Source organism: Electrophorus electricus, chromosome 3 (genome assembly GCF_041902795.1).
Source record: "Electrophorus electricus isolate QZ-2024a chromosome 3, ASM4190279v1, whole genome shotgun sequence".
In the NCBI taxonomy this organism is placed as follows: domain Eukaryota; kingdom Metazoa; phylum Chordata; class Actinopteri; order Gymnotiformes; family Gymnotidae; genus Electrophorus; species Electrophorus electricus.
Window position 1 is genome coordinate 17,107,987 of NC_137499.1, and position 72,089 is coordinate 17,180,075.

The window sequence follows — 72,089 nt, forward strand, 5'->3', positions numbered from 1 at the left end:
AACTATAGGTTGCGTATTTTGTGTTAGGTTACGAAGGAACCGAACGTGTGTTTTTGCTCTAAGAAGTGTGCAAGCTAATAAAGAGCTGTATTAGCATTCTATATACTTTTTTAAACATGTCACGGTGTTTATTTGATGGTAATTGAACTTTCTATGACAAAATCTGAAGTTCTCTTATACCGGAAGAATGTTTTAGAAGGCAACTTAAAAGGGCAGGCACGTGTTTGTGGAAATGTAGCCGAAAAAAAACGATGTATTCAGCATGGGATTTCTGGCGAACGGATGCATGTAGACGGCTGAAAATCGGTAAGCAGGTACTTGTAATAGTCCTAAGGAATGCTATGTTGGTAAATTTAATGTAGTTTAAGAATATCAAGTATTTATTTGAGTATGCCCGTTCAAGGACGCCCGCGTCCCTTTTAAAGGGTGTGGTGAATCATGGGGTTAAGAGAAAACAGTCTGTTCTATAGTTTGCAATAAGTAGATTTTAACTGTGTTCTTTATGTTTTACATACATTGAAACAGCGTTTCAAGGCATTGTAAGCGATTAAACAGTGTTTCTGGGCAAGACATTGTGTTTTCAAGTAGATTTAAACTGTGTTCTTTATGTTTTACATACATTAAAACAGCATTTCAAGTACCTTAAACTCTGTTTTAGAGCCAAACATTGTGTTCTCAACTACTATCTGATGCAAGTTAAGAAGAAACTTTCAAAGATTAGTTTAAGAGAAAACAGTCTGTTCTATAGTTTGCAATAAGTAGATTTTAACTGTGTTCTTTATGTTTTACATACATTGAAACAGCGTTTCAAGGCATTGTAAGTGATTAAACAGTGTTTCTGGGCAAGACATTGTGTTTTCAAGTAGATTTAAACTGTGTTCTTTATGTTTTACATACATTAAAACAGCATTTCAAGTACCTTAAACTCTGTTTTAGAGCCAAACATTGTGTTCTCAACTACTATCTCATGCAAGTTAAGAAGAAACTTTCAAAGGTTAGTTTAAGAGAAAACAGTCTGTTCTATAGTTTACAATAAGTAGATTGTAACTGTATTCTTTATGTTTTACATACATTGAAACAGCGTTTCAAGGCATTGTAAGTGATTAAACAGTGTCTCTGGGCAAGACATTGTGTTTTCAAGTAGATTTAAACTGTGTTCTTTATGTTTTACATACATTAAAACAGCATTTCAAGTACCTTAAACTCTGTTTTAGAGCCAAACATTGTGTTCTCAACTACTATCTCATGCAAGTTAAGAAGAAACTTTCAAAGATTAGTTTAAGAGAAAACAGTCTGTTCTATAGTTTACAATAAGTAGATTGTAACTGTATTCTTTATGTTTTACATACATTGAAACAGCGTTTCAAGGCATTGTAAGTGATTAAACAGTGTCTCTGGGCAAGACATTGTGTTTTCAAGTAGATTTAAACTGTGTTCTTTATGTTTTACATACATTAAAACAGCATTTCAAGTACCTTAAACTCTGTTTTAGAGCCAAACATTGTGTTCTCAACTACTATCTCATGCAAGTTAAGAAGAAACTTTCAAAGATTAGTTTAAGAGAAAACAGTCTGTTCTATAGTTTGCAATAAGTAGATTTTAACTGTGTTCTTTATGTTTTACATACATTGAAACAGCGTTTCAAGGCATTGTAAGCGATTAAACAGTGTTTCTGGGCAAGACATTGTGTTTTCAAGTAGATTTAAACTGTGTTCTTTATGTTTTACATACATTAAAACAGCATTTCAAGTACCTTAAACTCTGTTTTAGAGCCAAACATTGTGTTCTCAACTACTATCTGATGCAAGTTAAGAAGAAACTTTCAAAGATTAGTTTAAGAGAAAACAGTCTGTTCTATAGTTTGCAATAAGTAGATTTTAACTGTGTTCTTTATGTTTTACATACATTGAAACAGCGTTTCAAGGCATTGTAAGTGATTAAACAGTGTTTCTGGGCAAGACATTGTGTTTTCAAGTAGATTTAAACTGTGTTCTTTATGTTTTACATACATTAAAACAGCATTTCAAAGCATTGTAAGTACCTTAAACTCTGTTTTAGAGCCAAACATTGTGTTCTCAACTACTATCTCATGCAAGTTAAGAAGAAACTTTCAAAGATTAGTTTAAGAGAAAACAGTCTGTTCTATAGTTTACAATAAGTAGATTGTAACTGTATTCTTTATGTTTTACATACATTGAAACAGCATTTCAAGGCATTGTAAGTGATTAAACAGTGTCTCTGGGCAAGACATTGTGTTTTCAAGTAGATTTAATCTGTGTTCTTTATGTTTTACATACATTAAAACAGCATTTCAAAGCATTGTAAGTACCTTAAACTCTGTTTTAGAGCCAAACATTGTGTTCTCAACTACTATCTCATGCAAGTTAAGAAGAAACTTTCAAAGATTAGTTTAAGAGAAAACAGTCTGTTCTATAGTTTACAATAAGTAGATTGTAACTGTGTTCTTTATGTTTTACATACATTGAAACAGCGTTTCAAGGCATTGTAAGTGATTAAACAGTGTTTCTGGGCAAGACATTGTGTTTTCAAGTAGATTTAAACTGTGTTCTTTATGTTTTACATACATTAAAACAGCATTTCAAGTACCTTAAACTCTGTTTAAGAACCAAACACTGTGTTCTCAAATACTATCTCATGCAAGTTAAGAAGAAACTTTCAAAGATTATTTTAAGAGAAAACAGTCTGTTCTATAGTTGCAATAAGTAGATTGTAACTGTGTTCTTTATGTTTTACATACATTGAAACAGCGTTTCAAGGCATTGTAAGTGATTAAACAGTGTTTCTGGGCAAGACATTGTGTTTTCAAGTAGATTTAAACTGTGTTCTTTATGTTTTACATACATTAAAACAGCATTTCAAGTACCTTAAACTCTGTTTTAGAGCCAAACATTGTGTTCTCAACTACTATCTCATGCAAGTTAAGAAGAAACTTTCAAAGATTAGTTTAAGAGAAAACATTCTGTTCTATAGTTTGCAATAAGTAGATTGTAACTGTGTTCTTTATGTTTTACATACATTGAAACAGCGTTTCAAGGCATTGTAATTGATTAAACAGTGTTTCAGGGCAAGACATTGTGTTTTCAAGTAGATTTAAACTGTGTTCTTTATGTTTTACATACATTAAAACAGAATTTCAAAGCATTGTAAGCACCTTAAACTCTGTTTTAGAGCCAAACATTGTGTTCTCAACTACTATCTCATGCAAGTTAAGAAGAAACTTTCAAAGATTAGTTTAAGAGAAAACAGTCTGTTCTATAGTTTACAATAAGTAGATTGTAACTGTATTCTTTATGTTTTACATACATTGAAACAGCGTTTCAAGGCATTGTAAGTGATTAAACTGTGTTTCTGGGCAAGACATTGTGTTTTCAAGTAGATTTAAACTGTGTTCTTTATGTTTTACATACATTAAAACAGCATTTCAAGTACATTAAACTCTGTTTTAGAGCCAAACACTGTGTTCTCAAATACTATCTCATGCAAGTTAAGAAGAAACTTTCAAAGATTAGTTTAAGAGAAAACATTCTGTTCTATAGTTTGCAATAAGTAGATTGTAACTGTGTTCTTTATGTTTTACATACATTGAAACAGCGTTTCAAGGCATTGTAAGTGATTAAACAGTGTTTCAGGGCAAGACATTGTGTTTTCAAGTAGATTTAAACTGTGTTCTTTATGTTTTACATACATTAAAAAAGCATTTCAAAGCATTGTAAGTACCTTAAACTCTGTTTTAGAGCCAAACATTGTGTTCTCAACTACTATCTCATGCAAGTTAAGAAGAAACTTTCAAAGATTAGTTTAAGAGAAAACAGTCTGTTCTATAGTTTGCAATAAGTAGATTTTAACTGTGTTCTTTATGTTTTACATACATTGAAACAGCGTTTCAAGGCATTGTAAGTGATTAAACAGTGTTTCTGGGCAAGACATTGTGTTTTCAAGTAGATTTAAACTGTGTTCTTTATGTTTTACATACATTAAAACAGCATTTCAAGTACCTTAAACTCTGTTTTAGAGCCAAACATTGTGTTCTCAACTACTATCTCATGCAAGTTAAGTAGAAACTTTCAAAGATTAGTTTAAGAGAAAACAGTCTGTTCTATAGTTTGCAATAAGTAGATTGTAACTGTGTTCTTTATGTTTTACATACATTGAAACAGCGTTTCAAGGCATTGTAAGTGATTAAACAGTGTTTCAGAGCAAGACATTGTGTTTTCAAGTAGATTTAAACTGTGTTCTTTATGTTTTACATACAATAAAACAGCATTTCAAAGCATTGTAAGTACCTTAAACTCTGTTTTAGAGCCAAACTTTGTGTTCTCAACTACTATCTCATGCAAGTTAAGAAGAAACTTTCAAAGATTAGTTTAAGAGAAAACAGTCTGTTCTATAGTTTGCAATAAGTAGTTTGTAACTGTGTTCTTTATGTTTTACATACATTGAAACAGTGTTTCAAGCATTGTAAGTGATTAAACAGTGTTTCTGGGCAAGACATTGTGTTTTCAAGTAGATTTAAACTGCGTTCTTTATGTTTTACATACATTAAAACAGCATTTCAAGTACCTTAAACTCTGTTTTAGAGCCAAACATTGTGTTCTCAACTACTATCTCATGCAAGTTAAGAAGAAACTTTCAAAGATTAGTTTAAGAGAAAACAGTCTGTTCTATAGTTTGCAATAAGTAGATTGTAACTGTGTTCTTTATGTTTTACATACATTGAAACAGCGTTTCAAGGCATTGTAAGTGATTAAACAGTGTTTCTGGGCAAGACATTGTGTTTTCAAGTAGATTTAATCTGTGTTCTTTATGTTTTACATACATTAAAACAGCATTTCAAAGCATTGTAAGTACCTTAAACTCTGTTTTAGAGCCAAACATTGTGTTCTCAACTACTATCTCATGCAAGTTAAGTAGAAACTTTCAAAGATTAGTTTAAGAGAAAACAGTCTGTTCTATAGTTTGCAATAAGTAGATTGTAACTGTGTTCTTTATGTTTTACATACATTGAAACAGCGTTTCAAGGCATTGTAAGTGATTAAACAGTGTTTCAGGGCAAGACATTGTGTTTTCAAGTAGATTTAAACTGTGTTCTTTATGTTTTACATACATTAAAACAGCATTTCAAGTACCTTAAACTCTGTTTTAGAGCCAAACATTGTGTTCTCAACTACTATCTCATGCAAGTTAAGAAGAAACTTTCAAAGATTAGTTTAAGAGAAAACAGTCTGTTCTATAGTTTGCAATAAGTAGATTGTAACTGTGTTCTTTATGTTTTACATACATTGAAACAGGGTTTCAAGGCATTGTAAGTGATTAAACAGTGTTTCAGAGCAAGACATTGTGTTTTCAAGTAGATTTAAACTGTGTTCTTTATGTTTTACATACAATAAAACAGCATTTCAAAGCATTGTAAGTACCTTAAACTCTGTTTTAGAGCCAAACTTTGTGTTCTCAACTACTATCTCATGCAAGTTAAGAAGAAACTTTCAAAGATTAGTTTAAGAGAAAACAGTCTGTTCTATAGTTTGCAATAAGTAGTTTGTAACTGTGTTCTTTATGTTTTACATACATTGAAACAGTGTTTCAAGCATTGTAAGTGATTAAACAGTGTTTCTGGGCAAGACATTGTGTTTTCAAGTAGATTTAAACTGCGTTCTTTATGTTTTACATACATTAAAACAGCATTTCAAGTACCTTAAACTCTGTTTTAGAGCCAAACTTTGTGTTCTCAACTACTATCTCATGCAAGTTAAGAAGAAACTTTCAAAGATTAGTTTAAGAGAAAACAGTCTGTTCTATAGTTTGCAATAAGTAGTTTGTAACTGTGTTCTTTATGTTTTACATACATTGAAACAGTGTTTCAAGCATTGTAAGTGATTAAACAGTGTTTCTGGGCAAGACATTGTGTTTTCAAGTAGATTTAAACTGCGTTCTTTATGTTTTACATACATTAAAACAGCATTTCAAGTACCTTAAACTCTGTTTTAGAGCCAAACATTGTGTTCTCAACTACTATCTCATGCAAGTTAAGAAGAAACTTTCAAAGATTAGTTTAAGAGAAAACAGTCTGTTCTATAGTTTACAATAAGTAGATTGTAACTGTGTTCTTTATGTTTTACATACATTGAAACAGCGTTTCAAGGCATTGTAAGTGATTAAACAGTGTTTCTGGGCAAGACATTGTGTTTTCAAGTAGATTTAAACTGTGTTCTTTATGTTTTACATACATTAAAACAGCATTTCAAGTACATTAAACTCTGTTTTAGAGCCAAACACTGTGTTCTCAAATACTATCTCATGCAAGTTAAGAAGAAACTTTCAAAGATTAGTTTAAGAGAAAACATTCTGTTCTATAGTTTGCAATAAGTAGATTGTAACTGTGTTCTTTATGTTTTACATACATTGAAACAGCGTTTCAAGGCATTGTAAGTGATTAAACAGTGTTTCAGAGCAAGACATTGTGTTTTCAAGTAGATTTAAACTGTGTTCTTTATGTTTTACATACAATAAAACAGCATTTCAAAGCATTGTAAGTACCTTAAACTCTGTTTTAGAGCCAAACTTTGTGTTCTCAACTACTATCTCATGTAAGTTAAGAAGAAACTTTCAAAGATTAGTTTAAGAGAAAACAGTCTGTTCTATAGTTTGCAATAAGTAGATTGTAACTGTGTTCTTTATGTTTTACATACATTGAAACAGCGTTTCAAGCATTGTAAGTGATTAAACAGTGTTTCTGGGCAAGACATTGTGTTTTCAAGTAGATTTAAACTGCGTTCTTTATGTTTTACATACATTAAAACAGCATTTCAAAGCATTGTAAGTACCTTAAACTCTGTTTTAGAGCCAAACTTTGTGTTCTCAAGTACTATCTCATGCAAGTTAAGAAGAAACTTTCAAAGATTAGTTTAAGAGAAAACAGTCTGTTCTATAGTTTGCAATAAGTAGATTGTAACTGTGTTCTTTATGTTTTACATACATTGAAACAGCGTTTCAAGGCATTGTAAGTGATTAAACAGTGTTTCTGGGCAAGACATTGTGTTTTCAAGTAGATTTAATCTGTGTTCTTTATGTTTTACATACATTAAAACAGCATTTCAAAGCATTGTAAGTACCTTAAACTCTGTTTTAGAGCCAAACATTGTGTTCTCAACTACTATCTCATGCAAGTTAAGAAGAAACTTTCAAAGATTAGTTTAAGAGAAAACAGTCTGTTCTATAGTTTACAATAAGTAGATTGTAACTGTGTTCTTTATGTTTTACATACATTGAAACAGCGTTTCAAGGCATTGTAAGTGATTAAACAGTGTTTCTGGGCAAGACATTGTGTTTTCAAGTAGATTTAAACTGTGTTCTTTATGTTTTACATACATTAAAACAGCATTTCAAGTACCTTAAACTCTGTTTTAGAGCCAAACATTGTGTTCTCAACTACTATCTCATGCAAGTTAAGAAGAAACTTTCAAAGATTAGTTTAAGAGAAAACATTCTGTTCTATAGTTTGCAATAAGTAGATTGTAACTGTGTTCTTTATGTTTTACATACATTGAAACAGCGTTTCAAGGCATTGTAATTGATTAAACAGTGTTTCAGGGCAAGACATTGTGTTTTCAAGTAGATTTAAACTGTGTTCTTTATGTTTTACATACATTAAAACAGAATTTCAAAGCATTGTAAGCACCTTAAGCTCTGTTTTAGAGCCAAACATTGTGTTCTCAACTACTATCTCATGCAAGTTAAGAAGAAACTTTCAAAGATTAGTTTAAGAGAAAACAGTCTGTTCTATAGTTTACAATAAGTAGATTGTAACTGTATTCTTTATGTTTTACATACATTGAAACAGCGTTTCAAGGCATTGTAAGTGATTAAACAGTGTCTCTGGGCAAGACATTGTGTTTTCAAGTAGATTTAATCTGTGTTCTTTATGTTTTACATACATTAAAACAGCATTTCAAAGCATTGTAAGTACCTTAAACTCTGTTTTATAGCCAAACATTGTGTTCTCAACTACTATCTCATGCAAGTTAAGAAGAAACTTTCAAAGATTAGTTTAAGAGAAAACAGTCTGTTCTATAGTTTACAATAAGTAGATTGTAACTGTGTTCTTTATGTTTTACATACATTGAAACAGCGTTTCAAGGCATTGTAAGTGATTAAACAGTGTTTCTGGGCAAGACATTGTGTTTTCAAGTAGATTTAAACTGTGTTCTTTATGTTTTACATACATTAAAACAGCATTTCAAGTACATTAAACTCTGTTTTAGAGCCAAACACTGTGTTCTCAAATACTATCTCATGCAAGTTAAGAAGAAACTTTCAAAGATTAGTTTAAGAGAAAACATTCTGTTCTATAGTTTGCAATAAGTAGATTGTAACTGTGTTCTTTATGTTTTACATACATTGAAACAGCGTTTCAAGGCATTGTAAGTGATTAAACAGTGTTTCAGAGCAAGACATTGTGTTTTCAAGTAGATTTAAACTGTGTTCTTTATGTTTTACATACAATAAAACAGCATTTCAAAGCATTGTAAGTACCTTAAACTCTGTTTTAGAGCCAAACTTTGTGTTCTCAACTACTATCTCATGTAAGTTAAGAAGAAACTTTCAAAGATTAGTTTAAGAGAAAACAGTCTGTTCTATAGTTTGCAATAAGTAGATTGTAACTGTGTTCTTTATGTTTTACATACATTGAAACAGCGTTTCAAGCATTGTAAGTGATTAAACAGTGTTTCTGGGCAAGACATTGTGTTTTCAAGTAGATTTAAACTGCGTTCTTTATGTTTTACATACATTAAAACAGCATTTCAAAGCATTGTAAGTACCTTAAACTCTGTTTTAGAGCCAAACTTTGTGTTCTCAAGTACTATCTCATGCAAGTTAAGAAGAAACTTTCAAAGATTAGTTTAAGAGAAAACAGTCTGTTCTATAGTTTGCAATAAGTAGATTGTAACTGTGTTCTTTATGTTTTACATACATTGAAACAGCGTTTCAAGGCATTGTAAGTGATTAAACAGTGTTTCTGGGCAAGACATTGTGTTTTCAAGTAGATTTAATCTGTGTTCTTTATGTTTTACATACATTAAAACAGCATTTCAAAGCATTGTAAGTACCTTAAACTCTGTTTTAGAGCCAAACATTGTGTTCTCAACTACTATCTCATGCAAGTTAAGAAGAAACTTTCAAAGATTAGTTTAAGAGAAAACAGTCTGTTCTATAGTTTACAATAAGTAGATTGTAACTGTGTTCTTTATGTTTTACATACATTGAAACAGCGTTTCAAGGCATTGTAAGTGATTAAACAGTGTTTCTGGGCAAGACATTGTGTTTTCAAGTAGATTTAAACTGTGTTCTTTATGTTTTACATACATTAAAACAGCATTTCAAGTACCTTAAACTCTGTTTTAGAGCCAAACATTGTGTTCTCAACTACTATCTCATGCAAGTTAAGAAGAAACTTTCAAAGATTAGTTTAAGAGAAAACATTCTGTTCTATAGTTTGCAATAAGTAGATTGTAACTGTGTTCTTTATGTTTTACATACATTGAAACAGCGTTTCAAGGCATTGTAATTGATTAAACAGTGTTTCAGGGCAAGACATTGTGTTTTCAAGTAGATTTAAACTGTGTTCTTTATGTTTTACATACATTAAAACAGAATTTCAAAGCATTGTAAACACCTTAAGCTCTGTTTTAGAGCCAAACATTGTGTTCTCAACTACTATCTCATGCAAGTTAAGAAGAAACTTTCAAAGATTAGTTTAAGAGAAAACAGTCTGTTCTATAGTTTACAATAAGTAGATTGTAACTGTATTCTTTATGTTTTACATACATTGAAACAGCGTTTCAAGGCATTGTAAGTGATTAAACAGTGTCTCTGGGCAAGACATTGTGTTTTCAAGTAGATTTAATCTGTGTTCTTTATGTTTTACATACATTAAAACAGCATTTCAAAGCATTGTAAGTACCTTAAACTCTGTTTTATAGCCAAACATTGTGTTCTCAACTACTATCTCATGCAAGTTAAGAAGAAACTTTCAAAGATTAGTTTAAGAGAAAACAGTCTGTTCTATAGTTTACAATAAGTAGATTGTAACTGTGTTCTTTATGTTTTACATACATTGAAACAGCGTTTCAAGGCATTGTAAGTGATTAAACAGTGTTTCTGGGCAAGACATTGTGTTTTCAAGTAGATTTAAACTGTGTTCTTTATGTTTTACATACATTAAAACAGCATTTCAAGTACCTTAAACTCTGTTTAAGAGCCAAACACTGTGTTCTCAAATACTATCTCATGCAAGTTAAGAAGAAACTTTCAAAGATTAGTTTAAGAGAAAACAGTCTGTTCTATAGTTTGCAATAAGTAGATTGTAACTTTGTTCTTTATGTTTTACATACATTGAAACAGCGTTTCAAGGCATTGTAAGTGATTAAACAATGTTTCTGGGCAAGACATTGTGTTTTCAAGTAGATTTAAACTGTGTTCTTTATGTTTTACATTCATTAAAACAGCATTTCAAGTACCTTAAACTCTGTTTTAGAGCCAAACATTGTGTTCTCAACTACTATCTCATGCAAGTTAGAAGAAACTTTCAAAGATTAGTTTAAGAGAAAACATTCTGTTCTATAGTTTGCAATAAGTAGATTGTAACTGTGTTCTTTATGTTTTACATACATTGAAACAGCGTTTCAAGGCATTGTAATTGATTAAACAGTGTTTCAGGGCAAGACATTGTGTTTTCAAGTAGATTTAAACTGTGTTCTTTATGTTTTACATACATTAAAACAGAATTTCAAAGCATTGTAAGCACCTTAAGCTCTGTTTTAGAGCCAAACATTGTGTTCTCAACTACTATCTCATGCAAGTTAAGAAGAAACTTTCAAAGATTAGTTTAAGAGAAAACAGTCTGTTCTATAGTTTACAATAAGTAGATTGTAACTGTATTCTTTATGTTTTACATACATTGAAACAGCGTTTCAAGGCATTGTAAGTGATTAAACAGTGTCTCTGGGCAAGACATTGTGTTTTCAAGTAGATTTAATCTGTGTTCTTTATGTTTTACATACATTAAAACAGCATTTCAAAGCATTGTAAGTACCTTAAACTCTGTTTTATAGCCAAACATTGTGTTCTCAACTACTATCTCATGCAAGTTAAGAAGAAACTTTCAAAGATTAGTTTAAGAGAAAACAGTCTGTTCTATAGTTTACAATAAGTAGATTGTAACTGTGTTCTTTATGTTTTACATACATTGAAACAGCGTTTCAAGGCATTGTAAGTGATTAAACAGTGTTTCTGGGCAAGACATTGTGTTTTCAAGTAGATTTAAACTGTGTTCTTTATGTTTTACATACATTAAAACAGCATTTCAAGTACATTAAACTCTGTTTTAGAGCCAAACACTGTGTTCTCAAATACTATCTCATGCAAGTTAAGAAGAAACTTTCAAAGATTAGTTTAAGAGAAAACATTCTGTTCTATAGTTTGCAATAAGTAGATTGTAACTGTGTTCTTTATGTTTTACATACATTGAAACAGCGTTTCAAGGCATTGTAAGTGATTAAACAGTGTTTCTGGGCAAGACATTGTGTTTTCAAGTAGATTTAAACTGCGTTCTTTATGTTTTACATACATTAAAACAGCATTTCAAAGCATTGTAAGTACCTTAAACTCTGTTTTAGAGCCAAACTTTGTGTTCTCAAGTACTATCTCATGCAAGTTAAGAAGAAACTTTCAAAGATTAGTTTAAGAGAAAACAGTCTGTTCTATAGTTTGCAATAAGTAGATTGTAACTGTGTTCTTTATGTTTTACATACATTGAAACAGCGTTTCAAGGCATTGTAAGTGATTAAACAGTGTTTCTGGGCAAGACATTGTGTTTTCAAGTAGATTTAATCTGTGTTCTTTATGTTTTACATACATTAAAACAGCATTTCAAAGCATTGTAAGTACCTTAAACTCTGTTTTAGAGCCAAACATTGTGTTCTCAACTACTATCTCATGCAAGTTAAGAAGAAACTTTCAAAGATTAGTTTAAGAGAAAACAGTCTGTTCTATAGTTTACAATAAGTAGATTGTAACTGTGTTCTTTATGTTTTACATACATTGAAACAGCGTTTCAAGGCATTGTAAGTGATTAAACAGTGTTTCTGGGCAAGACATTGTGTTTTCAAGTAGATTTAAACTGTGTTCTTTATGTTTTACATACATTAAAACAGCATTTCAAGTACCTTAAACTCTGTTTTAGAGCCAAACATTGTGTTCTCAACTACTATCTCATGCAAGTTAAGAAGAAACTTTCAAAGATTAGTTTAAGAGAAAACATTCTGTTCTATAGTTTGCAATAAGTAGATTGTAACTGTGTTCTTTATGTTTTACATACATTGAAACAGCGTTTCAAGGCATTGTAATTGATTAAACAGTGTTTCAGGGCAAGACATTGTGTTTTCAAGTAGATTTAAACTGTGTTCTTTATGTTTTACATACATTAAAACAGAATTTCAAAGCATTGTAAGCACCTTAAGCTCTGTTTTAGAGCCAAACATTGTGTTCTCAACTACTATCTCATGCAAGTTAAGAAGAAACTTTCAAAGATTAGTTTAAGAGAAAACAGTCTGTTCTATAGTTTACAATAAGTAGATTGTAACTGTATTCTTTATGTTTTACATACATTGAAACAGCGTTTCAAGGCATTGTAAGTGATTAAACAGTGTCTCTGGGCAAGACATTGTGTTTTCAAGTAGATTTAATCTGTGTTCTTTATGTTTTACATACATTAAAACAGCATTTCAAAGCATTGTAAGTACCTTAAACTCTGTTTTATAGCCAAACATTGTGTTCTCAACTACTATCTCATGCAAGTTAAGAAGAAACTTTCAAAGATTAGTTTAAGAGAAAACAGTCTGTTCTATAGTTTACAATAAGTAGATTGTAACTGTGTTCTTTATGTTTTACATACATTGAAACAGCGTTTCAAGGCATTGTAAGTGATTAAACAGTGTTTCTGGGCAAGACATTGTGTTTTCAAGTAGATTTAAACTGTGTTCTTTATGTTTTACATACATTAAAACAGCATTTCAAGTACATTAAACTCTGTTTTAGAGCCAAACACTGTGTTCTCAAATACTATCTCATGCAAGTTAAGAAGAAACTTTCAAAGATTAGTTTAAGAGAAAACATTCTGTTCTATAGTTTGCAATAAGTAGATTGTAACTGTGTTCTTTATGTTTTACATACATTGAAACAGCGTTTCAAGGCATTGTAAGTGATTAAACAGTGTTTCAGGGCAAGACATTGTGTTTTCAAGTAGATTTAAACTGTGTTCTTTATGTTTTACATACATTAAAACAGCATTTCAAAGCATTGTAAGTACCTTAAACTCTGTTTTAGAGCCAAACATTGTGTTCTCAACTACTATCTCATGCAAGTTAAGAAGAAACTTTCAAAGATTAGTTTAAGAGAAAACAGTCTGTTCTATAGTTTACAATAAGTAGATTGTAACTGTATTCTTTATGTTTTACATACATTGAAACACCGTTTCAAGGCATTGTAAGTGATTAAACAGTGTCTCTGGGCAAGACATTGTGTTTTCAAGTAGATTTAATCTGTGTTCTTTATGTTTTACATACATTAAAACAGCATTTCAAAGCATTGTAAGTACCTTAAACTCTGTTTTAGAGCCAAACATTGTGTTCTCAACTACTATCTCATGCAAGTTAAGAAGAAACTTTCAAAGATTAGTTTAAGAGAAAACAGTCTGTTCTATAGTTTGCAATAAGTAGATTGTAACTGTGTTCTTTATGTTTTACATACATTGAAACAGCGTTTCAAGGCATTGTAAGTGATTAAACAGTGTTTCTGGGCAAGACATTGTGTTTTCAAGTAGATTTAATCTGTGTTCTTTATGTTTTACATACATTAAAACAGCATTTCAAAGCATTGTAAGTACCTTAAACTCTGTTTTAGAGCCAAACATTGTGTTCTCAACTACTATCTCATGCAAGTTAAGAAGAAACTTTCAAAGATTAGTTTAAGAGAAAACAGTCTGTTCTATAGTTTACAATAAGTAGATTGTAACTGTGTTCTTTATGTTTTACATACATTGAAACAGCGTTTCAAGGCATTGTAAGTGATTAAACAGTGTTTCTGGGCAAGACATTGTGTTTTCAAGTAGATTTAAACTGTGTTCTTTATGTTTTACATACATTAAAACAGCATTTCAAGTACCTTAAACTCTGTTTAAGAGCCAAACACTGTGTTCTCAAATACTATCTCATGCAAGTTAAGAAGAAACTTTCAAAGATTAGTTTAAGAGAAAACAGTCTGTTCTATAGTTTGCAATAAGTAGATTGTAACTGTGTTCTTTATGTTTTACATACATTGAAACAGCGTTTCAAGGCATTGTAAGTGATTAAACAATGTTTCTGGGCAAGACATTGTGTTTTCAAGTAGATTTAAACTGTGTTCTTTATGTTTTACATTCATTAAAACAGCATTTCAAGTACCTTAAACTCTGTTTTAGAGCCAAACATTGTGTTCTCAACTACTATCTCATGCAAGTTAGAAGAAACTTTCAAAGATTAGTTTAAGAGAAAACATTCTGTTCTATAGTTTGCAATAAGTAGATTGTAACTGTGTTCTTTATGTTTTACATACATTGAAACAGCGTTTCAAGGCATTGTAAGTGATTAAACAGTGTTTCAGAGCAAGACATTGTGTTTTCAAGTAGATTTAAACTGTGTTCTTTATGTTTTACATACAATAAAACAGCATTTCAAAGCATTGTAAGTACCTTAAACTCTGTTTTAGAGCCAAACTTTGTGTTCTCAACTACTATCTCATGTAAGTTAAGAAGAAACTTTCAAAGATTAGTTTAAGAGAAAACAGTCTGTTCTATAGTTTGCAATAAGTAGATTGTAACTGTGTTCTTTATGTTTTACATACATTGAAACAGCGTTTCAAGCATTGTAAGTGATTAAACAGTGTTTCTGGGCCAGACATTGTGTTTTCAAGTAGATTTAAACTGCGTTCTTTATGTTTTACATACATTAAAACAGCATTTCAAAGCATTGTAAGTACCTTAAACTCTGTTTTAGAGCCAAACTTTGTGTTCTCAAGTACTATCTCATGCAAGTTAAGAAGAAACTTTCAAAGATTAGTTTAAGAGAAAACAGTCTGTTCTATAGTTTGCAATAAGTAGATTGTAACTGTGTTCTTTATGTTTTACATACATTGAAACAGCGTTTCAAGGCATTGTAAGTGATTAAACAGTGTTTCTGGGCAAGACATTGTGTTTTCAAGTAGATTTAATCTGTGTTCTTTATGTTTTACATACATTAAAACAGCATTTCAAAGCATTGTAAGTACCTTAAACTCTGTTTTAGAGCCAAACATTGTGTTCTCAACTACTAACTCATGCAAGTTAAGAAGAAACTTTCAAAGATTAGTTTAAGAGAAAACAGTCTGTTCTATAGTTTACAATAAGTAGATTGTAACTGTGTTCTTTATGTTTTACATACATTGAAACAGCGTTTCAAGGCATTGTAAGTGATTAAACAGTGTTTCTGGGCAAGACATTGTGTTTTCAAGTAGATTTAAACTGTGTTCTTTATGTTTTACATACATTAAAACAGCATTTCAAGTACATTAAACTCTGTTTTAGAGCCAAACACTGTGTTCTCAAATACTATCTCATGCAAGTTAAGAAGAAACTTTCAAAGATTAGTTTAAGAGAAAACATTCTGTTCTATAGTTTACAATAAGTAGATTGTAACTGTGTTCTTTATGTTTTACATACATTGAAACAGCGTTTCAAGGCATTGTAAGTGATTAAACAGTGTTTCAGAGCAAGACATTGTGTTTTCAAGTAGATTTAAACTGTGTTCTTTATGTTTTACATACAATAAAACAGCATTTCATAGCATTGTAAGCACCTTAAACTCTGTTTTAGAGCCAAACTTTGTGTTCTCAACTACTATCTCATGTAAGTTAAGAAGAAACTTTCAAAGATTAGTTTAAGAGAAAACAGTCTGTTCTATAGTTTGCAATAAGTAGATTGTAACTGTGTTCTTTATGTTTTACATACATTGAAACAGCGTTTCAAGGCATTGTAAGTGATTAAACAGTGTTTCAGAGCAAGACATTGTGTTTTCAAGTAGATTTAAACTGTGTTCTTTATGTTTTACATACAATAAAACAGCATTTCAAAGCATTGTAAGTACCTTAAACTCTGTTTTAGAGCCAAACTTTGTGTTCTCAACTACTATCTCATGTAAGTTAAGAAGAAACTTTCAAAGATTAGTTTAAGAGAAAACAGTCTGTTCTATAGTTTGCAATAAGTAGATTGTAACTGTGTTCTTTATGTTTTACATACATTGAAACAGCGTTTCAAGCATTGTAAGTGATTAAACAGTGTTTCTGGGCCAGACATTGTGTTTTCAAGTAGATTTAAACTGCGTTCTTTATGTTTTACATACATTAAAACAGCATTTCAAAGCATTGTAAGTACCTTAAACTCTGTTTTAGAGCCAAACTTTGTGTTCTCAAGTACTATCTCATGCAAGTTAAGAAGAAACTTTCAAAGATTAGTTTAAGAGAAAACAGTCTGTTCTATAGTTTGCAATAAGTAGATTGTAACTGTGTTCTTTATGTTTTACATACATTGAAACAGCGTTTCAAGGCATTGTAAGTGATTAAACAGTGTTTCTGGGCAAGACATTGTGTTTTCAAGTAGATTTAATCTGTGTTCTTTATGTTTTACATACATTAAAACAGCATTTCAAAGCATTGTAAGTACCTTAAACTCTGTTTTAGAGCCAAACATTGTGTTCTCAACTACTAACTCATGCAAGTTAAGAAGAAACTTTCAAAGATTAGTTTAAGAGAAAACAGTCTGTTCTATAGTTTACAATAAGTAGATTGTAACTGTGTTCTTTATGTTTTACATACATTGAAACAGCGTTTCAAGGCATTGTAAGTGATTAAACAGTGTTTCTGGGCAAGACATTGTGTTTTCAAGTAGATTTAAACTGTGTTCTTTATGTTTTACATACATTAAAACAGCATTTCAAGTACATTAAACTCTGTTTTAGAGCCAAACACTGTGTTCTCAAATACTATCTCATGCAAGTTAAGAAGAAACTTTCAAAGATTAGTTTAAGAGAAAACATTCTGTTCTATAGTTTACAATAAGTAGATTGTAACTGTGTTCTTTATGTTTTACATACATTGAAACAGCGTTTCAAGGCATTGTAAGTGATTAAACAGTGTTTCAGAGCAAGACATTGTGTTTTCAAGTAGATTTAAACTGTTCTTTATGTTTTACATACAATAAAACAGCATTTCAAAGCATTGTAAGCACCTTAAACTCTGTTTTAGAGCCAAACTTTGTGTTCTCAACTACTATCTCATGTAAGTTAAGAAGAAACTTTCAAAGATTAGTTTAAGAGAAAACAGTCTGTTCTATAGTTTGCAATAAGTAGATTGTAACTGTGTTCTTTATGTTTTACATACATTGAAACAGCGTTTCAAGCATTGTAAGTGATTAAACAGTGTTTCTGGGCAAGACATTGTGTTTTCAAGTAGATTTAAACTGCGTTCTTTATGTTTTACATACATTAAAACAGCATTTCAAAGCATTGTAAGTACCTTAAACTCTGTTTTAGAGCCAAACTTTGTGTTCTCAAGTACTATCTCATGCAAGTTAAGAAGAAACTTTCAAAGATTAGTTTAAGAGAAAACAGTCTGTTCTATAGTTTACAATAAGTAGATTGTAACTGTGTTCTTTATGTTTTACATACATTGAAACAGCGTTTCAAGGCATTGTAAGTGATTAAACAGTGTTTCTGGGCAAGACATTGTGTTTTCAAGTAGATTTAATCTGTGTTCTTTATGTTTTACATACATTAAAACAGCATTTCAAAGCATTGTAAGTACCTTAAACTCTGTTTTAGAGCCAAACATTGTGTTCTCAACTACTAACTCATGCATGTTAAGAAGAAACTTTCAAAGATTAGTTTAAGAGAAAACAGTCTGTTCTATAGTTTACAATAAGTAGATTGTAACTGTGTTCTTTATGTTTTACATACATTGAAACAGCGTTTCAAGGCATTGTAAGTGATTAAACAGTGTTTCTGGGCAAGACATTGTGTTTTCAAGTAGATTTAAACTGTGTTCTTTATGTTTTACATACATTAAAACAGCATTTCAAGTACATTAAACTCTGTTTTAGAGCCAAACACTGTGTTCTCAAATACTATCTCATGCAAGTTAAGAAGAAACTTTCAAAGATTAGTTTAAGAGAAAACATTCTGTTCTATAGTTTGCAATAAGTAGATTGTAACTGTGTTCTTTATGTTTTACATACATTGAAACAGCGTTTCAAGGCATTGTAAGTGATTAAACAGTGTTTCAGAGCAAGACATTGTGTTTTCAAGTAGATTTAAACTGTGTTCTTTATGTTTTACATACAATAAAACAGCATTTCAAAGCATTGTATGTACCTTAAACTCTGTTTTAGAGCCAAACTTTGTGTTCTCAACTACTATCTCATGTAAGTTAAGAAGAAACTTTCAAAGATTAGTTTAAGAGAAAACAGTCTGTTCTATAGTTTGCAATAAGTAGATTGTAACTGTGTTCTTTATGTTTTACATACATTGAAACAGCGTTTCAAGCATTGTAAGTGATTAAACAGTGTTTCTGGGCAAGACATTGTGTTTTCAAGTAGATTTAAACTGCGTTCTTTATGTTTTACATACATTAAAACAGCATTTCAAAGCATTGTAAGTACCTTAAACTCTGTTTTAGAGCCAAACTTTGTGTTCTCAAGTACTATCTCATGCAAGTTAAGAAGAAACTTTCAAAGATTAGTTTAAGAGAAAACAGTCTGTTCTATAGTTTGCAATAAGTAGATTGTAACTGTGTTCTTTATGTTTTACATACATTGAAACAGCGTTTCAAGGCATTGTAAGTGATTAAACAGTGTTTCTGGGCAAGACATTGTGTTTTCAAGTAGATTTAAACTGTGTTCTTTATGTTTTACATACATTAAAACAGCATTTCAAGTACATTAAACTCTGTTTTAGAGCCAAACACTGTGTTCTCAAATACTATCTCATGCAAGTTAAGAAGAAACTTTCAAAGATTAGTTTAAGAGAAAACATTCTGTTCTATAGTTTGCAATAAGTAGATTGTAACTGTGTTCTTTATGTTTTACATACATTGAAACAGCGTTTCAAGGCATTGTAAGTGATTAAACAGTGTTTCAGGGCAAGACATTGTGTTTTCAAGTAGATTTAAACTGTGTTCTTTATGTTTTACATACATTAAAACAGCATTTCAAAGCATTGTAAGTACCTTAAACTCTGTTTTAGAGCCAAACATTGTGTTCTCAACTACTATCTCATGCAAGTTAAGAAGAAACTTTCAAAGATTAGTTTAAGAGAAAACAGTCTGTTCTATAGTTTACAATAAGTAGATTGTAACTGTATTCTTTATGTTTTACATACATTGAAACACCGTTTCAAGGCATTGTAAGTGATTAAACAGTGTCTCTGGGCAAGACATTGTGTTTTCAAGTAGATTTAATCTGTGTTCTTTATGTTTTACATACATTAAAACAGCATTTCAAAGCATTGTAAGTACCTTAAACTCTGTTTTAGAGCCAAACATTGTGTTCTCAACTACTATCTCATGCAAGTTAAGAAGAAACTTTCAAAGATTAGTTTAAGAGAAAACAGTCTGTTCTATAGTTTGCAATAAGTAGATTGTAACTGTGTTCTTTATGTTTTACATACATTGAAACAGCGTTTCAAGGCATTGTAAGTGATTAAACAGTGTTTCTGGGCAAGACATTGTGTTTTCAAGTAGATTTAATCTGTGTTCTTTATGTTTTACATACATTAAAACAGCATTTCAAAGCATTGTAAGTACCTTAAACTCTGTTTTAGAGCCAAACATTGTGTTCTCAACTACTATCTCATGCAAGTTAAGAAGAAACTTTCAAAGATTAGTTTAAGAGAAAACAGTCTGTTCTATAGTTTACAATAAGTAGATTGTAACTGTGTTCTTTATGTTTTACATACATTGAAACAGCGTTTCAAGGCATTGTAAGTGATTAAACAGTGTTTCTGGGCAAGACATTGTGTTTTCAAGTAGATTTAAACTGTGTTCTTTATGTTTTACATACATTAAAACAGCATTTCAAGTACCTTAAACTCTGTTTAAGAGCCAAACACTGTGTTCTCAAATACTATCTCATGCAAGTTAAGAAGAAACTTTCAAAGATTAGTTTAAGAGAAAACAGTCTGTTCTATAGTTTGCAATAAGTAGATTGTAACTGTGTTCTTTATGTTTTACATACATTGAAACAGCGTTTCAAGGCATTGTAAGTGATTAAACAATGTTTCTGGGCAAGACATTGTGTTTTCAAGTAGATTTAAACTGTGTTCTTTATGTTTTACATTCATTAAAACAGCATTTCAAGTACCTTAAACTCTGTTTTAGAGCCAAACATTGTGTTCTCAACTACTATCTCATGCAAGTTAGAAGAAACTTTCAAAGATTAGTTTAAGAGAAAACATTCTGTTCTATAGTTTGCAATAAGTAGATTGTAACTGTGTTCTTTATGTTTTACATACATTGAAACAGCGTTTCAAGGCATTGTAAGTGATTAAACAGTGTTTCAGAGCAAGACATTGTGTTTTCAAGTAGATTTAAACTGTGTTCTTTATGTTTTACATACAATAAAACAGCATTTCAAAGCATTGTAAGTACCTTAAACTCTGTTTTAGAGCCAAACTTTGTGTTCTCAACTACTATCTCATGTAAGTTAAGAAGAAACTTTCAAAGATTAGTTTAAGAGAAAACAGTCTGTTCTATAGTTTGCAATAAGTAGATTGTAACTGTGTTCTTTATGTTTTACATACATTGAAACAGCGTTTCAAGCATTGTAAGTGATTAAACAGTGTTTCTGGGCCAGACATTGTGTTTTCAAGTAGATTTAAACTGCGTTCTTTATGTTTTACATACATTAAAACAGCATTTCAAAGCATTGTAAGTACCTTAAACTCTGTTTTAGAGCCAAACTTTGTGTTCTCAAGTACTATCTCATGCAAGTTAAGAAGAAACTTTCAAAGATTAGTTTAAGAGAAAACAGTCTGTTCTATAGTTTGCAATAAGTAGATTGTAACTGTGTTCTTTATGTTTTACATACATTGAAACAGCGTTTCAAGGCATTGTAAGTGATTAAACAGTGTTTCTGGGCAAGACATTGTGTTTTCAAGTAGATTTAATCTGTGTTCTTTATGTTTTACATACATTAAAACAGCATTTCAAAGCATTGTAAGTACCTTAAACTCTGTTTTAGAGCCAAACATTGTGTTCTCAACTACTAACTCATGCAAGTTAAGAAGAAACTTTCAAAGATTAGTTTAAGAGAAAACAGTCTGTTCTATAGTTTACAATAAGTAGATTGTAACTGTGTTCTTTATGTTTTACATACATTGAAACAGCGTTTCAAGGCATTGTAAGTGATTAAACAGTGTTTCTGGGCAAGACATTGTGTTTTCAAGTAGATTTAAACTGTGTTCTTTATGTTTTACATACATTAAAACAGCATTTCAAGTACATTAAACTCTGTTTTAGAGCCAAACACTGTGTTCTCAAATACTATCTCATGCAAGTTAAGAAGAAACTTTCAAAGATTAGTTTAAGAGAAAACATTCTGTTCTATAGTTTACAATAAGTAGATTGTAACTGTGTTCTTTATGTTTTACATACATTGAAACAGCGTTTCAAGGCATTGTAAGTGATTAAACAGTGTTTCAGAGCAAGACATTGTGTTTTCAAGTAGATTTAAACTGTGTTCTTTATGTTTTACATACAATAAAACAGCATTTCATAGCATTGTAAGCACCTTAAACTCTGTTTTAGAGCCAAACTTTGTGTTCTCAACTACTATCTCATGTAAGTTAAGAAGAAACTTTCAAAGATTAGTTTAAGAGAAAACAGTCTGTTCTATAGTTTGCAATAAGTAGATTGTAACTGTGTTCTTTATGTTTTACATACATTGAAACAGCGTTTCAAGGCATTGTAAGTGATTAAACAGTGTTTCAGAGCAAGACATTGTGTTTTCAAGTAGATTTAAACTGTGTTCTTTATGTTTTACATACAATAAAACAGCATTTCAAAGCATTGTAAGTACCTTAAACTCTGTTTTAGAGCCAAACTTTGTGTTCTCAACTACTATCTCATGTAAGTTAAGAAGAAACTTTCAAAGATTAGTTTAAGAGAAAACAGTCTGTTCTATAGTTTGCAATAAGTAGATTGTAACTGTGTTCTTTATGTTTTACATACATTGAAACAGCGTTTCAAGGCATTGTAAGTGATTAAACAGTGTTTCTGGGCAAGACATTGTGTTTTCAAGTAGATTTAAACTGTGTTCTTTATGTTTTACATACATTAAAACAGCATTTCAAGTACCTTAAACTCTGTTTAAGAGCCAAACACTGTGTTCTCAAATACTATCTCATGCAAGTTAAGAAGAAACTTTCAAAGATTAGTTTAAGAGAAAACAGTCTGTTCTATAGTTTGCAATAAGTAGATTGTAACTGTGTTCTTTATGTTTTACATACATTGAAACAGCGTTTCAAGGCATTGTAAGTGATTAAACAATGTTTCTGGGCAAGACATTGTGTTTTCAAGTAGATTTAAACTGTGTTCTTTATGTTTTACATTCATTAAAACAGCATTTCAAGTACCTTAAACTCTGTTTTAGAGCCAAACATTGTGTTCTCAACTACTATCTCATGCAAGTTAGAAGAAACTTTCAAAGATTAGTTTAAGAGAAAACATTCTGTTCTATAGTTTGCAATAAGTAGATTGTAACTGTGTTCTTTATGTTTTACATACATTGAAACAGCGTTTCAAGGCATTGTAAGTGATTAAACAGTGTTTCAGAGCAAGACATTGTGTTTTCAAGTAGATTTAAACTGTGTTCTTTATGTTTTACATACAATAAAACAGCATTTCAAAGCATTGTAAGTACCTTAAACTCTGTTTTAGAGCCAAACTTTGTGTTCTCAACTACTATCTCATGTAAGTTAAGAAGAAACTTTCAAAGATTAGTTTAAGAGAAAACAGTCTGTTCTATAGTTTGCAATAAGTAGATTGTAACTGTGTTCTTTATGTTTTACATACATTGAAACAGCGTTTCAAGCATTGTAAGTGATTAAACAGTGTTTCTGGGCCAGACATTGTGTTTTCAAGTAGATTTAAACTGCGTTCTTTATGTTTTACATACATTAAAACAGCATTTCAAAGCATTGTAAGTACCTTAAACTCTGTTTTAGAGCCAAACTTTGTGTTCTCAAGTACTATCTCATGCAAGTTAAGAAGAAACTTTCAAAGATTAGTTTAAGAGAAAACAGTCTGTTCTATAGTTTGCAATAAGTAGATTGTAACTGTGTTCTTTATGTTTTACATACATTGAAACAGCGTTTCAAGGCATTGTAAGTGATTAAACAGTGTTTCTGGGCAAGACATTGTGTTTTCAAGTAGATTTAATCTGTGTTCTTTATGTTTTACATACATTAAAACAGCATTTCAAAGCATTGTAAGTACCTTAAACTCTGTTTTAGAGCCAAACATTGTGTTCTCAACTACTAACTCATGCAAGTTAAGAAGAAACTTTCAAAGATTAGTTTAAGAGAAAACAGTCTGTTCTATAGTTTACAATAAGTAGATTGTAACTGTGTTCTTTATGTTTTACATACATTGAAACAGCGTTTCAAGGCATTGTAAGTGATTAAACAGTGTTTCTGGGCAAGACATTGTGTTTTCAAGTAGATTTAAACTGTGTTCTTTATGTTTTACATACATTAAAACAGCATTTCAAGTACATTAAACTCTGTTTTAGAGCCAAACACTGTGTTCTCAAATACTATCTCATGCAAGTTAAGAAGAAACTTTCAAAGATTAGTTTAAGAGAAAACATTCTGTTCTATAGTTTACAATAAGTAGATTGTAACTGTGTTCTTTATGTTTTACATACATTGAAACAGCGTTTCAAGGCATTGTAAGTGATTAAACAGTGTTTCAGAGCAAGACATTGTGTTTTCAAGTAGATTTAAACTGTGTTCTTTATGTTTTACATACAATAAAACAGCATTTCATAGCATTGTAAGCACCTTAAACTCTGTTTTAGAGCCAAACTTTGTGTTCTCAACTACTATCTCATGTAAGTTAAGAAGAAACTTTCAAAGATTAGTTTAAGAGAAAACAGTCTGTTCTATAGTTTGCAATAAGTAGATTGTAACTGTGTTCTTTATGTTTTACATACATTGAAACAGCGTTTCAAGGCATTGTAAGTGATTAAACAGTGTTTCAGAGCAAGACATTGTGTTTTCAAGTAGATTTAAACTGTGTTCTTTATGTTTTACATACAATAAAACAGCATTTCAAAGCATTGTAAGTACCTTAAACTCTGTTTTAGAGCCAAACTTTGTGTTCTCAACTACTATCTCATGTAAGTTAAGAAGAAACTTTCAAAGATTAGTTTAAGAGAAAACAGTCTGTTCTATAGTTTGCAATAAGTAGATTGTAACTGTGTTCTTTATGTTTTACATACATTGAAACAGCGTTTCAAGCATTGTAAGTGATTAAACAGTGTTTCTGGGCCAGACATTGTGTTTTCAAGTAGATTTAAACTGCGTTCTTTATGTTTTACATACATTAAAACAGCATTTCAAAGCATTGTAAGTACCTTAAACTCTGTTTTAGAGCCAAACTTTGTGTTCTCAAGTACTATCTCATGCAAGTTAAGAAGAAACTTTCAAAGATTAGTTTAAGAGAAAACAGTCTGTTCTATAGTTTGCAATAAGTAGATTGTAACTGTGTTCTTTATGTTTTACATACATTGAAACAGCGTTTCAAGGCATTGTAAGTGATTAAACAGTGTTTCTGGGCAAGACATTGTGTTTTCAAGTAGATTTAATCTGTGTTCTTTATGTTTTACATACATTAAAACAGCATTTCAAAGCATTGTAAGTACCTTAAACTCTGTTTTAGAGCCAAACATTGTGTTCTCAACTACTAACTCATGCAAGTTAAGAAGAAACTTTCAAAGATTAGTTTAAGAGAAAACAGTCTGTTCTATAGTTTACAATAAGTAGATTGTAACTGTGTTCTTTATGTTTTACATACATTGAAACAGCGTTTCAAGGCATTGTAAGTGATTAAACAGTGTTTCTGGGCAAGACATTGTGTTTTCAAGTAGATTTAAACTGTGTTCTTTATGTTTTACATACATTAAAACAGCATTTCAAGTACATTAAACTCTGTTTTAGAGCCAAACACTGTGTTCTCAAATACTATCTCATGCAAGTTAAGAAGAAACTTTCAAAGATTAGTTTAAGAGAAAACATTCTGTTCTATAGTTTACAATAAGTAGATTGTAACTGTGTTCTTTATGTTTTACATACATTGAAACAGCGTTTCAAGGCATTGTAAGTGATTAAACAGTGTTTCAGAGCAAGACATTGTGTTTTCAAGTAGATTTAAACTGTTCTTTATGTTTTACATACAATAAAACAGCATTTCAAAGCATTGTAAGCACCTTAAACTCTGTTTTAGAGCCAAACTTTGTGTTCTCAACTACTATCTCATGTAAGTTAAGAAGAAACTTTCAAAGATTAGTTTAAGAGAAAACAGTCTGTTCTATAGTTTGCAATAAGTAGATTGTAACTGTGTTCTTTATGTTTTACATACATTGAAACAGCGTTTCAAGCATTGTAAGTGATTAAACAGTGTTTCTGGGCAAGACATTGTGTTTTCAAGTAGATTTAAACTGCGTTCTTTATGTTTTACATACATTAAAACAGCATTTCAAAGCATTGTAAGTACCTTAAACTCTGTTTTAGAGCCAAACTTTGTGTTCTCAAGTACTATCTCATGCAAGTTAAGAAGAAACTTTCAAAGATTAGTTTAAGAGAAAACAGTCTGTTCTATAGTTTACAATAAGTAGATTGTAACTGTGTTCTTTATGTTTTACATACATTGAAACAGCGTTTCAAGGCATTGTAAGTGATTAAACAGTGTTTCTGGGCAAGACATTGTGTTTTCAAGTAGATTTAATCTGTGTTCTTTATGTTTTACATACATTAAAACAGCATTTCAAAGCATTGTAAGTACCTTAAACTCTGTTTTAGAGCCAAACATTGTGTTCTCAACTACTAACTCATGCATGTTAAGAAGAAACTTTCAAAGATTAGTTTAAGAGAAAACAGTCTGTTCTATAGTTTACAATAAGTAGATTGTAACTGTGTTCTTTATGTTTTACATACATTGAAACAGCGTTTCAAGGCATTGTAAGTGATTAAACAGTGTTTCTGGGCAAGACATTGTGTTTTCAAGTAGATTTAAACTGTGTTCTTTATGTTTTACATACATTAAAACAGCATTTCAAGTACATTAAACTCTGTTTTAGAGCCAAACACTGTGTTCTCAAATACTATCTCATGCAAGTTAAGAAGAAACTTTCAAAGATTAGTTTAAGAGAAAACATTCTGTTCTATAGTTTGCAATAAGTAGATTGTAACTGTGTTCTTTATGTTTTACATACATTGAAACAGCGTTTCAAGGCATTGTAAGTGATTAAACAGTGTTTCAGAGCAAGACATTGTGTTTTCAAGTAGATTTAAACTGTGTTCTTTATGTTTTACATACAATAAAACAGCATTTCAAAGCATTGTATGTACCTTAAACTCTGTTTTAGAGCCAAACTTTGTGTTCTCAACTACTATCTCATGTAAGTTAAGAAGAAACTTTCAAAGATTAGTTTAAGAGAAAACAGTCTGTTCTATAGTTTGCAATAAGTAGATTGTAACTGTGTTCTTTATGTTTTACATACATTGAAACAGCGTTTCAAGCATTGTAAGTGATTAAACAGTGTTTCTGGGCAAGACATTGTGTTTTCAAGTAGATTTAAACTGCGTTCTTTATGTTTTACATACATTAAAACAGCATTTCAAAGCATTGTAAGTACCTTAAACTCTGTTTTAGAGCCAAACTTTGTGTTCTCAAGTACTATCTCATGCAAGTTAAGAAGAAACTTTCAAAGATTAGTTTAAGAGAAAACAGTCTGTTCTATAGTTTGCAATAAGTAGATTGTAACTGTGTTCTTTATGTTTTACATACATTGAAACAGCGTTTCAAGGCATTGTAAGTGATTAAACAGTGTTTCTGGGCAAGACATTGTGTTTTCAAGTAGATTTAATCTGTGTTCTTTATGTTTTACATACATTAAAACAGCATTTCAAAGCATTGTAAGTACCATAAACTCTGTTTTAGAGCCAAACATTGTGTTCTCAACTACTATCTCATGCAAGTTAAGAAGAAACTTTCAAAGATTAGTTTAAGAGAAAACAGTCTGTTCTATAGTTTACAATAAGTAGATTGTAACTGTGTTCTTTATGTTTTACATACATTGAAACAGCGTTTCAAGGCATTGTAAGTGATTAAACAGTGTTTCTGGGCAAGACATTGTGTTTTCAAGTAGATTTAAACTGTGTTCTTTATGTTTTACATACATTAAAACAGCATTTCAAGTACCTTAAACTCTGTTTTAGAGCCAAACATTGTGTTCTCAACTACTATCTCATGCAAGTTAAGAAGAAACTTTCAAAGATTAGTTTAAGAGAAAACATTCTGTTCTATAGTTTGCAATAAGTAGATTGTAACTGTGTTCTTTATGTTTTACATACATTGAAACAGCGTTTCAAGGCATTGTAAGTGATTAAACAGTGTCTCTGGGCAAGACATTGTGTTTTCAAGTAGATTTAATCTGTGTTCTTTATGTTTTACATACATTAAAACAGCATTTCAAAGCATTGTAAGTACCTTAAACTCTGTTTTATAGCCAAACATTGTGTTCTCAACTACTATCTCATGCAAGTTAAGAAGAAACTTTCAAAGATTAGTTTAAGAGAAAACAGTCTGTTCTATAGTTTACAATAAGTAGATTGTAACTGTGTTCTTTATGTTTTACATACATTGAAACAGCGTTTCAAGGCATTGTAAGTGATTAAACAGTGTTTCTGGGCAAGACATTGTGTTTTCAAGTAGATTTAAACTGTGTTCTTTATGTTTTACATACATTAAAACAGCATTTCAAGTACATTAAACTCTGTTTTAGAGCCAAACACTGTGTTCTCAAATACTATCTCATGCAAGTTAAGAAGAAACTTTCAAAGATTAGTTTAAGAGAAAACATTCTGTTCTATAGTTTGCAATAAGTAGATTGTAACTGTGTTCTTTATGTTTTACATACATTGAAACAGCGTTTCAAGGCATTGTAAGTGATTAAACAGTGTTTCAGGGCAAGACATTGTGTTTTCAAGTAGATTTAAACTGTGTTCTTTATGTTTTACATACATTAAAACAGCATTTCAAAGCATTGTAAGTACCTTAAACTCTGTTTTAGAGCCAAACATTGTGTTCTCAACTACTATCTCATGCAAGTTAAGAAGAAACTTTCAAAGATTAGTTTAAGAGAAAACAGTCTGTTCTATAGTTTACAATAAGTAGATTGTAACTGTATTCTTTATGTTTTACATACATTGAAACAGCGTTTCAAGGCATTGTAAGTGATTAAACAGTGTCTCTGGGCAAGACATTGTGTTTTCAAGTAGATTTAATCTGTGTTCTTTATGTTTTACATACATTAAAACAGCATTTCAAAGCATTGTAAGTACCTTAAACTCTGTTTTAGAGCCAAACATTGTGTTCTCAACTACTATCTCATGCAAGTTAAGAAGAAACTTTCAAAGATTAGTTTAAGAGAAAACAGTCTGTTCTATAGTTTACAATAAGTAGATTGTAACTGTGTTCTTTATGTTTTACATACATTGAAACAGCGTTTCAAGGCATTGTAAGTGATTAAACAGTGTTTCTGGGCAAGACATTGTGTTTTCAAGTAGATTTAAACTGTGTTCTTTATGTTTTACATACATTAAAACAGCATTTCAAGTACATTAAACTCTGTTTTAGAGCCAAACACTGTGTTCTCAAATACTATCTCATGCAAGTTAAGAAGAAACTTTCAAAGATTAGTTTAAGAGAAAACATTCTGTTCTATAGTTTGCAATAAGTAGATTGTAACTGTGTTCTTTATGTTTTACATACATTGAAACAGCGTTTCAAGGCATTGTAAGTGATTAAACAGTGTTTCAGAGCAAGACATTGTGTTTTCAAGTAGATTTAAACTGTGTTCTTTATGTTTTACATACAATAAAACAGCATTTCAAAGCATTGTATGTACCTTAAACTCTGTTTTAGAGCCAAACTTTGTGTTCTCAACTACTATCTCATGTAAGTTAAGAAGAAACTTTCAAAGATTAGTTTAAGAGAAAACAGTCTGTTCTATAGTTTGCAATAAGTAGATTGTAACTGTGTTCTTTATGTTTTACATACATTGAAACAGCGTTTCAAGCATTGTAAGTGATTAAACAGTGTTTCTGGGCAAGACATTGTGTTTTCAAGTAGATTTAAACTGCGTTCTTTATGTTTTACATACATTAAAACAGCATTTCAAAGCATTGTAAGTACCTTAAACTCTGTTTTAGAGCCAAACTTTGTGTTCTCAAGTACTATCTCATGCAAGTTAAGAAGAAACTTTCAAAGATTAGTTTAAGAGAAAACAGTCTGTTCTATAGTTTGCAATAAGTAGATTGTAACTGTGTTCTTTATGTTTTACATACATTGAAACAGCGTTTCAAGGCATTGTAAGTGATTAAACAGTGTTTCTGGGCAAGACATTGTGTTTTCAAGTAGATTTAATCTGTGTTCTTTATGTTTTACATACATTAAAACAGCATTTCAAAGCATTGTAAGTACCTTAAACTCTGTTTTAGAGCCAAACATTGTGTTCTCAACTACTATCTCATGCAAGTTAAGAAGAAACTTTCAAAGATTAGTTTAAGAGAAAACAGTCTGTTCTATAGTTTACAATAAGTAGATTGTAACTGTGTTCTTTATGTTTTACATACATTGAAACAGCGTTTCAAGGCATTGTAAGTGATTAAACAGTGTTTCTGGGCAAGACATTGTGTTTTCAAGTAGATTTAAACTGTGTTCTTTATGTTTTACATACATTAAAACAGCATTTCAAGTACCTTAAACTCTGTTTTAGAGCCAAACATTGTGTTCTCAACTACTATCTCATGCAAGTTAAGAAGAAACTTTCAAAGATTAGTTTAAGAGAAAACATTCTGTTCTATAGTTTGCAATAAGTAGATTGTAACTGTGTTCTTTATGTTTTACATACATTGAAACAGCGTTTCAAGGCATTGTAATTGATTAAACAGTGTTTCAGATCAAGACATTGTGTTTTCAAGTAGATTTAAACTGTGTTCTTTATGTTTTACATACATTAAAACAGAATTTCAAAGCATTGTAAGCACCTTAAGCTCTGTTTTAGAGCCAAACATTGTGTTCTCAACTACTATCTCATGCAAGTTAAGAAGAAACTTTCAAAGATTAGTTTAAGAGAAAACAGTCTGTTCTATAGTTTACAATAAGTAGATTGTAACTGTATTCTTTATGTTTTACATACATTGAAACAGCGTTTCAAGGCATTGTAAGTGATTAAACAGTGTCTCTGGGCAAGACATTGTGTTTTCAAGTAGATTTAATCTGTGTTCTTTATGTTTTACATACATTAAAACAGCATTTCAAAGCATTGTAAGTACCTTAAACTCTGTTTTATAGCCAAACATTGTGTTCTCAACTACTATCTCATGCAAGTTAAGAAGAAACTTTCAAAGATTAGTTTAAGAGAAAACAGTCTGTTCTATAGTTTACAATAAGTAGATTGTAACTGTGTTCTTTATGTTTTACATACATTGAAACAGCGTTTCAAGGCATTGTAAGTGATTAAACAGTGTTTCTGGGCAAGACATTGTGTTTTCAAGTAGATTTAAACTGTGTTCTTTATGTTTTACATACATTAAAACAGCATTTCAAGTACATTAAACTCTGTTTTAGAGCCAAACACTGTGTTCTCAAATACTATCTCATGCAAGTTAAGAAGAAACTTTCAAAGATTAGTTTAAGAGAAAACATTCTGTTCTATAGTTTGCAATAAGTAGATTGTAACTGTGTTCTTTATGTTTTACATACATTGAAACAGCGTTTCAAGGCATTGTAAGTGATTAAACAGTGTTTCAGGGCAAGACATTGTGTTTTCAAGTAGATTTAAACTGTGTTCTTTATGTTTTACATACATTAAAACAGCATTTCAAAGCATTGTAAGTACCTTAAACTCTGTTTTAGAGCCAAACATTGTGTTCTCAACTACTATCTCATGCAAGTTAAGAAGAAACTTTCAAAGATTAGTTTAAGAGAAAACAGTCTGTTCTATAGTTTACAATAAGTAGATTGTAACTGTATTCTTTATGTTTTACATACATTGAAACAGCGTTTCAAGGCATTGTAAGTGATTAAACAGTGTCTCTGGGCAAGACATTGTGTTTTCAAGTAGATTTAATCTGTGTTCTTTATGTTTTACATACATTAAAACAGCATTTCAAAGCATTGTAAGTACCTTAAACTCTGTTTTAGAGCCAAACATTGTGTTCTCAACTACTATCTCATGCAAGTTAAGAAGAAACTTTCAAAGATTAGTTTAAGAGAAAACAGTCTGTTCTATAGTTTACAATAAGTAGATTGTAACTGTGTTCTTTATGTTTTACATACATTGAAACAGCGTTTCAAGGCATTGTAAGTGATTAAACAGTGTTTCTGGGCAAGACATTGTGTTTTCAAGTAGATTTAAACTGTGTTCTTTATGTTTTACATACATTAAAACAGCATTTCAAGTACCTTAAACTCTGTTTAAGAGCCAAACACTGTGTTCTCAAATACTATCTCATGCAAGTTAAGAAGAAACTTTCAAAGATTATTTTAAGAGAAAACAGTCTGTTCTATAGTTTGCAATAAGTAGATTGTAACTGTGTTCTTTATGTTTTACATACATTGAAACAGCGTTTCAAGGCATTGTAAGTGATTAAACAGTGTTTCTGGGCAAGACATTGTGTTTTCAAGTAGATTTAAACTGTGTTCTTTATGTTTTACATTCATTAAAACAGCATTTCTAGTACCTTAAACTCTGTTTTAGAGCCAAACATTGTGTTCTTAACTACTATCTCATGCAAGTTAAGAAGAAACTTTCAAAGATTAGTTTAAGAGAAAACATTCTGTTCTATAGTTTGCAATAAGTAGATTGTAACTGTGTTCTTTATGTTTTACATACATTGAAACAGCGTTTCAAGGCATTGTAAGTGATTAAACAGTGTTTCAGGGCAAGACATTGTGTTTTCAAGTAGATTTAAACTGTGTTCTTTATGTTTTACATACATTAAAACAGCATTTCAAAGCATTGTAAGTACCTTAAACTCTGTTTTAGAGCCAAACATTGTGTTCTCAACTACTATCTCATGCAAGTTAAGAAGAAACTTTCAAAGATTAGTTTAAGAGAAAACAGTCTGTTCTATAGTTTACAATAAGTAGATTGTAACTGTATTCTTTATGTTTTACATACATTGAAACAGCGTTTCAAGGCATTGTAAGTGATTAAACAGTGTCTCTGGGCAAGACATTGTGTTTTCAAGTAGATTTAATCTGTGTTCTTTATGTTTTACATACATTAAAACAGCATTTCAAAGCATTGTAAGTACCTTAAACTCTGTTTTAGAGCCAAACATTGTGTTCTCAACTACTATCTCATGCAAGTTAAGAAGAAACTTTCAAAGATTAGTTTAAGAGAAAACAGTCTGTTCTATAGTTTACAATAAGTAGATTGTAACTGTGTTCTTTATGTTTTACATACATTGAAACAGCGTTTCAAGGCATTGTAAGTGATTAAACAGTGTTTCTGGGCAAGACATTGTGTTTTCAAGTAGATTTAAACTGTGTTCTTTATGTTTTACATACATTAAAACAGCATTTCAAGTACCTTAAACTCTGTTTAAGAGCCAAACACTGTGTTCTCAAATACTATCTCATGCAAGTTAAGAAGAAACTTTCAAAGATTATTTTAAGAGAAAACAGTCTGTTCTATAGTTTGCAATAAGTAGATTGTAACTGTGTTCTTTATGTTTTACATACATTGAAACAGCGTTTCAAGGCATTGTAAGTGATTAAACAGTGTTTCTGGGCAAGACATTGTGTTTTCAAGTAGATTTAAACTGTGTTCTTTATGTTTTACATACATTAAAACAGCATTTCAAGTACATTAAACTCTGTTTTAGAGCCAAACACTGTGTTCTCAAATACTATCTCATGCAAGTTAAGAAGAAACTTTCAAAGATTAGTTTAAGAGAAAACATTCTGTTCTATAGTTTGCAATAAGTAGATTGTAACTGTGTTCTTTATGTTTTACATACATTGAAACAGCGTTTCAAGGCATTGTAAGTGATTAAACAGTGTTTCAGGGCAAGACATTGTGTTTTCAAGTAGATTTAAACTGTGTTCTTTATGTTTTACATACATTAAAACAGCATTTCAAAGCATTGTAAGTACCTTAAACTCTGTTTTAGAGCCAAACATTGTGTTCTCAACTACTATCTCATGCAAGTTAAGAAGAAACTTTCAAAGATTAGTTTAAGAGAAAACAGTCTGTTCTATAGTTTACAATAAGTAGATTGTAACTGTATTCTTTATGTTTTACATACATTGAAACAGCGTTTCAAGGCATTGTAAGGGATTAAACAGTGTCTCTGGGCAAGACATTGTGTTTTCAAGTAGATTTAATCTGTGTTCTTTATGTTTTACATACATTAAAACAGCATTTCAAAGCATTGTAAGTACCTTAAACTCTGTTTTAGAGCCAAACATTGTGTTCTCAACTACTATCTCATGCAAGTTAAGAAGAAACTTTCAAAGATTAGTTTAAGAGAAAACAGTCTGTTCTATAGTTTACAATAAGTAGATTGTAACTGTGTTCTTTATGTTTTACATACATTGAAACAGCGTTTCAAGCCATTGTAAGTGATTAAACAGTGTTTCTGGGCAAGACATTGTGTTTTCAAGTAGATTTAAACTGTGTTCTTTATGTTTTACATACATTAAAACAGCATTTCAAGTACATTAAACTCTGTTTTAGAGCCAAACACTGTGTTCTCAAATACTATCTCATGCAAGTTAAGAAGAAACTTTCAAAGATTAGTTTAAGAGAAAACATTCTGTTCTATAGTTTGCAATAAGTAGATTGTAACTGTGTTCTTTATGTTTTACATACATTGAAACAGCGTTTCAAGGCATTGTAAGTGATTAAACAGTGTTTCAGAGCAAGACATTGTGTTTTCAAGTAGATTTAAACTGTGTTCTTTATGTTTTACATACAATAAAACAGCATTTCAAAGCATTGTATGTACCTTAAACTCTGTTTTAGAGCCAAACTTTGTGTTCTCAACTACTATCTCATGTAAGTTAAGAAGAAACTTTCAAAGATTAGTTTAAGAGAAAACAGTCTGTTCTATAGTTTGCAATAAGTAGATTGTAACTGTGTTCTTTATGTTTTACATACATTGAAACAGCGTTTCAAGCATTGTAAGTGATTAAACAGTGTTTCTGGGCAAGACATTGTGTTTTCAAGTAGATTTAAACTGCGTTCTTTATGTTTTACATACATTAAAACAGCATTTCAAAGCATTGTAAGTACCTTAAACTCTGTTTTAGAGCCAAACTTTGTGTTCTCAAGTACTATCTCATGCAAGTTAAGAAGAAACTTTCAAAGATTAGTTTAAGAGAAAACAGTCTGTTCTATAGTTTGCAATAAGTAGATTGTAACTGTGTTCTTTATGTTTTACATACATTGAAACAGCGTTTCAAGGCATTGTAAGTGATTAAACAGTGTTTCTGGGCAAGACATTGTGTTTTCAAGTAGATTTAATCTGTGTTCTTTATGTTTTACATACATTAAAACAGCATTTCAAAGCATTGTAAGTACCTTAAACTCTGTTTTAGAGCCAAACATTGTGTTCTCAACTACTATCTCATGCAAGTTAAGAAGAAACTTTCAAAGATTAGTTTAAGAGAAAACAGTCTGTTCTATAGTTTACAATAAGTAGATTGTAACTGTGTTCTTTATGTTTTACATACATTGAAACAGCGTTTCAAGGCATTGTAAGTGATTAAACAGTGTTTCTGGGCAAGACATTGTGTTTTCAAGTAGATTTAAACTGTGTTCTTTATGTTTTACATACATTAAAACAGCATTTCAAGTACCTTAAACTCTGTTTTAGAGCCAAACATTGTGTTCTCAACTACTATCTCATGCAAGTTAAGAAGAAACTTTCAAAGATTAGTTTAAGAGAAAACATTCTGTTCTATAGTTTGCAATAAGTAGATTGTAACTGTGTTCTTTATGTTTTACATACATTGAAACAGCGTTTCAAGGCATTGTAATTGATTAAACAGTGTTTCAGATCAAGACATTGTGTTTTCAAGTAGATTTAAACTGTGTTCTTTATGTTTTACATACATTAAAACAGAATTTCAAAGCATTGTAAGCACCTTAAGCTCTGTTTTAGAGCCAAACATTGTGTTCTCAACTACTATCTCATGCAAGTTAAGAAGAAACTTTCAAAGATTAGTTTAAGAGAAAACAGTCTGTTCTATAGTTTACAATAAGTAGATTGTAACTGTATTCTTTATGTTTTACATACATTGAAACAGCGTTTCAAGGCATTGTAAGTGATTAAACAGTGTCTCTGGGCAAGACATTGTGTTTTCAAGTAGATTTAATCTGTGTTCTTTATGTTTTACATACATTAAAACAGCATTTCAAAGCATTGTAAGTACCTTAAACTCTGTTTTATAGCCAAACATTGTGTTCTCAACTACTATCTCATGCAAGTTAAGAAGAAACTTTCAAAGATTAGTTTAAGAGAAAACAGTCTGTTCTATAGTTTACAATAAGTAGATTGTAACTGTGTTCTTTATGTTTTACATACATTGAAACAGCGTTTCAAGGCATTGTAAGTGATTAAACAGTGTTTCTGGGCAAGACATTGTGTTTTCAAGTAGATTTAAACTGTGTTCTTTATGTTTTACATACATTAAAACAGCATTTCAAGTACATTAAACTCTGTTTTAGAGCCAAACACTGTGTTCTCAAATACTATCTCATGCAAGTTAAGAAGAAACTTTCAAAGATTAGTTTAAGAGAAAACATTCTGTTCTATAGTTTGCAATAAGTAGATTGTAACTGTGTTCTTTATGTTTTACATACATTGAAACAGCGTTTCAAGGCATTGTAAGTGATTAAACAGTGTTTCAGGGCAAGACATTGTGTTTTCAAGTAGATTTAAACTGTGTTCTTTATGTTTTACATACATTAAAACAGCATTTCAAAGCATTGTAAGTACCTTAAACTCTGTTTTAGAGCCAAACATTGTGTTCTCAACTACTATCTCATGCAAGTTAAGAAGAAACTTTCAAAGATTAGTTTAAGAGAAAACAGTCTGTTCTATAGTTTACAATAAGTAGATTGTAACTGTATTCTTTATGTTTTACATACATTGAAACAGCGTTTCAAGGCATTGTAAGTGATTAAACAGTGTCTCTGGGCAAGACATTGTGTTTTCAAGTAGATTTAATCTGTGTTCTTTATGTTTTACATACATTAAAACAGCATTTCAAAGCATTGTAAGTACCTTAAACTCTGTTTTAGAGCCAAACATTGTGTTCTCAACTACTATCTCATGCAAGTTAAGAAGAAACTTTCAAAGATTAGTTTAAGAGAAAACAGTCTGTTCTATAGTTTACAATAAGTAGATTGTAACTGTGTTCTTTATGTTTTACATACATTGAAACAGCGTTTCAAGGCATTGTAAGTGATTAAACAGTGTTTCTGGGCAAGACATTGTGTTTTCAAGTAGATTTAAACTGTGTTCTTTATGTTTTACATACATTAAAACAGCATTTCAAGTACCTTAAACTCTGTTTAAGAGCCAAACACTGTGTTCTCAAATACTATCTCATGCAAGTTAAGAAGAAACTTTCAAAGATTATTTTAAGAGAAAACAGTCTGTTCTATAGTTTGCAATAAGTAGATTGTAACTGTGTTCTTTATGTTTTACATACATTGAAACAGCGTTTCAAGGCATTGTAAGTGATTAAACAGTGTTTCTGGGCAAGACATTGTGTTTTCAAGTAGATTTAAACTGTGTTCTTTATGTTTTACATTCATTAAAACAGCATTTCTAGTACCTTAAACTCTGTTTTAGAGCCAAACATTGTGTTCTTAACTACTATCTCATGCAAGTTAAGAAGAAACTTTCAAAGATTAGTTTAAGAGAAAACATTCTGTTCTATAGTTTGCAATAAGTAGATTGTAACTGTGTTCTTTATGTTTTACATACATTGAAACAGCGTTTCAAGGCATTGTAAGTGATTAAACAGTGTTTCAGGGCAAGACATTGTGTTTTCAAGTAGATTTAAACTGTGTTCTTTATGTTTTACATACATTAAAACAGCATTTCAAAGCATTGTAAGTACCTTAAACTCTGTTTTAGAGCCAAACATTGTGTTCTCAACTACTATCTCATGCAAGTTAAGAAGAAACTTTCAAAGATTAGTTTAAGAGAAAACAGTCTGTTCTATAGTTTACAATAAGTAGATTGTAACTGTATTCTTTATGTTTTACATACATTGAAACAGCGTTTCAAGGCATTGTAAGTGATTAAACAGTGTCTCTGGGCAAGACATTGTGTTTTCAAGTAGATTTAATCTGTGTTCTTTATGTTTTACATACATTAAAACAGCATTTCAAAGCATTGTAAGTACCTTAAACTCTGTTTTAGAGCCAAACATTGTGTTCTCAACTACTATCTCATGCAAGTTAAGAAGAAACTTTCAAAGATTAGTTTAAGAGAAAACAGTCTGTTCTATAGTTTACAATAAGTAGATTGTAACTGTGTTCTTTATGTTTTACATACATTGAAACAGCGTTTCAAGGCATTGTAAGTGATTAAACAGTGTTTCTGGGCAAGACATTGTGTTTTCAAGTAGATTTAAACTGTGTTCTTTATGTTTTACATACATTAAAACAGCATTTCAAGTACCTTAAACTCTGTTTAAGAGCCAAACACTGTGTTCTCAAATACTATCTCATGCAAGTTAAGAAGAAACTTTCAAAGATTATTTTAAGAGAAAACAGTCTGTTCTATAGTTTGCAATAAGTAGATTGTAACTGTGTTCTTTATGTTTTACATACATTGAAACAGCGTTTCAAGGCATTGTAAGTGATTAAACAGTGTTTCTGGGCAAGACATTGTGTTTTCAAGTAGATTTAAACTGTGTTCTTTATGTTTTACATTCATTAAAACAGCATTTCTAGTACCTTAAACTCTGTTTTAGAGCCAAACATTGTGTTCTTAACTACTATCTCATGCAAGTTAAGAAGAAACTTTCAAAGATTAGTTTAAGAGAAAACATTCTGTTCTATAGTTTGCAATAAGTAGATTGTAACTGTGTTCTTTATGTTTTACATACATTGAAACAGCGTTTCAAGCATTGTAAGTGATTAAACAGTGTTTCTGGGCAAGACATTGTGTTTTCAAGTAGATTTAAACTGCGTTCTTTATGTTTTACATACATTAAAACAGCATTTCAAAGCATTGTAAGTACCTTAAACTCTGTTTTAGAGCCAAACTTTGTGTTCTCAAGTACTATCTCATGCAAGTTAAGAAGAAACTTTCAAAGATTAGTTTAAGAGAAAACAGTCTGTTCTATAGTTTGCAATAAGTAGATTGTAACTGTGTTCTTTATGTTTTACATACATTGAAACAGCGTTTCAAGGCATTGTAAGTGATTAAACAGTGTTTCTGGGCAAGACATTGTGTTTTCAAGTAGATTTAATCTGTGTTCTTTATGTTTTACATACATTAAAACAGCATTTCAAAGCATTGTAAGTACCTTAAACTCTGTTTTAGAGCCAAACATTGTGTTCTCAACTACTATCTCATGCAAGTTAAGAAGAAACTTTCAAAGATTAGTTTAAGAGAAAACAGTCTGTTCTATAGTTTACAATAAGTAGATTGTAACTGTGTTCTTTATGTTTTACATACATTGAAACAGCGTTTCAAGGCATTGTAAGTGATTAAACAGTGTTTCTGGGCAAGACATTGTGTTTTCAAGTAGATTTAAACTGTGTTCTTTATGTTTTACATACATTAAAACAGCATTTCAAGTACCTTAAACTCTGTTTTAGAGCCAAACATTGTGTTCTCAACTACTATCTCATGCAAGTTAAGAAGAAACTTTCAAAGATTAGTTTAAGAGAAAACATTCTGTTCTATAGTTTGCAATAAGTAGATTGTAACTGTGTTCTTTATGTTTTACATACATTGAAACAGCGTTTCAAGGCATTGTAATTGATTAAACAGTGTTTCAGGGCAAGACATTGTGTTTTCAAGTAGATTTAAACTGTGTTCTTTATGTTTTACATACATTAAAACAGAATTTCAAAGCATTGTAAGCACCTTAAGCTCTGTTTTAGAGCCAAACATTGTGTTCTCAACTACTATCTCATGCAAGTTAAGAAGAAACTTTCAAAGATTAGTTTAAGAGAAAACAGTCTGTTCTATAGTTTACAATAAGTAGATTGTAACTGTATTCTTTATGTTTTACATACATTGAAACAGCATTTCAAGGCATTGTAAGTGATTAAACAGTGTCTCTGGGCAAGACATTGTGTTTTCAAGTAGATTTAATCTGTGTTCTTTATGTTTTACATACATTAAAACAGCATTTCAAAGCATTGTAAGTACCTTAAACTCTGTTTTATAGCCAAACATTGTGTTCTCAACTACTATCTCATGCAAGTTAAGAAGAAACTTTCAAAGATTAGTTTAAGAGAATACAGTCTGTTCTATAGTTTACAATAAGTAGATTGTAACTGTGTTCTTTATGTTTTACATACATTGAAACAGCGTTTCAAGGCATTGTAAGTGATTAAACAGTGTTTCTGGGCAAGACATTGTGTTTTCAAGTAGATTTAAACTGTGTTCTTTATGTTTTACATACATTAAAACAGCATTTCAAGTACATTAAACTCTGTTTTAGAGCCAAACACTGTGTTCTCAAATACTATCTCATGCAAGTTAAGAAGAAACTTTCAAAGATTAGTTTAAGAGAAAACATTCTGTTCTATAGTTTGCAATAAGTAGATTGTAACTGTGTTCTTTATGTTTTACATACATTGAAACAGCGTTTCAAGGCATTGTAAGTGATTAAACAGTGTTTCTGGGCAAGACATTGTGTTTTCAAGTAGATTTAAACTGTGTTCTTTATGTTTTACATACATTAAAACAGCATTTCAAGTACATTAAACTCTGTTTTAGAGCCAAACACTGTGTTCTCAAATACTATCTCATGCAAGTTAAGAAGAAACTTTCAAAGATTAGTTTAAGAGAAAACATTCTGTTCTATAGTTTGCAATAAGTAGATTGTAACTGTGTTCTTTATGTTTTACATACATTGAAACAGCGTTTCAAGGCATTGTAAGTGATTAAACAGTGTTTCAAGGCAAGACATTGTGTTTTCAAGTAGATTTAAACTGTGTTCTTTATGTTTTACATACATTAAAACAGCATTTCAAAGCATTGTAAGTACCTTAAACTCTGTTTTAGAGCCAAACATTGTGTTCTCAACTACTATCTCATGCAAGTTAAGAAGAAACTTTCAAAGATTAGTTTAAGAGAAAACAGTCTGTTCTATAGTTTACAATAAGTAGATTGTAACTGTATTCTTTATGTTTTACATACATTGAAACAGCGTTTCAAGGCATTGTAAGTGATTAAACAGTGTCTCTGGGCAAGACATTGTGTTTTCAAGTAGATTTAATCTGTGTTCTTTATGTTTTACATACATTAAAACAGCATTTCAAAGCATTGTAAGTACCTTAAACTCTGTTTTAGAGCCAAACATTGTGTTCTCAACTACTATCTCATGCAAGTTAAGAAGAAACTTTCAAAGATTAGTTTAAGAGAAAACAGTCTGTTCTATAGTTTACAATAAGTAGATTGTAACTGTGTTCTTTATGTTTTACATACATTGAAACAGCGTTTCAAGGCATTGTAAGTGATTAAACAGTGTTTCTGGGCAAGACATTGTGTTTTCAAGTAGATTTAAACTGTGTTCTTTATGTTTTACATACATTAAAACAGCATTTCAAGTACCTTAAACTCTGTTTTAGAGCCAAACATTGTGTTCTCAACTACTATCTCATGCAAGTTAAGAAGAAACTTTCAAAGATTAGTTTAAGAGAAAACATTCTGTTCTATAGTTTGCAATAAGTAGATTGTAACTGTGTTCTTTATGTTTTACATACATTGAAACAGCGTTTCAAGGCATTGTAATTGATTAAACAGTGTTTCAGGGCAAGACATTGTGTTTTCAAGTAGATTTAAACTGTGTTCTTTATGTTTTACATACATTAAAACAGAATTTCAAAGCATTGTAAGCACCTTAAGCTCTGTTTTAGAGCCAAACATTGTGTTCTCAACTACTATCTCATGCAAGTTAAGAAGAAACTTTCAAAGATTAGTTTAAGAGAAAACAGTCTGTTCTATAGTTTACAATAAGTAGATTGTAACTGTATTCTTTATGTTTTACATACATTGAAACAGCGTTTCAAGGCATTGTAAGTGATTAAACAGTGTCTCTGGGCAAGACATTGTGTTTTCAAGTAGATTTAATCTGTGTTCTTTATGTTTTACATACATTAAAACAGCATTTCAAAGCATTGTAAGTACCTTAAACTCTGTTTTATAGCCAAACATTGTGTTCTCAACTACTATCTCATGCAAGTTAAGAAGAAACTTTCAAAGATTAGTTTAAGAGAATACAGTCTGTTCTATAGTTTACAATAAGTAGATTGTAACTGTGTTCTTTATGTTTTACATACATTGAAACAGCGTTTCAAGGCATTGTAAGTGATTAAACAGTGTTTCTGGGCAAGACATTGTGTTTTCAAGTAGATTTAAACTGTGTTCTTTATGTTTTACATACATTAAAACAGCATTTCAAGTACATTAAACTCTGTTTTAGAGCCAAACACTGTGTTCTCAAATACTATCTCATGCAAGTTAAGAAGAAACTTTCAAAGATTAGTTTAAGAGAAAACAGTCTGTTCTATAGTTTACAATAAGTAGATTGTAACTGTGTTCTTTATGTTTTACATACATTGAAACAGCGTTTCAAGGCATTGTAAGTGATTAAACAGTGTTTCTGGGCAAGACATTGTGTTTTCAAGTAGATTTAAACTGTGTTCTTTATGTTTTACATACATTAAAACAGCATTTCAAGTACATTAAACTCTGTTTTAGAGCCAAACACTGTGTTCTCAAATACTATCTCATGCAAGTTAAGAAGAAACTTTCAAAGATTAGTTTAAGAGAAAACATTCTGTTCTATAGTTTGCAATAAGTAGATTGTAACTGTGTTCTTTATGTTTTACATACATTGAAACAGCGTTTCAAGGCATTGTAAGTGATTAAACAGTGTTTCAGGGCAAGACATTGTGTTTTCAAGTAGATTTAAACTGTGTTCTTTATGTTTTACATACATTAAAACAGCATTTCAAAGCATTGTAAGTACCTTAAACTCTGTTTTAGAGCCAAACATTGTGTTCTCAACTACTATCTCATGCAAGTTAAGAAGAAACTTTCAAAGATTAGTTTAAGAGAAAACAGTCTGTTCTATAGTTTACAATAAGTAGATTGTAACTGTATTCTTTATGTTTTACATACATTGAAACAGCGTTTCAAGGCATTGTAAGTGATTAAACTGTCTCTGGGCAAGACATTGTGTTTTCAAGTAGATTTAATCTGTGTTCTTTATGTTTTACATACATTAAAACAGCATTTCAAAGCATTGTAAGTACCTTAAACTCTGTTTTAGAGCCAAACATTGTGTTCTCAACTACTATCTCATGCAAGTTAAGAAGAAACTTTCAAAGATTAGTTTAAGAGAAAACAGTCTGTTCTATAGTTTACAATAAGTAGATTGTAACTGTGTTCTTTATGTTTTACATACATTGAAACAGCGTTTCAAGGCATTGTAAGTGATTAAACAGTGTTTCTGGGCAAGACATTGTGTTTTCAAGTAGATTTAAACTGTGTTCTTTATGTTTTACATACATTAAAACAGCATTTCAAGTACCTTAAACTCTGTTTAAGAGCCAAACACTGTGTTCTCAAATACTATCTCATGCAAGTTAAGAAGAAACTTTCAAAGATTATTTTAAGAGAAAACAGTCTGTTCTATAGTTTGCAATAAGTAGATTGTAACTGTGTTCTTTATGTTTTACATACATTGAAACAGCGTTTCAAGGCATTGTAAGTGATTAAACAGTGTTTCTGGGCAAGACATTGTGTTTTCAAGTAGATTTAAACTGTGTTCTTTATGTTTTACATTCATTAAAACAGCATTTCTAGTACCTTAAACTCTGTTTTAGAGCCAAACATTGTGTTCTTAACTACTATCTCATGCAAGTTAAGAAGAAACTTTCAAAGATTAGTTTAAGAGAAAACATTCTGTTCTATAGTTTGCAATAAGTAGATTGTAACTGTGTTCTTTATGTTTTACATACATTGAAACAGCGTTTCAAGCATTGTAAGTGATTAAACAGTGTTTCTGGGCAAGAAATTGTGTTTTCAAGTAGATTTAAACTGCGTTCTTTATGTTTTACATACATTAAAACAGCATTTCAAAGCATTGTAAGTACCTTAAACTCTGTTTTAGAGCCAAACTTTGTGTTCTCAAGTACTATCTCATGCAAGTTAAGAAGAAACTTTCAAAGATTAGTTTAAGAGAAAACAGTCTGTTCTATAGTTTGCAATAAGTAGATTGTAACTGTGTTCTTTATGTTTTACATACATTGAAACAGCGTTTCAAGGCATTGTAAGTGATTAAACAGTGTTTCTGGGCAAGACATTGTGTTTTCAAGTAGATTTAATCTGTGTTCTTTATGTTTTACATACATTAAAACAGCATTTCAAAGCATTGTAAGTACCTTAAACTCTGTTTTAGAGCCAAACATTGTGTTCTCAACTACTATCTCATGCAAGTTAAGAAGAAACTTTCAAAGATTAGTTTAAGAGAAAACAGTCTGTTCTATAGTTTACAATAAGTAGATTGTAACTGTGTTCTTTATGTTTTACATACATTGAAACAGCGTTTCAAGGCATTGTAAGTGATTAAACAGTGTTTCTGGGCAAGACATTGTGTTTTCAAGTAGATTTAAACTGTGTTCTTTATGTTTTACATACATTAAAACAGCATTTCAAGTACCTTAAACTCTGTTTTAGAGCCAAACATTGTGTTCTCAACTACTATCTCATGCAAGTTAAGAAGAAACTTTCAAAGATTAGTTTAAGAGAAAACAGTCTGTTCTATAGTTTGCAATAAGTAGATTGTAACTGTGTTCTTTATGTTTTACATACATTGAAACAGCGTTTCAAGGCATTGTAATTGATTAAACAGTGTTTCAGGGCAAGACATTGTGTTTTCAAGTAGATTTAAACTGTGTTCTTTATGTTTTACATACATTAAAACAGAATTTCAAAGCATTGTAAGCACCTTAAGCTCTGTTTTAGAGCCAAACATTGTGTTCTCAACTACTATCTCATGCAAGTTAAGAAGAAACTTTCAAAGATTAGTTTAAGAGAAAACAGTCTGTTCTATAGTTTACAATAAGTAGATTGTAACTGTATTCTTTATGTTTTACATACATTGAAACAGCGTTTCAAGGCATTGTAAGTGATTAAACAGTGTCTCTGGGCAAGACATTGTGTTTTCAAGTAGATTTAATCTGTGTTCTTTATGTTTTACATACATTAAAACAGCATTTCAAAGCATTGTAAGTACCTTAAACTCTGTTTTATAGCCAAACATTGTGTTCTCAACTACTATCTCATGCAAGTTAAGAAGAAACTTTCAAAGATTAGTTTAAGAGAATACAGTCTGTTCTATAGTTTACAATAAGTAGATTGTAACTGTGTTCTTTATGTTTTACATACATTGAAACAGCGTTTCAAGGCATTGTAAGTGATTAAACAGTGTTTCTGGGCAAGACATTGTGTTTTCAAGTAGATTTAAACTGTGTTCTTTATGTTTTACATACATTAAAACAGCATTTCAAGTACATTAAACTCTGTTTTAGAGCCAAACACTGTGTTCTCAAATACTATCTCATGCAAGTTAAGAAGAAACTTTCAAAGATTAGTTTAAGAGAAAACATTCTGTTCTATAGTTTGCAATAAGTAGATTGTAACTGTGTTCTTTATGTTTTACATACATTGAAACAGCGTTTCAAGGCATTGTAAGTGATTAAACAGTGTTTCAGGGCAAGACATTGTGTTTTCAAGTAGATTTAAACTGTGTTCTTTATGTTTTACATACATTAAAACAGCATTTCAAAGCATTGTAAGTACCTTAAACTCTGTTTTAGAGCCAAACATTGTGTTCTCAACTACTATCTCATGCAAGTTAAGAAGAAACTTTCAAAGATTAGTTTAAGAGAAAACAGTCTGTTCTATAGTTTACAATAAGTAGATTGTAACTGTATTCTTTATGTTTTACATACATTGAAACAGCGTTTCAAGGCATTGTAAGTGATTAAACAGTGTCTCTGGGCAAGACATTGTGTTTTCAAGTAGATTTAATCTGTGTTCTTTATGTTTTACATACATTAAAACAGAATTTCAAAGCATTGTAAGCACCTTAAACTCTGTTTTAGAGCCAAACATTGTGTTCTCAACTACTATCTCATGCAAGTTAAGAAGAAACTTTCAAAGATTAGTTTAAGAGAAAACAGTCTGTTCTATAGTTTGCAATAAGTAGATTTTAACTGTGTTCTTTATGTTTTACATACATTGAAACAGCGTTTCAAGGCATTGTAAGCGATTAAACAGTGTTTCTGGGCAAGACATTGTGTTTTCAACTAGATTTAAACTGTGTTCTTTATGTTTTACATACATTAAAACAGCATTTCAAGTACCTTAAACTCTGTTTAAGAACCAAACACTGTGTTCTCAAATACTATCTCATGCAAGTTAAGAAGAAACTTTCAAAGATTATTTTAAGAGAAAACAGTCTGTTCTATAGTTTGCAATAAGTAGATTGTAACTGTGTTCTTTATGTTTTACATACATTGAAACAGCGTTTCAAGGCATTGTATGTGATTAAACAGTGTTTCTGGGCAAGACATTGTGTTTTCAAGTAGATTTAAACTGTGTTCTTTATGTTTTACATTCATTAAAACAGCATTTCTAGTACCTTAAACTCTGTTTTAGAGCCAAACATTGTGTTCTCAACTACTATCTCATGCAAGTTAAGAAGAAACTTTCAAAGATTAGTTTAAGAGAAAACATTCTGTTCTATAGTTTGCAATAAGTAGATTGTAACTGTGTTCTTTATGTTTTACATACATTGAAACAGCGTTTCAAGGCATTGTAATTGATTAAACAGTGTTTCAGGGCAAGACATTGTGTTTTCAAGTAGATTTAAACTGTGTTCTTTATGTTTTACATACATTAAAACAGAATTTCAAAGCATTGTAAGCACCTTAAACTCTATTTTAGAGCCAAACATTGTGTTCTCAACTACTATCTCATGCAAGTTAAGAAGAAACTTTCAAAGATTAGTTTAAGAGAAAACAGTCTGTTCTATAGTTTACAATAAGTAGATTGTAACTGTATTCTTTATGTTTTACATACATTGAAACAGCGTTTCAAGGCATTGTAAGTGATTAAACAGTGTCTCTGGGCAAGACATTGTGTTTTCAAGTAGATTTAATCTGTGTTCTTTATGTTTTACATACATTAAAACAGAATTTCAAAGCATTGTAAGCACCTTAAACTCTGTTTTAGAGCCAAACATTGTGTTCTCAACTACTATCTCATGCAAGTTAAGAAGAAACTTTCAAAGATTAGTTTAAGAGAAAACAGTCTGTTCTATAGTTTACAATAAGTAGATTGTAACTGTATTCTTTATGTTTTACATACATTGAAACAGCGTTTCAAGGCATTGTAAGTGATTAAACAGTGTCTCTGGGCAAGACATTGTGTTTTCAAGTAGATTTAATCTGTGTTCTTTATGTTTTACATACATTAAAACAGAATTTCAAAGCATTGTAAGCACCTTAAACTCTGTTTTAGAGCCAAACATTGTGTTCTCAACTACTATCTCATGCAAGTTAAGAAGAAACTTTCAAAGATTAGTTTAAGAGAAAACAGTCTGTTCTATAGTTTGCAATAAGTAGATTGTAACTGAGTTCTTTATGTTTTACATACATTGAAACAGCGTTTCGAGGCATTGTAAGTGATTAAACAGTGTTTCAGGGCAAGACATTGTGTTTTCAAGTAGATTTAAACTGTGTTCTTTATGTTTTACATACATTACAATAGCATTTCAAAGCTTTGTAAGTACCTTAAACTCTGTTTTAGAGCCAAACATTGTGTTCTCAACTACTATCTCATGCAAGTTAAGTAGAAACTTTCAAAGATTAGTTTAAGAGAAAACAGTCTGTTCTATAGTTTGCAATAAGTAGATTGTAACTGTGTTCTTTATGTTTTACATACATTGAAACAGCGTTTCAAGGCATTGTATGTGATTAAACAGTGTTTCTGGGCAAGACATTGTGTTTTCAAGTAGATTTAAACTGTGTTCTTTATGTTTTACATTCATTAAAACAGCATTTCTAGTACCTTAAACTCTGTTTTAGAGCCAAACATTGTGTTCTCAACTACTATCTCATGCAAGTTAAGAAGAAACTTTCAAAGATTAGTTTAAGAGAAAACATTCTGTTCTATAGTTTGCAATAAGTAGATTGTAACTGTGTTCTTTATGTTTTACATACATTGAAACAGCGTTTCAAGGCATTGTAATTGATTAAACAGTGTTTCAGGGCAAGACATTGTGTTTTCAAGTAGATTTAAACTGTGTTCTTTATGTTTTACATACATTAAAACAGAATTTCAAAGCATTGTAAGCACCTTAAACTCTATTTTAGAGCCAAACATTGTGTTCTCAACTACTATCTCATGCAAGTTAAGAAGAAACTTTCAAAGATTAGTTTAAGAGAAAACAGTCTGTTCTATAGTTTACAATAAGTAGATTGTAACTGTATTCTTTATGTTTTACATACATTGAAACAGCGTTTCAAGGCATTGTAAGTGATTAAACAGTGTCTCTGGGCAAGACATTGTGTTTTCAAGTAGATTTAATCTGTGTTCTTTATGTTTTACATACATTAAAACAGAATTTCAAAGCATTGTAAGCACCTTAAACTCTGTTTTAGAGCCAAACATTGTGTTCTCAACTACTATCTCATGCAAGTTAAGAAGAAACTTTCAAAGATTAGTTTAAGAGAAAACAGTCTGTTCTATAGTTTACAATAAGTAGATTGTAACTGTATTCTTTATGTTTTACATACATTGAAACAGCGTTTCAAGGCATTGTAAGTGATTAAACAGTGTCTCTGGGCAAGACATTGTGTTTTCAAGTAGATTTAATCTGTGTTCTTTATGTTTTACATACATTAAAACAGAATTTCAAAGCATTGTAAGCACCTTAAACTCTGTTTTAGAGCCAAACATTGTGTTCTCAACTACTATCTCATGCAAGTTAAGAAGAAACTTTCAAAGATTAGTTTAAGAGAAAACAGTCTGTTCTATAGTTTGCAATAAGTAGATTGTAACTGAGTTCTTTATGTTTTACATACATTGAAACAGCGTTTCGAGGCATTGTAAGTGATTAAACAGTGTTTCAGGGCAAGACATTGTGTTTTCAAGTAGATTTAAACTGTGTTCTTTATGTTTTACATACATTACAATAGCATTTCAAAGCTTTGTAAGTACCTTAAACTCTGTTTTAGAGCCAAACATTGTGTTCTCAACTACTATCTCATGCAAGTTAAGTAGAAACTTTCAAAGATTAGTTTAAGAGAAAACAGTCTGTTCTATAGTTTGCAATAAGTAGATTGTAACTGTGTTCTTTATGTTTTACATACATTGAAACAGCGTTTCAAGGCATTGTAAGTGATTAAACAGTGTTTCTGGGCAAGACATTGTGTTTTCAAGTAGATTTAAACTGTGTTCTTTATGTTTTACATACATTAAAACAGCATTTCAAGTACCTTAAACTCTGTTTTAGAGCCAAACATTGTGTTCTCAAATACTATCTCATGCAAGTTAAGAAGAAACTTTCAAAGATTAGTTTAATTGAAAACAGTCTGTTCTATAGTTTGCAATAAGTAGATTGTAACTGAGTTCTTTATGTTTTACATACATTGAAACAGCGTTTCGAGGCATTGTAAGTGATTAAACAGTGTTTCAGGGCAAGACATTGTGTTTTCAAGTAGATTTAAACTGTGTTCTTTATGTTTTACATACATTAAAACAGAATTTCAAAGCATTGTAAGCACCTTAAACTCTATTTTAGAGCCAAACATTGTGTTCTCAACTACTATCTCATGCAAGTTAAGAAGAAACTTTCAAAGATTAGTTTAAGAGAAAACAGTCTGTTCTATAGTTTACAATAAGTAGATTGTAACTGTATTCTTTATGTTTTACATACATTGAAACAGCGTTTCAAGGCATTGTAAGTGATTAAACAGTGTCTCTGGGCAAGACATTGTGTTTTCAAGTAGATTTAATCTGTGTTCTTTATGTTTTACATACATTAAAACAGAATTTCAAAGCATTGTAAGCACCTTAAACTCTGTTTTAGAGCCAAACATTGTGTTCTCAACTACTATCTCATGCAAGTTAAGAAGAAACTTTCAAAGATTAGTTTAAGAGAAAACAGTCTGTTCTATAGTTTACAATAAGTAGATTGTAACTGTATTCTTTATGTTTTACATACATTGAAACAGCGTTTCAAGGCATTGTAAGTGATTAAACAGTGTCTCTGGGCAAGACATTGTGTTTTCAAGTAGATTTAATCTGTGTTCTTTATGTTTTACATACATTAAAACAGAATTTCAAAGCATTGTAAGCACCTTAAACTCTGTTTTAGAGCCAAACATTGTGTTCTCAACTACTATCTCATGCAAGTTAAGAAGAAACTTTCAAAGATTAGTTTAAGAGAAAACAGTCTGTTCTATAGTTTGCAATAAGTAGATTGTAACTGAGTTCTTTATGTTTTACATACATTGAAACAGCGTTTCGAGGCATTGTAAGTGATTAAACAGTGTTTCAGGGCAAGACATTGTGTTTTCAAGTAGATTTAAACTGTGTTCTTTATGTTTTACATACATTACAATAGCATTTCAAAGCTTTGTAAGTACCTTAAACTCTGTTTTAGAGCCAAACATTGTGTTCTCAACTACTATCTCATGCAAGTTAAGTAGAAACTTTCAAAGATTAGTTTAAGAGAAAACAGTCTGTTCTATAGTTTGCAATAAGTAGATTGTAACTGTGTTCTTTATGTTTTACATACATTGAAACAGCGTTTCAAGGCATTGTATGTGATTAAACAGTGTTTCTGGGCAAGACATTGTGTTTTCAAGTAGATTTAAACTGTGTTCTTTATGTTTTACATTCATTAAAACAGCATTTCTAGTACCTTAAACTCTGTTTTAGAGCCAAACATTGTGTTCTCAACTACTATCTCATGCAAGTTAAGAAGAAACTTTCAAAGATTAGTTTAAGAGAAAACATTCTGTTCTATAGTTTGCAATAAGTAGATTGTAACTGTGTTCTTTATGTTTTACATACATTGAAACAGCGTTTCAAGGCATTGTAATTGATTAAACAGTGTTTCAGGGCAAGACATTGTGTTTTCAAGTAGATTTAAACTGTGTTCTTTATGTTTTACATACATTAAAACAGAATTTCAAAGCATTGTAAGCACCTTAAACTCTATTTTAGAGCCAAACATTGTGTTCTCAACTACTATCTCATGCAAGTTAAGAAGAAACTTTCAAAGATTAGTTTAAGAGAAAACAGTCTGTTCTATAGTTTACAATAAGTAGATTGTAACTGTATTCTTTATGTTTTACATACATTGAAACAGCGTTTCAAGGCATTGTAAGTGATTAAACAGTGTCTCTGGGCAAGACATTGTGTTTTCAAGTAGATTTAATCTGTGTTCTTTATGTTTTACATACATTAAAACAGAATTTCAAAGCATTGTAAGCACCTTAAACTCTGTTTTAGAGCCAAACATTGTGTTCTCAACTACTATCTCATGCAAGTTAAGAAGAAACTTTCAAAGATTAGTTTAAGAGAAAACAGTCTGTTCTATAGTTTACAATAAGTAGATTGTAACTGTATTCTTTATGTTTTACATACATTGAAACAGCGTTTCAAGGCATTGTAAGTGATTAAACAGTGTCTCTGGGCAAGACATTGTGTTTTCAAGTAGATTTAATCTGTGTTCTTTATGTTTTACATACATTAAAACAGAATTTCAAAGCATTGTAAGCACCTTAAACTCTGTTTTAGAGCCAAACATTGTGTTCTCAACTACTATCTCATGCAAGTTAAGAAGAAACTTTCAAAGATTAGTTTAAGAGAAAACAGTCTGTTCTATAGTTTGCAATAAGTAGATTGTAACTGAGTTCTTTATGTTTTACATACATTGAAACAGCGTTTCGAGGCATTGTAAGTGATTAAACAGTGTTTCAGGGCAAGACATTGTGTTTTCAAGTAGATTTAAACTGTGTTCTTTATGTTTTACATACATTACAATAGCATTTCAAAGCTTTGTAAGTACCTTAAACTCTGTTTTAGAGCCAAACATTGTGTTCTCAACTACTATCTCATGCAAGTTAAGTAGAAACTTTCAAAGATTAGTTTAAGAGAAAACAGTCTGTTCTATAGTTTGCAATAAGTAGATTGTAACTGTGTTCTTTATGTTTTACATACATTGAAACAGCGTTTCAAGGCATTGTAAGTGATTAAACAGTGTTTCTGGGCAAGACATTGTGTTTTCAAGTAGATTTAAACTGTGTTCTTTATGTTTTACATACATTAAAACAGCATTTCAAGTACCTTAAACTCTGTTTTAGAGCCAAACATTGTGTTCTCAAATACTATCTCATGCAAGTTAAGAAGAAACTTTCAAAGATTAGTTTAATTGAAAACAGTCTGTTCTATAGTTTGCAATAAGTAGATTGTAACTGAGTTCTTTATGTTTTACATACATTGAAACAGCGTTTCGAGGCATTGTAAGTGATTAAACAGTGTTTCAGGGCAAGACATTGTGTTTTCAAGTAGATTTAAACTGTGTTCTTTATGTTTTACATACGTTAAAACAGCATTTCAAAGCATTGTAAGTACCTTAAACTCAGTTTTAGAGCCAAACTTTGTATTCTCAACTACTATCTCATTCAAGTTAAGAAGAAACTTTCAAAGATTAGTTTAAGAGAAAACAGTCTGTTCTATAGTTCACAATAAGTAGATTGTAACTGTATTCTTTATGTTTTACATACATTGAAACAGCGTTTCAAGGCATTGTAAGTGATTAAACAGTGTTTCTGGGCAAGACATTGTGTTTTCAAGTAGATTTAAACTGTGTTCTTTATGTTTTACATATATTAAAACAGCATTTCAAGTACCTTAAACTCTGTTTTAGAGCCAAACATTGTGTTCTCAACTACTATCTCATGCAAGTTAAGAAGAAACTTTCAAAGATTAGTTTAAGAGAAAACAGTCTGTTCTATAGTTCGCAATAAGTAGATTGTAACTGTGTTCTTTATGTTTTACATACATTGAAACAGCGTTTCAAGGAATTGTAAGTGATTAAACAGTGTTTCTGGGCAAGACATTGTGTTTTCAAGTAGATTTAAACTGTGTTCTTTATGTTTTACATTCATTAAAACAGCATTTCAAGTACCTTAAACTCTGTTTTAGAGCCAAACATTGTGTTCTCAACTACTATCTCATGCAAGTTAAGAAGAAACTTTCAAAGATTAGTTTAAGAGAAAACATTCTGTTCTATAGTTTGCAATAAGTAGATTGTAACTGTGTTCTTTATGTTTTACATACATTGAAACAGCGTTTCAAGGAATTGTAAGTGATTAAACAGTGTTTCTGGGCAAGACATTGTGTTTTCAAGTAGATTTAAACTGTGTTCTTTATGTTTTACATTCATTAAAACAGCATTTCAAGTACCTTAAACTCTGTTTTAGAGCCAAACATTGTGTTCTCAACTACTATCTCATGCAAGTTAAGAAGAAACTTTCAAAGATTAGTTTAAGAGAAAACAGTCTGTTCTATAGTTTGCAATAAGTAGATTGTAACTGAGTTCTTTATGTTTTACATACATTGAAACAGCGTTTCGAGGCATTGTAAGTGATTAAACAGTGTTTCAGGGCAAGACATTGTGTTTTCAAGTAGATTTAAACTGTGTTCTTTATGTTTTACATACATTACAATAGCATTTCAAAGCTTTGTAAGTACCTTAAACTCTGTTTTAGAGCCAAACATTGTGTTCTCAACTACTATCTCATGCAAGTTAAGTAGAAACTTTCAAAGATTAGTTTAAGAGAAAACAGTCTGTTCTATAGTTTGCAATAAGTAGATTGTAACTGTGTTCTTTATGTTTTACATACATTGAAACAGCGTTTCAAGGCATTGTAAGTGATTAAACAGTGTTTCTGGGCAAGACATTGTGTTTTCAAGTAGATTTAAACTGTGTTCTTTATGTTTTACATACATTAAAACAGCATTTCAAGTACCTTAAACTCTGTTTTAGAGCCAAACATTGTGTTCTCAACTACTATCTCATGCAAGTTAAGTAGAAACTTTCAAAGATTAGTTTAAGAGAAAACAGTCTGTTCTATAGTTTGCAATAAGTAGATTGTAACTGTGTTCTTTATGTTTTACATACATTGAAACAGCGTTTCAAGGCATTGTAAGTGATTAAACAGTGTTTCAGGGCAAGACATTGTGTTTTCAAGTAGATTTAAACTGTGTTCTTTATGTTTTACATACATTAAAACAGCATTTCAAGTACCTTAAACTCTGTTTTAGAGCCAAACATTGTGTTCTCAATTACTATCTCATGCAAGTTAAGAAGAAACTTTCAAAGATTAGTTTAAGAGAAAACAGTCTGTTCTATAGTTTGCAATAAGTAGATTGTAACTGAGTTCTTTATGTTTTACATACATTGAAACAGCGTTTCGAGGCATTGTAAGTGATTAAACAGTGTTTCAGGGCAAGACATTGTGTTTTCAAGTAGATTTAAACTGTGTTCTTTATGTTTTACATACATTACAATAGCATTTCAAAGCTTTGTAAGTACCTTAAACTCTGTTTTAGAGCCAAACATTGTGTTCTCAATTACTATCTCATGCAAGTTAAGAAGAAACTTTCAAAGATTAGTTTAAGAGAAAACAGTCTGTTCTATAGTTTGCAATAAGTAGATTGTAACTGTGTTCTTTATGTTTTACATACATTGAAACAGCGTTTCAAGGCATTGTAAGTGATTAAACAGTGTTTCTGGGCAAGACATTGTGTTTTCAAGTAGATTTAAACTGTGTTCTTTATGTTTTACATACATTAAAACAGCATTTCAAGTACCTTAAACTCTGTATTAGAGCCAAACATTGTGTTCTCAACTACTATCTCATGCAAGTTAAGAAGAAACTTTCAAAGATTAGTTTAAGAGAAAACAGTCTGTTCTACAGTTTGCAATAAGTAGATTTTAACTGTGTTCTTTATGTTTTACATACATTGAAACAGCGTTTCAAGGCATTGTAAGTGATTAAACAGTGTTTCTGGGCAAGACATTGTGTTTTCAAGTAGATTTAAACTGTGTTCTTTATGTTTTACATACATTAAAACTGCATTTCAAGTACCTTAAACTCTGTTTTAGAGCCAAACATTGTGTTCTCAACTACTATCTCATGCAAGTTAAGTAGAAACTTTCAAAGATTAGTTTAAGAGAAAACAGTCTGTTCTATAGTTTGCAATAAGTAGATTGTAACTGTGTTCTTTATGTTTTACATACATTGAAACAGCGTTTCAAGGCATTGTAAGTGATTAAACAGTGTTTCTGGGCAAGACATTGTGTTTTCAAGTAGATTTAAATTGTGTTCTTTATGTTTTACATACATTAAAACAGCATTTCAAGTACCTTAAACTCTGTTTTAGAGCCAAACATTGTGTTCTCAAATACTATCTCATGCAAGTTAAGAAGAAACTTTCAAAGATTAGTTTAATTGAAAACAGTCTGTTCTATAGTTTGCAATAAGTAGATTGTAACTGAGTTCTTTATGTTTTACATACATTGAAACAGCGTTTCGAGGCATTGTAAGTGATTAAACAGTGTTTCAGGGCAAGACATTGTGTTTTCAAGTAGATTTAAACTGTGTTCTTTATGTTTTACATACGTTAAAACAGCATTTCAAAGCATTGTAAGTACCTTAAACTCAGTTTTAGAGCCAAACTTTGTATTCTCAACTACTATCTCATTCAAGTTAAGAAGAAACTTTCAAAGATTAGTTTAAGAGAAAACAGTCTGTTCTATAGTTCACAATAAGTAGATTGTAACTGTATTCTTTATGTTTTACATACATTGAAACAGCGTTTCAAGGAATTGTAAGTGATTAAACAGTGTTTCTGGCCAAGACATTGTGTTTTCAAGTAGATTTAAACTGTGTTCTTTATGTTTTACATTCATTAAAACAGCATTTCAAGTACCTTAAACTCTGTTTTAGAGCCAAACATTGTGTTCTCAACTACTATCTCATGCAAGTTAAGAAGAAACTTTCAAAGATTAGTTTAAGAGAAAACATTCTGTTCTATAGTTTGCAATAAGTAGATTGTAACTGTGTTCTTTATGTTTTACATACATTGAAACAGCGTTTCAAGGAATTGTAAGTGATTAAACAGTGTTTCTGGGCAAGACATTGTGTTTTCAAGTAGATTTAAACTGTGTTCTTTATGTTTTACATTCATTAAAACAGCATTTCAAGTACCTTAAACTCTGTTTTAGAGCCAAACATTGTGTTCTCAACTACTATCTCATGCAAGTTAAGAAGAAACTTTCAAAGATTAGTTTAAGAGAAAACAGTCTGTTCTATAGTTTACAATAAGTAGATTGTAACTGTGTTCTTTATGTTTTACATACATTGAAACAGCGTTTCGAGGCATTGTAAGTGATTAAACAGTGTTTCTGGGCAAGACATTGTGTTTTCAAGTAGATTTAAACTGTGTTCTTTATGTTTTACATACATTAAAACAGCATTTCAAAGCATTGTAAGTACCTTAAACTCTGTTTTAGAGCCAAACATTGTGTTCTCAACTACTATCTCATGCAAGTTAAGAAGAAACTTTCAAAGATTAGTTTAAGAGAAAACAGTCTGTTCTATAGTTTACAATAAGTAGATTGTAACTGTATTCTTTATGGTTTACATACATTGAAACAGCGTTTCAAGGCATTGTAAGTGATTAAACAGTTTTTCTGGGCAAGACATTGTGTTTTCAAGTAGATTTAAACTGTGTTCTTTATGTTTTACATACATTAAAACTGCATTTCAAGTACCTTAAACTCTGTTTTAGAGCCAAACTTTGTGTTCTCAACTACTATCTCATGCAAGTTAAGTAGAAACTTTCAAAGATTAGTTTAAGAGAAAACAGTCTGTTCTATAGTTTGCAATAAGTAGATTGTAACTGTGTTCTTTATGTTTTACATACATTGAAACAGCGTTTCAAGGCATTGTAAGTGATTAAACAGTGTTTCTGGGCAAGACATTGTGTTTTCAAGTAGATTTAAACTGTGTTCTTTATGTTTTACATACATTAAAACAGCATTTCAAGTACCTTAAACTCTGTTTTAGAGCCAAACATTGTGTTCTCAACTACTATCTCATGCAAGTTAAGTAGAAACTTTCAAAGATTAGTTTAAGAGAAAACAGTCTGTTCTATAGTTTGCAATAAGTAGATTGTAGCTGTGTTCTTTATGTTTTACATACATTGAAACAGCGTTTCAAGGCATTGTAAGTGATTAAACAGTGTTTCAGGGCAAGACATTGTGTTTTCAAGTAGATTTAAACTGTGTTCTTTATGTTTTACATACATTAAAACAGCATTTCAAGTACCTTAAACTCTGTTTTAGAGCCAAACATTGTGTTCTCAACTACTATCTCATGCAAGTTAAGAAGAAACTTTCAAAGATTAGTTTAAGAGAAAACAGTCTGTTCTATAGTTTGCAATAAGTAGATTGTAACTGAGTTCTTTATGTTTTACATACATTGAAACAGCGTTTCGAGGCTTTGTAAGTGATTAAACAGTGTTTCAGGGCAAGACATTGTGTTTTCAAGTAGATTTAAACTGTGTTCTTTATGTTTTACATACATTAAAACAGCATTTCAAGTACCTTAAACTCTGTTTTAGAGCCAAACATTGTGTTCTCAACTACTATCTCATGCAAGTTAAGTAGAAACTTTCAAAGATTAGTTTAAGAGAAAACAGTCTGTTCTATAGTTTGCAATAAGTAGATTGTAACTGTGTTCTTTATGTTTTACATACATTGAAACAGCGTTTCAAGGCATTGTAAGTGATTAAACAGTGTTTCAGGGCAAGACATTGTGTTTTCAAGTAGATTTAAACTGTGTTCTTTATGTTTTACATACATTAAAACAGCATTTCAAGTACCTTAAACTCTGTTTTAGAGCCAAACATTGTGTTCTCAACTACTATCTCATGCAAGTTAAGAAGAAACTTTCAAAGATTAGTTTAAGAGAAAACAGTCTGTTCTATAGTTTGCAATAAGTAGACTGTAACTGAGTTCTTTATGTTTTACATACATTGAAACAGCGTTTCGAGGCATTGTAAGTGATTAAACAGTGTTTCAGGGCAAGACATTGTGTTTTCAAGTAGATTTAAACTGTGTTCTTTATGTTTTACATACATTAAAACAGCATTTCAAAGCATTGTAAGTACCTTAAACTCTGTTTTAGAGCCAAACATTGTGTTCTCAACTACTATCTCATGCAAGTTAAGAAGAAACTTTCAAAGATTAGTTTAAGAGAAAACAGTCTGTTCTACAGTTTGCAATAAGTAGATTTTAACTGTGTTCTTTATGTTTTACATACATTGAAACAGCGTTTCAAGGCATTGTAAGTGATTAAACAGTGTTTCTGGGCAAGACATTGTGTTTTCAAGTAGATTTAAACTGTGTTCTTTATGTTTTACATACATTAAAACTGCATTTCAAGTACCTTAAACTCTGTTTTAGAGCCAAACATTGTGTTCTCAACTACTATCTCATGCAAGTTAAGTAGAAACTTTCAAAGATTAGTTTAAGAGAAAACAGTCTGTTCTATAGTTTGCAATAAGTAGATTGTAACTGTGTTCTTTATGTTTTACATACATTGAAACAGCGTTTCAAGGCATTGTAACTGATTAAACAGTGTTTCAGGGCAAGACATTGTGTTTTCAAGTAGATTTAAACTGTGTTCTTTATGTTTTACATACATTAAAACAGCATTTCAAGTACCTTAAACTCTGTTTTAGAGCCAAACATTGTGTTCTCAACTACTATCTCATGCAAGTTAAGAAGAAACTTTCAAAGATTAGTTTAAGAGAAAACAGTCTGTTCTATAGTTTGCAATAAGTAGATTGTAACTGTGTTCTTTATGTTTTACATACATTGAAACAGCGTTTCAAGGGATTGTAAGTGATTAAACATTGTTTCTGGGCAAGACATTGTGTTTTCAAGTAGATTTAAACTGTGTTCTTTATGTTTTACATACATTAAAACAGCATTTCAAAGCATTGTAAGTACCTTAAACTCTGTTTTAGAGCCAAACATTGTGTTCTCAACTACTATCTCATGCAAGTTAAGAAGAAACTTTCAAAGATTAGTTTAAGAGAAAACAGTCTGTTCTATAGTTTGCAATAAGTAGATTGTAACTGTGTTCTTTATGTTTTACATACATTGAAACAGCGTTTCAAGGCATTGTAAGTGATTAAACAGTGTTTCTGGGCAAGACATTGTGTTTTCAAGTAGATTTAAACTGTGTTCTTTATGTTTTACATACATTAAAACAGCATTTCAAGTACCTTAAACTCTGTTTTAGAGCCAAACATTGTGTTCTCAAATACTATCTCATGCAAGTTAAGTAGAAACTTTCAAAGATTAGTTTAAGAGAAAACAGTCTGTTCTATAGTTTGCAATAAGTAGATTGTAACTGTGTTCTTTATGTTTTACATACATTGAAACAGCGTTTCAAGGCATTGTAAGTGATTAAACAGTGTTTCAGGGCAAGACATTGTGTTTTCAAGTAGATTTAAACTGTGTTCTTTATGTTTTACATACATTACAATAGCATTTCAAAGCTTTGTAAGTACCTTAAACTCTGTTTTAGAGCCAAACATTGTGTTCTCAATTACTATCTCATGCAAGTTAAGAAGAAACTTTCAAAGATTAGTTTAAGAGAAAACAGTCTGTTCTATAGTTTGCAATAAGTAGATTGTAACTGTGTTCTTTATGTTTTACATACATTGAAACAGCGTTTCAAGGCATTGTAAGTGATTAAACAGTGTTTCTGGGCAAGACATTGTGTTTTCAAGTAGATTTAAACTGTGTTCTTTATGTTTTACATACATTAAAACAGCATTTCAAGTACCTTAAACTCTGTTTTAGAGCCAAACATTGTGTTCTCAACTAGTATCTCATGCAAGTTAAGAAGAAACTTTCAAAGATTAGTTTAAGAGAAAACAGTCTGTTCTATAGTTTGCAATAAGTAGATTTTAACTGTGTTCTTTATGTTTTACATACATTGAAACAGCGTTTCAAGGCATTGTAAGTGATTAAACAGTGTTTCTGGGCAAGACATTGTGTTTTCTAGTAGATTTAAACTGTGTTCTTTATGTTTTACATACATTAAAACAGCATTTCAAAGCATTGTAAGTACCTTAAACTCTGTTTTAGAGCCAAACATTGTGTTCTCAACTACTATCTCATGCAAGTTAAGAAGAAACTTTCAAAGATTAGTTTAATTGAAAACAGTCTGTTCTATAGTTTGCAATAAGTAGATTGTAACTGAGTTCTTTATGTTTTACATACATTGAAACAGCGTTTCGAGGCATTGTAAGTGATTAAACAGTGTTTCAGGGCAAGACATTGTGTTTTCAAGTAGATTTAAACTGTGTTCTTTATGTTTTACATACGTTAAAACAGCATTTCAAAGCATTGTAAGTACCTTAAACTCAGTTTTAGAGCCAAACTTTGTGTTCTCAACTACTATCTCATTCAAGTTAAGAAGAAACATTCAAAGATTAGTTTAAGAGAAAACAGTCTGTTCTATAGTTCACAATAAGTAGATTGTAAATGTATTCTTTATGTTTTACATACATTGAAACAGCGTTTCAAGGCATTGTAAGTGATTAAACAGTGTTTCTGGGCAAGACATTGTGTTTTCAAGTAGATTTAAACTGTGTTCTTTATGTTTTACATACATTAAAACAGCATTTCAAGTACCTTAAACTCTGTTTTTGAGCCAAACATTGTGTTCTCAACTACTATCTCATGCAACTTAAGAAGAAACTTTCAAAGATTAGTTTAAGAGAAAACAGTCTGTTCTATAGTTCGCAATAAGTAGATTGTAACTGTGTTCTTTATGTTTTACATACATTGAAACAGCGTTTCAAGGCATTGTAAGTGATTAAACAGTGTTTCTGGGCAAGACATTGTGTTTTCAAGTAGATTTAAACTGTGTTCTTTATGTTTTACATACATTAAAACTGCATTTCAAGTACCTTAAACTCTGTTTTAGAGCCAAACATTGTGTTCTCAACTACTATCTCATGCAAGTTAAGTAGAAACTTTCAAAGATTAGTTTAAGAGAAAACAGTCTGTTCTATAGTTTGCAATAAGTAGATTGTAACTGTGTTCTTTATGTTTTACATACATTGAAACAGCGTTTCAAGGCATTGTAACTGATTAAACAGTGTTTCAGGGCAAGACATTGTGTTTTCAAGTAGATTTAAACTGTGTTCTTTATGTTTTACATACATTAAAACAGCATTTCAAGTACCTTAAACTCTGTTTTAGAGCCAAACATTGTGTTCTCAATTACTATCTCATGCAAGTTAAGAAGAAACTTTCAAAGATTAGTTTAAGAGAAAACAGTCTGTTCTATAGTTTGCAATAAGTAGATTGTAACTGTGTTCTTTATGTTTTATATACATTGAAACAGCGTTTCAAGGCATTGTAAGTGATTAAGCAGTGTTTCTGGGCAAGACATTGTGTTTTCAAGTAGATTTAAACTGTGTTCTTTATGTTTTACATACATTACAATAGCATTTCAAAGCTTTGTAAGTACCTTAAACTCTGTTTTAGAGCCAAACATTGTGTTCTCAATTACTATCTCATGCAAGTTAAGAAGAAACTTTCAAAGATTAGTTTAAGAGAAAACAGTCTGTTCTATAGTTTGCAATAAGTAGATTGTAACTGTGTTCTTTATGTTTTACATACATTGAAACAGCGTTTCAAGGCATTGTAAGTGATTAAACAGTGTTTCTGGGCAAGACATTGTGTTTTCAAGTAGATTTAAACTGTGTTCTTTATGTTTTACATACATTAAAACAGCATTTCAAGTACCTTAAACTCTGTTTTAGAGCCAAACATTGTGTTCTCAACTACTATCTCATGCAAGTTAAGTAGAAACTTTCAAAGATTAGTTTAAGAGAAAACAGTCTGTTCTATAGTTTGCAATAAGTAGATTGTAACTGTGTTCTTTATGTTTTACATACATTGAAACAGCGTTTCAAGGCATTGTAAGTGATTAAACAGTGTTTCTGGGCAAGACATTGTGTTTTCAAGTAGATTTAAACTGTGTTCTTTATGTTTTACATACATTAAAACAGCATTTCAAGTACCTTAAACTCTGTTTTAGAGCCAAACATTGTGTTCTCAACTACTATCTCATGCAAGTTAAGAAGAAACTTTCAAAGATTAGTTTAAGAGAAAACAGTCTGTTCTATAGTTTGCAATAAGTAGATTGTAACTGTGTTCTTTATGTTTTACATACATTGAAACAGCGTTTCAAGGGATTGTAAGTGATTAAACATTGTTTCTGGGCAAGACATTGTGTTTTCAAGTAGATTTAAACTGTGTTCTTTATGTTTTACATACATTAAAACAGCATTTCAAAGCATTGTAAGTACCTTAAACTCTGTTTTAGAGCCAAACATTGTGTTCTCAACTACTATCTCATGCAAGTTAAGAAGAAACTTTCAAAGATTAGTTTAAGAGAAAACAGTCTGTTCTATAGTTTGCAATAAGTAGATTGTAACTGTGTTCTTTATGTTTTACATACATTGAAACAGCGTTTCAAGGCATTGTAAGTGATTAAACAGTGTTTCAGGGCAAGACATTGTGTTTTCAAGTAGATTTAAACTGTGTTCTTTATGTTTTACATACATTAAAACAGCATTTCAAGTACCTTAAACTCTGTTTTAGAGCCAAACATTGTGTTCTCAACTACTATCTCATGCAAGTTAAGTAGAAACTTTCAAAGATTAGTTTAAGAGAAAACAGTCTGTTCTATAGTTTGCAATAAGTAGATTGTAACTGTGTTCTTTATGTTTTACATACATTGAAACAGCGTTTCAAGGCATTGTAAGTGATTAAACAGTGTTTCTGGGCAAGACATTGTGTTTTCAAGTAGATTTAAACTGTGTTCTTTATGTTTTACATACATTAAAACAGCATTTCAAGTACCTTAAACTCTGTTTTAGAGCCAAACATTGTGTTCTCAACTACTATCTCATGCAAGTTAAGTAGAAACTTTCAAAGATTAGTTTAAGAGAAAACAGTCTGTTCTATAGTTTGCAATAAGTAGATTGTAACTGTGTTCTTTATGTTTTACATACATTGAAACAGCGTTTCAAGGCATTGTAAGTGATTAAACAGTGTTTCAGGGCAAGACATTGTGTTTTCAAGTAGATTTAAACTGTGTTCTTTATGTTTTACATACATTAAAACAGCATTTCAAGTACCTTAAACTCTGTTTTAGAGCCAAACATTGTGTTCTCAACTACTATCTCATGCAAGTTAAGAAGAAACTTTCAAAGATTAGTTTAAGAGAAAACAGTCTGTTCTATAGTTTGCAATAAGTAGATTGTAACTGAGTTCTTTATGTTTTACATACATTGAAACAGCGTTTCGAGGCATTGTAAGTGATTAAACAGTGTTTCAGGGCAAGACATTGTGTTTTCAAGTAGATTTAAACTGTGTTCTTTATGTTTTACATACATTAAAACAGCATTTCAAAGCATTGTAAGTACCTTAAACTCTGTTTTAGAGCCAAACATTGTGTTCTCAACTACTATCTCATGCAAGTTAAGAAGAAACTTTCAAAGATTAGTTTAAGAGAAAACAGTCTGTTCTACAGTTTGCAATAAGTAGATTTTAACTGTGTTCTTTATGTTTTACATACATTGAAACAGCGTTTCAAGGCATTGTAAGTGATTAAACAGTGTTTCTGGGCAAGACATTGTGTTTTCAAGTAGATTTAAACTGTGTTCTTTATGTTTTACATACATTAAAACTGCATTTCAAGTACCTTAAACTCTGTTTTAGAGCCAAACATTGTGTTCTCAACTACTATCTCATGCAAGTTAAGTAGAAACTTTCAAAGATTAGTTTAAGAGAAAACAGTCTGTTCTATAGTTTGCAATAAGTAGATTGTAACTGTGTTCTTTATGTTTTACATACATTGAAACAGCGTTTCAAGGCATTGTAACTGATTAAACAGTGTTTCAGGGCAAGACATTGTGTTTTCAAGTAGATTTAAACTGTGTTCTTTATGTTTTACATACCTTAAAACAGCATTTCAAGTACCTTAAACTCTGTTTTAGAGCCAAACATTGTGTTCTCAACTACTATCTCATGCAAGTTAAGAAGAAACTTTCAAAGATTAGTTTAAGAGAAAACAGTCTGTTCTATAGTTTGCAATAAGTAGATTGTAACTGTGTTCTTTATGTTTTACATACATTGAAACAGCGTTTCAAGGGATTGTAAGTGATTAAACATTGTTTCTGGGCAAGACATTGTGTTTTCAAGTAGATTTAAACTGTGTTCTTTATGTTTTACATACATTAAAACAGCATTTCAAAGCATTGTAAGTACCTTAAACTCTGTTTTAGAGCCAAACATTGTGTTCTCAACTACTATCTCATGCAAGTTAAGAAGAAACTTTCAAAGATTAGTTTAAGAGAAAACAGTCTGTTCTATAGTTTGCAATAAGTAGATTGTAACTGTGTTCTTTATGTTTTACATACATTGAAACAGCGTTTCAAGCATTGTAAGTGATTAAACAGTGTGTCTGGGCAAGACATTGTGTTTTCAAGTAGATTTAAACTGCGTTCTTTATGTTTTACATACATTAAAACAGCATTTCAAAGCTTTGTAAGTACCTTAAACTCTGTTTTAGAGCCAAACATTGTGTTCTCAACTACTATCTCATGCAAGTTAAGAAGAAACTTTCAAAGATTAGTTTAAGAGAAAACAGTCTGTTCTATAGTTTACAATAAGTAGATTGTAACTGTGTTCTTTATGTTTAACATACATTGAAACAGCGTTTCAAGGCATTGTAAGTGATTAAACAGTGTTTCAGGGCAAGACATTGTGTTTTCAAGTAGATTTAAACTGTGTTCTTTATGTTTTACATACATTAAAACAGCATTTCAAGTACCTTAAACTCTGTTTTAGAGCCAAACATTGTGTTCTCAACTACTATCTCATGCAAGTTAAGAAGAAACTTTCAAAGATTTGTTTAAGAGAAAACAGTCTGTTCTATAGTTTGCAATAAGTAGATTGTAACTGAGTTCTTTATGTTTTACATACATTGAAACAGCGTTTCGAGGCATTGTAAGTGATTAAACAGTGTTTCAGGGCAAGACATTGTGTTTTCAAGTAGATTTAAACTGTGTTCTTTATGTTTTACATACATTACAATAGCATTTCAAAGCTTTGTAAGTACCTTAAACTCTGTTTTAGAGCCAAACATTGTGTTCTCAATTACTATCTCATGCAAGTTAAGAAGAAACTTTCAAAGATTAGTTTAAGAGAAAACAGTCTGTTCTATAGTTTGCAATAAGTAGATTGTAACTGTGTTCTTTATGTTTTACATACATTGAAACAGCGTTTCAAGGCATTGTAAGTGATTAAACAGTGTTTCTGGGCAAGACATTGTGTTTTCAAGTAGATTTAAACTGTGTTCTTTATGTTTTACATACATTAAAACAGCATTTCAAGTACCTTAAACTCTGTTTTAGAGCCAAACATTGTGTTCTCAACTACTATCTCATGCAAGTTAAGAAGAAACTTTCAAAGATTAGTTTAATTGAAAACAGTCTGTTCTATAGTTTGCAATAAGTAGATTGTAACTGAGTTCTTTATGTTTTACATACATTGAAACAGCGTTTCGAGGCATTGTAAGTGATTAAACAGTGTTTCAGGGCAAGACATTGTGTTTTCAATTAGATTTAAACTGTGTTCTTTATGTTTTACATACGTTAAAACAGCATTTCAAAGCATTGTAAGTACCTTAAACTCAGTTTTAGAGCCAAACTTTGTGTTCTCAACTACTATCTCATTCAAGTTAAGAAGAAACATTCAAAGATTAGTTTAAGAGAAAACAGTCTGTTCTATAGTTCACAATAAGTAGATTGTAAATGTATTCTTTATGTTTTACATACATTGAAACAGCGTTTCAAGGCATTGTAAGTGATTAAACAGTGTTTCTGGGCAAGACATTGTGTTTTCAAGTAGATTTAAACTGTGTTCTTTATGTTTTACATACATTAAAACAGCATTTCAAGTACCTTAAACTCTGTTTTTGAGCCAAACATTGTGTTCTCAACTACTATCTCATGCAAGTTAAGAAGAAACTTTCAAAGATTAGTTTAAGAGAAAACAGTCTGTTCTATAGTTCGCAATAAGTAGATTGTAACTGTGTTCTTTATGTTTTACATACATTGAAACAGCGTTTCAAGGCATTGTAAGTGATTAAACAGTGTTTCTGGGCAAGACATTGTGTTTTCAAGTAGATTTAAACTGTGTTCTTTATGTTTTACATACATTAAAACTGCATTTCAAGTACCTTAAACTCTGTTTTAGAGCCAAACATTGTGTTCTCAACTACTATCTCATGCAAGTTAAGTAGAAACTTTCAAAGATTAGTTTAAGAGAAAACAGTCTGTTCTATAGTTTGCAATAAGTAGATTGTAACTGTGTTCTTTATGTTTTACATACATTGAAACAGCGTTTCAAGGCATTGTAACTGATTAAACAGTGTTTCAGGGCAAGACATTGTGTTTTCAAGTAGATTTAAACTGTGTTCTTTATGTTTTACATACATTAAAACAGCATTTCAAGTACCTTAAACTCTGTTTTAGAGCCAAACATTGTGTTCTCAACTACTATCTCATGCAAGTTAAGAAGAAACTTTCAAAGATTAGTTTAAGAGAAAACAGTCTGTTCTATAGTTTGCAATAAGTAGATTGTAACTTTGTTCTTTATGTTTTACATACATTGAAACAGCGTTTCAAGGGATTGTAAGTGATTAAACATTGTTTCTGGGCAAGACATTGTGTTTTCAAGTAGATTTAAACTGTGTTCTTTATGTTTTACATACATTAAAACAGCATTTCAAAGCATTGTAAGTACCTTAAACTCTGTTTTCGAGCCAAACATTGTGTTCTCAACTACTATCTCATGCAAGTTAAGAAGAAACTTTCAAAGATTAGTTTAAGAGAAAACAGTCTGTTCTATAGTTTGCAATAAGTAGATTGTAACTGAGTTCTTTATGTTTTACATACATTGAAACAGCGTTTCGAGGCATTGTAAGTGATTAAACAGTGTTTCAGGGCAAGACATTGTGTTTTCAAGTAGATTTAAACTGTGTTCTTTATGTTTTACATACGTTAAAACAGCATTTCAAAGCATTGTAAGTACCTTAAACTCAGTTTTAGAGCCAAACTTTGTGTTCTCAACTACTATCTCATTCAAGTTAAGAAGAAACTTTCAAAGATTAGTTTAAGAGAAAACAGTCTGTTCTATAGTTCACAATAAGTAGATTGTAACTGTATTCTTTATGTTTTACATACATTGAAACAGCGTTTCAAGGCATTGTAAGTGATTAAACAGTGTTTCTGGGCAAGACATTGTGTTTTCAAGTAGATTTAAACTGTGTTCTTTATGTTTTACATACATTAAAACTGCATTTCAAGTACCTTAAACTCTGTTTTAGAGCCAAACATTGTGTTCTCAACTACTATCTCATGCAAGTTAAGTAGAAACTTTCAAAGATTAGTTTAAGAGAAAACAGTCTGTTCTAAAGTTTGCAATAAGTAGATTGTAACTGTGTTCTTTATGTTTTACATACATTGAAACAGCGTTTCAAGGCATTGTAACTGATTAAACAGTGTTTCAGGGCAAGACATTGTGTTTTCAAGTAGATTTAAACTGTGTTCTTTATGTTTTACATACATTAAAACAGCATTTCAAGTACCTTAAACTCTGTTTTAGAGCCAAACATTGTGTTCTCAACTACTATCTCATGCAAGTTAAGAAGAAACTTTCAAAGATTAGTTTAAGAGAAAACAGTCTGTTCTATAGTTTGCAATAAGTAGATTGTAACTGTGTTCTTTATGTTTTACATACATTGAAACAGCGTTTCAAGGGATTGTAAGTGATTAAACATTGTTTCTGGGCAAGACATTGTGTTTTCAAGTAGATTTAAACTGTGTTCTTTATGTTTTACATACATTAAAACAGCATTTCAAAGCATTGTAAGTACCTTAAACTCTGTTTTAGAGCCAAACATTGTGTTCTCAACTACTATCTCATGCAAGTTAAGAAGAAACTTTCAAAGATTAGTTTAAGAGAAAACAGTCTGTTCTATAGTTTGCAATAAGTAGATTGTAACTGAGTTCTTTATGTTTTACATACATTGAAACAGCGTTTCGAGGCATTGTAAGTGATTAAACAGTGTTTCAGGGCAAGACATTGTGTTTTCAAGTAGATTTAAACTGTGTTCTTTATGTTTTACATACATTACAATAGCATTTCAAAGCTTTGTAAGTACCTTAAACTCTGTTTTAGAGCCAAACATTGTGTTCTCAATTACTATCTCATGCAAGTTAAGAAGAAACTTTCAAAGATTAGTTTAAGAGAAAACAGTCTGTTCTATAGTTTGCAATAAGTAGATTGTAACTGTGTTCTTTATGTTTTACATACATTGAAACAGCGTTTCAAGGCATTGTAAGTGATTAAACAGTGTTTCTGGGCAAGACATTGTGTTTTCAAGTAGATTTAAACTGTGTTCTTTATGTTTTACATACATTAAAACAGCATTTCAAGTACCTTAAACTCTGTTTTAGAGCCAAACATTGTGTTCTCAACTACTATCTCATGCAAGTTAAGAAGAAACTTTCAAAGATTAGTTTAAGAGAAAACAGTCTGTTCTATAGTTTGCAATAAGTAGATTGTAACTGAGTTCTTTATGTTTTACATACATTGAAACAGCGTTTCGAGGCATTGTAAGTGATTAAACAGTGTTTCAGGGCAAGACATTGTGTTTTCAAGTAGATTTAAACTGTGTTCTTTATGTTTTACATACGTTAAAACAGCATTTCAAAGCATTGTAAGTACCTTAAACTCAGTTTTAGAGCCAAACTTTGTGTTCTCAACTACTATCTCATTCAAGTTAAGAAGAAACTTTCAAAGATTAGTTTAAGAGAAAACAGTCTGTTCTATAGTTCACAATAAGTAGATTGTAACTGTATTCTTTATGTTTTACATACATTGAAACAGCGTTTCAAGGCATTGTAAGTGATTAAACAGTGTTTCTGGGCAAGACATTGTGTTTTCAAGTAGATTTAAACTGTGTTCTTTATGTTTTACATACATTAAAACAGCATTTCAAGTACCTTAAACTCTGTTTTAGAGCCAAACATTGTGTTCTCAACTACTATCTCATGCAAGTTAAGAAGAAACTTTCAAAGATTAGTTTAAGAGAAAACAGTCTGTTCTATAGTTTGCAATAAGTAGATTGTAACTGTGTTCTTTATGTTTTACATACATTGAAACAGCGTTTCAAGGCATTGTAAGTGATTAAACAGTGTTTCAGGGCAAGACATTGTGTTTTCAAGTAGATTTAAACTGTGTTCTTTATGTTTTACATACATTAAAACAGCATTTCAAAGCATTGTAAGTAACTTAAACTCTGTTTTAGAGCCAAACATTGTGTTCTCAACTACTATCTCATGCAAGTTAAGAAGAAACTTTCAAAGATTAGTTTAAGAGAAAACAGTCTGTTCTATAGTTTGCAATAAGTAGATTGTAACTGTGTTCTTTATGTTTTACATACATTGAAACAGCGTTTCAAGGCATTGTAAGTGATTAAACAGTGTTTCTGGGCAAGACATTGTGTTTTCAAGTAGATTTAAACTGTGTTCTTTATGTTTTACATACATTAAAACAGCATTTCAAGTACCTTAAACTCTGTTTTAGAGCCAAACATTGTGTTCTCAACTACTATCTCATGCAAGTTAAGAAGAAACTTTCAAAGATTAGTTTAAGAGAAAACAGTCTGTTCTATAGTTTGCAATAAGTAGATTGTAACTGAGTTCTTTATGTTTTACATACATTGAAACAGCGTTTCGAGGCATTGTAAGTGATTAAACAGTGTTTCAGGGCAAGACATTGTGTTTTCAAGTAGATTTAAACTGTGTTCTTTATGTTTTACATACGTTAAAACAGCATTTCAAAGCATTGTAAGTACCTTAAACTCAGTTTTAGAGCCAAACTTTGTGTTCTCAACTACTATCTCATTCAAGTTAAGAAGAAACTTTCAAAGATTAGTTTAAGAGAAAACAGTCTGTTCTATAGTTCACAATAAGTAGATTGTAACTGTATTCTTTATGTTTTACATACATTGAAACAGCGTTTCAAGGCATTGTAAGTGATTAAACAGTGTTTCTGGGCAAGACATTGTGTTTTCAAGTAGATTTAAACTGTGTTCTTTATGTTTTACATACATTAAAACAGCATTTCAAGTACCTTAAACTCTGTTTTAGAGCCAAACATTGTGTTCTCAACTACTATCTCATGCAAGTTAAGAAGAAACTTTCAAAGATTAGTTTAAGAGAAAACAGTCTGTTCTATAGTTTGCAATAAGTAGATTGTAACTGTGTTCTTTATGTTTTACATACATTGAAACAGCGTTTCAAGGCATTGTAAGTGATTAAACAGTGTTTCAGGGCAAGACATTGTGTTTTCAAGTAGATTTAAACTGTGTTCTTTATGTTTTACATACATTAAAACAGCATTTCAAAGCATTGTAAGTAACTTAAACTCTGTTTTAGAGCCAAACATTGTGTTCTCAACTACTATCTCATGCAAGTTAAGAAGAAACTTTCAAAGATTAGTTTAAGAGAAAACAGTCTGTTCTATAGTTTGCAATAAGTAGATTGTAACTGTGTTCTTTATGTTTTACATACATTGAAACAGCGTTTCAAGGCATTGTAAGTGATTAAACAGTGTTTCTGGGCAAGACATTGTGTTTTCAAGTAGATTTAAACTGTGTTCTTTATGTTTTACATACATTAAAACAGCATTTCAAGTACCTTAAACTCTGTTTTAGAGCCAAACATTGTGTTCTCAACTACTATCTCATGCAAGTTAAGAAGAAACTTTCAAAGATTAGTTTAAGAGAAAGCAGTCTGTTCTATAGTTTGCAATAAGTAGATTGTAACTGAGTTCTTTATGTTTTACATACATTGAAACAGCGTTTCGAGGCATTGTAAGTGATTAAACAGTGTTTCAGGGCAAGACATTGTGTTTTCAAGTAGATTTAAACTGTGTTCTTTATGTTTTACATACGTTAAAACAGCATTTCAAAGCATTGTAAGTACCTTAAACTCAGTTTTAGAGCCAAACTTTGTGTTCTCAACTACTATCTCATTCAAGTTAAGAAGAAACTTTCAAAGATTAGTTTAAGAGAAAACAGTCTGTTCTATAGTTCACAATAAGTAGATTGTAACTGTATTCTTTATGTTTTACATACATTGAAACAGCGTTTCAAGGCATTGTAAGTGATTAAACAGTGTTTCTGGGCAAGACATTGTGTTTTCAAGTAGATTTAAACTGTGTTCTTTATGTTTTACATACATTAAAACAGCATTTCAAGTACCTTAAACTCTGTTTTAGAGCCAAACATTGTGTTCTCAACTACTATCTCATGCAAGTTAAGAAGAAACTTTCAAAGATTAGTTTAAGAGAAAACAGTCTGTTCTATAGTTTGCAATAAGTAGATTGTAACTGTGTTCTTTATGTTTTACATACATTGAAACAGCGTTTCAAGGCATTGTAAGTGATTAAACAGTGTTTCAGGGCAAGACATTGTGTTTTCAAGTAGATTTAAACTGTGTTCTTTATGTTTTACATACATTAAAACAGCATTTCAAAGCATTGTAAGTACCTTAAACTCTGTTTTAGAGCCAAACATTGTGTTCTCAACTACTATCTGATGCAAGTTAAGAAGAAACTTTCAAAGATTAGTTTAAGAGAAAACAGTCTGTTCTATAGTTCACAATAAGTAGATTGTAACTGTATTCTTTATGTTTTACATACATTGAAACAGCGTTTCAAGGCATTGTAAGTGATTAAACAGTGTTTCTGGGCAAGACATTGTGTTTTCAAGTAGATTTAAACTGTGTTCTTTATGTTTTACATACATTAAAACAGCATTTCAAGTACCTTAAACTCTGTTTTAGAGCCAAACATTGTGTTCTCAACTACTATCTCATGCAAGTTAAGAAGAAACTTTCAAAGATTAGTTTAAGAGAAAACAGTCTGTTCTACAGTTTGCAATAAGTAGATTTTAACTGTGTTCTTTATGTTTTACATACATTGAAACAGCGTTTCAAGGCATTGTAAGTGATTAAACAGTGTTTCTGGGCAAGACATTGTGTTTTCAAGTAGATTTAAACTGTGTTCTTTATGTTTTACATACATTAAAACTGCATTTCAAGTACATTAAACTCTGT